Consider the following 60,948-nt stretch of genomic DNA (forward strand, 5'->3'; position numbering starts at 1 on the left):
TCTGAGATGGAGCACATTCAAGGGAGCATATCAGCTAGGATGGGGTGGCTTCTTCTGAAGACAGAGAGAGTTGACGAGGCCGTTCCATATCTGGTGACCGCAATTGAAAAATTGAAGAACTGCTTTGGTCCGCTGCACTTTGGATTAGGGTTTGCTTATAAGCATTTGGGAGATGCTTATCTTGCCATGGACCAACCACAGCCAGCTGTAAAGTATTTTACTATTGCAAAGGACATAATTAATGCTACATATGGGCCAAAACATGAGGATTCTATTGAAGCCATCCAGTGCCTTGCAAATGCATATGGGGTGATGGGGAAGTAAGTTTTTCCGCCCTACTCATATCTTTTATTGTACCATTGGGGCCTGAGATAATATACTGATAAAGCTGTTATTCTAGGTTGATTGGGTCATAATGCAATTACTAGTGAACTAGTTATTAATTACTTATTATAACAGTAGGCCAATATGGCTTGTTGCTCAATATTGCATAGAAGAATATCGTCAAAGGGGCATGCTTATTGTCTACAACCTTTCCCTACTAACCTCACATTTGCCTTCTATGCCGGCTTTGGCTGAGGTTTCTTCTTAGCGCAAAGCCATGGGGGCAGTCTTCCTATAGCCAGTGGAGTTTTTTTTAAGCTCACATTTGGACTTCCAGACCAATCTAATATGGCTTGTTGCTCAATATTGCATAGAATATAATCAAAGGGGCATGCTTATTGTCTACAACCTTTCCCTTTTAAGCTCACATTTGCTTTCTAGGCCGGCTTTGGCTGAGGTTTCTTATTGCAAAGCCATGGGGGCGGTCTTCCTATAGCCAGTCGAGGTTTTTTTTAAGCTCACATTTGGATTTCCAGACCAATCTGCTGTCAACATAGATGGAATATAGGAACAAGCCTTTTTTAGGGATATTTGGTGCAGAGGTGATGAACTGATGACTGCTAGAAATACAGGACAACAAAAGCATTATGTTACAAATTAGAAGGCAAGAGCTGCTTGCATTGATATGACCACAAGGACTGAGTTCATCTTTAACCTTCAGACTATCTGTCCCAATTTTAACTCAACTGCAAATGAGTGATATATTTATTGATTCTAACGATACATCCTTCTGTCTCACAAAGATTACTAGTGTAAATAGTTCTTTAAAAATGAGAACTTCATCTATCTTGCATAAGGAAACTGCCACAACTTCTAGTCAATATCCTAGCTTTTTTTAGTTCTTCACTGATGCTGTTGTAGACTGCCAAGAGATGCTTCTACACATGTTTACAGAAAAAGTACAGGTACAATGCTATGTGATTGTTTTTCAAGAAAAATCAGGAGGAAATGCTTGGGAAATTGTCTATGTTGCTTGCTGAACCATCCACAGGCCTTTCTTGGATAGCTCTGATACTATTGTCATGCTGTGGAGTTGAGTGACCCCTTAGTTTAGCATATATAAATATAAGCTAGATGGCGCAGTAATTAATATAACATTTTATAGTGTTCATAAATACACATCAGCATATGCACTTACTGAGCAGTGGCTACTGGTTGATATCTCAAATTTATGTTCAGTGGGTCAGGAGATCTGGTATTGAACAATTAAATGCAACTTGACCATTTTATAACATCCTTGTTAAGTGAATTTGAGTGGCATTGTGGCTTTACTCATTTAATTCTTTGAATTGCAGCTACAAGGCGGCAATGGATTGCCAAGAACAAGTAGTAGATGCTTACGAAAGCTGTGGCCCTGGTGCTTTAGAGGATCTCAAAGAAGCTCGTAGGCTTCGGTATCAGCTAAAATTGAAAGCACGAGGTTTACCTCATGCAGTCTTCCCTGCCAACTCATTGCCAACTAAATTCCAAAACCGAGAATAGTGCTTCTCTCATCAATGCCCACAATTTAGATTATTCAATGGTAAATTACTTTTTTATTTTTAAGTTTCCCTGAGGTTTTAGTACTAATGTTATGTACTCTGCTATGGGACTAGATGCATTGACTACATCAAATGATCAAAATCCTTTTTTGTGAGTTAGTCAATGATTATTTCTGCAGTAAACATGGCCACATGGGCATGATGGTCTTTCTGGTATTATAAATCAAGTAATTAGCTGAGAATTGAAGGTGCTACTATCATAACTACAGCTGATGTATGTATACTACAGAAGCAAGCACCTGAACTTGCTAAAGTTATATCTAGTATGCATATGCCTTCACAATAATGTTTTCATGGTATGGTTTACTTCATTCAGCTACTATTTAACAAATTATGGTTAAATTGGCTACCAACTACCGTTAGTTACTTTGCCAAGCAAGTAACTTATAAATCTTTTGTGTGTGTGATTTTTTCTCACGCATTTTTCATGTGAACTTTATTTTATTTTATGCATTCCAGCTAAATTCAAAATGCCAGTGCATCTGTTGCCTATAGAAGTATTCATTTTATAATGCAGTTAGTTCGAAACAATCAGTTTTCTACTATCTAGATGTCGAGGTGTTTAGCATTTGGTTGGACATTGGAGTTACCATGTGTTGATGTTTTGATATGCCTGCATATTATGTTCTGTTTGCTCTATCCTGGAAAAGTGATCACTGCAGCACTGGCACAAGCTTGATGGTGCTCGTGATGGATTCACTCTTTGTATGGGTTTGTATGGTTGCAACCTGGAAAAGTTACACCTGTGCCTTCTGTATTCCAAGTTACATGCGCAATAGCTCTCCCTGTCAGGAGTTCCCCCTCCTCTTCTGGCTAGTTGTTTTTAACTGGACCTAGAACTTGACAAACCAATGTGTGTGTGTGTGTGTGTGTGTTTGTGGGGGGGGGGGGGGGGGGGTAGGGGACTGTTCTGACGCTGTTCCTATAGCCAAACAGTTTGGACAGTAAATGCACATTGTCCTTGTTTTGAAACTCACCGTTTTCTTGTTTGACATCACGAGACTGTCCTTGCACTTGCATCTTCATATCTGCCGGATGAATTTTAGCATACATGGCCAAGCATAAATTCGAACGCTGTTACCTTGCTAAAGTTCTGACCAAAGTTTGTTAGTGGCTTCTTATCACATAATGCACTCGACTAGCATGTCACTTCTATTTTACAGATGTATTTTGAATGTCAACATTTTGACTCTTTTTTCGAGAATCTTGTTTAGTTGATTCTTTTAGATTTAGTTATTTCCTACTTTAATTTTTCTTCACCCGCTGATAATATAATAAGATTGTCCACCTTTTTGTATCTTCCAATTGTCATGCTGACCTTGAAGCTTTTTAAATATTACACTTGGAAAATAGTGTAAATAGGTGATATGTTTATTTATGTGGTTCATGTGGTAGCAAAACCCATACCATCCATTAGAATATTCTGTGAACTAATCAAATACGCTAAAATTCAGAAGAAAAAAACCACATACTGATCAAATGGCTAATTTATAGCTAGGTTTTTTTTTTGAGGTTGCAATTTATAGCTAGGTGTGGATATAGGACATTAGAAGCCTTGGTATATGTTTATGAGTGGCAGGTAATGCACATCAGATTTGTGTATCGAATGCTGGGAATCATGATTACTTCATGTCAATTACTTCACTTCCAGAATATTCACCTGAAGAGAACTGGATTTATGTATTTGCCAAGTTGGAAGCATCGGTTATATTGCCTTCACTGAGGTTGGACCGTAGTCATTTCTGTATAAATCCTGCACTGCATTGGCTCATTCCTTGATTATGATTATCAGTAATTCAGTCACCTTGATGGCAATGCTTTCTTAGTGGACATGCAAGATGAGCGCATAAACCTTGCAAGGTGGGACTGTTATTTATGTATTTGCCAGGTTGGGAGCATCATTTAGATTAGCTTCACTGTGGTGTGGGACCATGGACAGTTTTGCATGCATCATGCACTACACTGGGCCTCTAGCTCATTCTTTGGATATGATTACCACTAATTCAGTTACCTTTGTGGTAATGCTCTCTTTTAAATGGAAATGCAAAATGAATGCATAAACCTTACAATGGTGCTACTGGCATATGTATATGCCAAAGCTGGAATCAGTTATATTACATTCACAGAGATGGGGCATGGAAAATTCTGTATGCGTCCTGCAGTACAGTGGCTCATTCCTTGATTATTATTATTATCGGTAATTCAGTTACCTTGGTGGCAATGCTCTCCTAATGTGGGCTCGGCAAAAATGCTCTCCTAATGAAAATGCAAAATGAGTCCATAAAATGGTGGGGCTGACCATAGGACCGACTGGTATCCTGTGCCTGATTGATTATCAGCATGCGTGTTAATTATTTTGCAGATTGATAGCAATGTCGGCAGCGTTCTAATTAAACGATATAAGACTATTTAGTTGCTGGCAGACAGAAGGTCTTCAGAAGTGTGTGTTATCAGCTGAGAGCCTGTGAGGCCATGCACGGTGCGCCGACGTGGCGAGTGGCCACAGCCTACCACGTCGGCGCACACTTCACAGCTGGCCATGGACCGTCCCCTAGTCGAGCCGCACGTAGCTTGCAGAGGGAACAATAGCCTTGTCAGACTTCGATCAGAGAAGTGGGAGGGAGGGAGGAGAGAGAGGTGCTGGGCCATGTCCGTCGCCCGGTCCGTGGCTGTCGTCGTCGCCCATCGCCGCCTGGTCCGCGGCCGTCGCCGTCGCCCGCTAGATCCGTGGCAGCTGAGGACGCCTGGAGCTCGGCGGCCTAGATCCACCGCCGTCGAGGTTGCCCGCCGCGGCCGTCGCTCGTCGTTGCTCGGTTCGCTGCCGCCGCCGTCACCCGTCGCCGCTCGGTCCACGGCCGCCGTCGTTGCCCATCGCTGCCCGGTCCGCGGCCATTGCCGTCGAGGTCACCGTCGCCCGTCCAGATCCGCCACCGCCGTCGTGGTCACCGTCGCTCGCCTAGATCCATGGCTGTCGAGGGCGCCCGGAGCTCGGTGGCCTAGATCTGTCACCATTGAGGTTGCCGGTCGCCCTTACCCGCCACGGCCGTCGCCGTCGCCTGCCGAGCCGCCGCCACCCAACGCGCTGCTGCTCCCTAGATCCACGGCGTCGCCGCGGGGACGCGGCTGTCGCCGGGGTCCGCCGCCTGCCACGCCGTCGAGCTAGTCCATCGGCCACTGCCGCCAGGAAAGAGCCGGGAGAGTGGGGAGGGAGGGAGAGAGCCGGTAGAGGGAGAGAGGAGTAAGAAAAAGAATTAAAAATTAAAAAGTGGGACCCACTTAAAGCTCTATATAGCCCTATTCTACGTGGCATCTATGTTTTTTTCTGGAGGAGTGACCTGTATAGTGTATGCCTGAACCTCCATGGCAAGTTCTGTTCATGAGCTCAGCAGTTTGCAGGCTTAGTCATGCATGGGCATCCTGAGCCGCCTCCATATGCATCAGAGATGGTTGCGGTGATAGTTAATGGGGACTGCGGCTGCAACTCTGGTTGACCACTCAGTAACATCAGACATCCCCAGAGATCACTGCATCAGTGGTGGTCTCTAACTTCTAGTACTCCTACAATGGTGCAAGCATCTCAATCCATTCACTGCATCTATCATGTTGTTGCCTCAACAGTTGCATTTGCTCGGGACCAGCGGAATTACGCTCTTTTTCTTCTCTCATACTCCCTCTATATTTTTTTTATATGACATCGTTGATTTTTAGGTTCACGTTTGACCATCGTCTTATTAAAAAAATTATATAATTATTAATTATTTTGTTATAATATGATTTATTATTATAGAAACTTTAAGTATGCTTTATAATTTTGCATATTTGGATATACATTTTAAATAAGACGAATGGCCAAACACGATTCTAAAAGTCAACGGTGTCGTACATAAAAATATAAAAATATGAAGAGAGTACATCAATCGACATTTATTACAAGATTGGGCATGATTGCGATGTACTTCTATCAGTTGGTGATGGATAGCGAGGGCTCAATGTGAGCCTCGCTTTACATGCTTGCTGTCCTGTTTGTGCCGTTAGGGAGCATGTGGATATCACCGTCTCAAGTTGGAAGAAACTAATGCGGGAGAGCAAGCAATCTTGGAAGCAGAACACTACAGTGCCTGTGACTGTGAGGTTCCCTATCTATTTGGTGCCTCTGTTTTGGAATGGCTCAACTGACTAATGCCTGGGCATCTCTATCTGTGGTGTAGCAATGTCCCTGCTGCATTGGATCAAGTCTCGTGAGTTTTGGCTCAGCTGCCCTTTTATGGCCTTGGCCTTGGGGTAAGAGATTTGTTTCTGACGCACCTACTGACTAGTTGTTCTCTTTCCATGGTCACATACAGTTCCCGTTGTCAGATACTTTAAGTCCTTGTGTATTAGTGTCGTGTCCATATGCTGCTGCCTCTCATGGCTATTTGCTGCTGTTTAGATTTAAAAGTAGCGCATTGGTCCCCTTTGCCTTGTTTCTCTGCCCCTCCCACCCCACCACCAGTCCACCACCACCACCAAACACACACACACACAAATGTTTGACATTGCTGTCATATTATATATTTTCAACCAAAACCATTAGGTCAATTTGGTTTATTTTTGCACAAAATCCTGAATAGTAGTTAACAGTATCTCTTGCCAGTCAAGCATGGTGACTGAATTTTTTTCAACCTCAATTCTGTAGTGAGAATATACCACTAATGGTACAAGTGCAAAGAGCAACTTTTATCCAACCAAAAGAAACAATTCGACACTTTAGTTAACCCTGGGATAGCGATCCAAATTTCATGGTTCCTTGCTTTCCTGAAATATCACAGTATCCATCTAAAAGAATAACAATCATACCAGTATCTGGGACGAACTGTTACAACGATTGCCATTTGTCTATGTCCTTTATTTTTGTACAGTTCAGGTTTTTGTCTGCTAGTAAATGTCACGGTAAAACTATGTGGTACACACACCGGCGACTCATAGTGAATGAGTCGTTGGCTCTCCGAGCTAATCAGGAGTGGCCAACATTGAAGTCATCCTCATCGCTAGTGGTCAATATGGTCTTTGGCAGGTAGATTGTACACGACAACTGTGTCCAGAACTCCAGATTAACAGTTTTCTTTGCAAGAAAAATCCTGATTAATAGTTCGGCCCCCATATGCATGCATGCACCTCCATTGGTCCATCCTGTCATCTGAGACTTTACTAAAACATGTAAAGCTTTCATCATGACTAAAATGCGAATCTGTCCTTCAGAGGAGAGGCATGGGATAAGCTGCTACATAAGCTACAGGAAAGCCAGCTAGAAAGCAGTGTCCCCATTGGCAAACCTCTAGATCCTCTTCTTTGCCAAACTGTCAGAAAATCCAGTGCCCTTATGAATGCCACTGCGGACAAATTTGCGTCCGGTTATTGCCTTGTTCTGCATGTGAAGGTTTCTCTCTTCGGCCAACTAGGAGTTAGCAATGGTTCACCGGGCGGTGAGTTTTATCTAGTCTTTTTGTTTCTGGTTATGTTTATAAGTCAAATTTTAAATTTTTAGCATTATATTTAGAGTTGATTTTGAGAGATTTTTTTTATCGTAATCTATTTTTCAACACTGGTTTTTAAGTCACTAAGAACATGTATATAAAAATTTTATTTATAAATTATTTTTCATTTACAAATGTCATTTGATTTTTTTACTTAAAAAAGCCAAACCCATATACAGTAAAGTAGCAGGTTTACTTTACGACCTTCATCTATTTTGAAGGTCAAAATGATGGACCTGGGGGGAGGGAAATGACGACCTGGTGTGGCCGTGTGGGGATATGACTGATGAAGCGAGATGAGTGGGAATGAAGGAAGGAGAGGACAAAGATAAGAAATATGGCTGGTGGACCTGCTACGATTCTTATGACGCTAACTACACTGCCTCATCCTCTAAATTACGTGTTACCAGTAAATTTTTTTTGCCACGTATGTGTGCTGCACATAGGATAGAAACATCCTTTGGTGGGATATGCATGTGTAATTCACTTCGATATATCAATTCTGATGAGTGGTAAAATACGTTGACGGTCCTTAGGCCTGCTTGCATGTGTTATTTAGATCTATTAACTTGTAAAACGTGGATTTAGAGAGTCAAAACTGGTTATGTCATTTAGTTCTATGATTGCCATGTGTTCCTTTAGGACTACGTGGCGTTGTGGGTAACACGTTTGGATCAAAGGAATTTTAAAGAAACTTGGAGGTTTACTTTCCTATCCTATGGTCCTGTTTGAAACAAAGCAAATAGCATCTCAGGTTTCAAAATAAAGTGGAGAATTCTTGTACTTTAAACCGGAAGGGGATTTTCCTTCACTTGTTAATTGTGTTTGTGTATTACTATGATCCAAACAGAAAAAAACGTATGATTCCTATGTTTCGTATTCTATAGTTTTTTCACTTTACACTTAATCATATTATTGTACCTTTTCATATTCATGTGTTTTTTTCTTTTTTTAAATAGTGCCTAATACACTTTGCACGTCTTGCCCTATTTTCTCTCTCCTCCACAGTCCACATATCATGGAGGCAAACCAAAAATAATTTATAAATAAAACCTTTTATATATGTATTCTTATCGATTTAAAATTCAGTACCAAAAAATAAACATATTTTAATAAGTTTCAAGGACTTAAGCATGTACTTTACGAGTTTGTTCATCTACTTGATATCTGTTTACAAATTTAAGAACGAAGGGTATATTTCATTTTAATTGAAGGTAGACACAAGATATACCTTTGGGCGCGTTCGTGAGTTACTGTTGAGAACTATTTTTTTTCTTACCGAACTGTTAAATAATATTTTTTTAAAAAAATAATTTATATCAAGTTAATGATTTTTCTCCTTTTTCATAAACTAATTAGTCCACCTCCAACAGAGGCTTGCGAGCACGCCCTTTGTCAAAGCCCCAATACTTGACTCTTGGCAGAAGTATCAAGCAGTTGCTGGCCTTCGTTTTACCTAATCAATCTACTACTAGATCGAATTTGTTAGTTTGGGTCACGTTCACGTAAGCACTGATGAGCTCATTATCCTTTACCCATCAGCTCCGCGCAAGCCAGCCTGCGCATGATAGCATGCTGCGCAAAGCTTTCACCAAATCAAGCGAGACCGGAAACACCGTCCCAAAGTTCCCATCCTTTGCCGATTCCTCGTGTCCCTCCGAAAACACCGTGGTTCCCCCAAAAAACCTAAAAATCAACGCAACTGACAAACAAACGCCGCACTGGAAAGGGGCTACCTAGAACTCTAGAGCTCGTAGCGTTGGGCCTCCACACCGATCGATCACCAACCGTGCAAAACGCACTGCAGTGCAGTGCAGTGCAACATCCAGACGTGCAAGGGCCAATTACCACTACCTTTTTGTGCGTGGTCATGTTCCATCGATCTGCTCCGCCATTTGCACCACGACGACGACGACGAAGTTATGATGCCATTTCGCAATTATTTTCCCGGGGGCCGGCGTTCGATCCCCGCTTGGTCCCCCCATGGCGAAACGCCACATCGCTGGCCTGGCCGGTGATGCCTCACCCGAAAGCACGCCATCAACGTTGACATCCCACCCTCCGTTTTCTGCTGCCTGTACTGCGTGCCGGACCAACTAACCAAATCTACCCTCACAGATCGGCATCAAAACGCCCAGGACATGACGCATGACCACTTGTAAAAAAAAGGCACTAGTTTCCATGTAGCCCGAAAATATAACTTCGTTGAATGGGATAAAGCATATTATAGATGGGTGATTGTTTGGATTATTTAGAAAAAAATTGAAACAACATGAAATAAGTAAAAAATAATTCATAAATAGAAAATTTATACACATGTTATTATTGATCTAAAAGCCAAGCCTAAAAAAATAAAGTACGATAAAGAAAAATCATAAAATCTACTTTAAATTTAAGATTGAAAATTTAAATTTTAGCTTATAACCATTAATGTTGCTATACGTATGCATTTTAGGTACGATCTTCCTACAATCAAACGGATGGCTAGCGTGGACTCATGGAGCATGCTAGTCTTGTTGCCTCGTTCTGATGTATGTCGTCGTCAATCGTATAAACATCGTAAACATAAGTTCATATGTATAGCAGCTAACCATAGACGAAAGCAAAACGATAGGTACGTATAGTGGTGTATAGTGGTGGATTCAACACGTGGGCCGTTAATTCTATTGGAGCCCCCACGTACCCCCTAAAAAAGTGTTTTTGGTGAATAATGAATGAAAAGGAGAGCTAAAGCTCTATACAGAGCAATTTTTTCATCCTTGAGTAGATAACATGAGGTACCACTGTTTTCTATGTAAAATCTTTTGCATAGAAAACAGTGGTACCTCAGTACCTCCTCAAGGATAGAAAAAATGATCTTATTCAGAACCCTCTGTTTCGTTTGTAGATCCGTCACTGGGTACGTAGGACTACCAATCTAAACAATCGTACAACTATGAATAAGAAGCGTTCAGTTGAGATAGAACACACCGTAAGCACCGAGAGAGTACGAGCCATCCTAATTAACCACTACGGTTTGAAACACCGTGCCTGCCCGCGGCTGCCCCGGCTTCGGTCACTGGCGAGACGCAACACCAACGGCCGGTTTTTGTCGCGCAAAAGGTGCAATTTTACAGGCTCCATCCAGCGCGGGGGCTGGTTGATGATGGAACCGTTCGAGCGGCCGCGCTCTCGCCTCTCGCCGCCGGCCGGGGCCCCTTCCACGACGACTTGACAGCAGCAAAAGTGGCCCGTGCCCCGTGCACCACGACGCGACGCCCGCTGCCGCCGCTGGCTAGCTAGCTTGCATCCATCCATCTGCACGCTGATGCTGGTGCGTGATAGAGCGATCGCTAGCGGCATTAGGCCCCAGCGTCTTTCATTCTCTCCAGCATAACTCCATGTAGATGCAGTAGAAGTAGGCTAGTGTAGTAGTAGCTACGGCCGGCGACGTACAGTTCTCCCTTTGGAAATGTCCGGTCCACCTTAACTGCTTTTGCCCGTGCGTTTTAGTTACCAGACCTGGCCTGCCCTGGCATTTTCAGGAACCAAGGTTTTCCATACTCAGATTAATTATTACTACTACTACTAAAACGTATGAAATCCTATAGTAGAATGCAGGTGCAGCAGCTTGTTTCTTACTGCTGGCTGGACGGGCACTAAAAGTTATGCACAGAATTGATATTGTTGTTTTTTTTCTCTTCATGTCATGGACTCATGGCTACGATCGAGAGCCGCCTACAAAAGAATTGATTTCGCCACCATCTAGCGAGCAGATGTACAGGCAGGTACGTGCATACGCACGTACGACTGACTGTTGCACTACGTAGGATGGTTGACGAATTAATCGGTGTGGATCAAAGAAGAGGAAGAAATGTACATGCTGTTACTACTTGCTACACTTGCCTCTGGGTTAGGAACTCCTGCACGGACACGTAGAGCTGCTTGTGGCAGGAGGAGTCCATGGACAGCGACCGCCTCATCGGCTGCACCGCGAACTCCTCGCACTTCTTCCTCGTGTCGATGGCCTCGTCGCCCACGCTCTCCTGCTTGTTGGTGCGGGTCGCCGGCGCGCCGCCGTGGCTGACGGCCCAGCTCTCGTGCTCCCCTCTCACCTCGATCACGATGCTGTTGATGAGCTCGTCCGAACGGCGGCGGTGACGAGCGCTGTCGGCGGCGGCGTCGCCGTCGCTGCACGAGACGGGGTGGGTGCATGGCGCGGTCCGGGCCGAGGTGGACACCGGCGGCGGGAACGGCAGCGTGACGTCGCTCCGGCAGAAGGGGCACCGGGCGTTGCCCTGCAGCCACGTGTCGATGCAGTCGATGTGGAAGGCGTGGGAGCAGTTGGGCAGCAGCCGGACGCGCTCCCGCTCCACGAACTCGCTGAGGCAGACGGCGCACTCCGACACCGATATCCTCGCGCCGCCGCCGCAGGCCGCCGCCGTGAACTTCACCACCGGGAGCATGCGTATGAACGGCATCCCGAGGCCCCGCTCCTCGGTCGCCACGGTGCGGATCACCGACGCCGCCTCCCGCGCGGCCGAACGCCGCCGCGCGCCGCCGTGCCCACGCCACGGCGTGCCGCTGGACCACAGGCCCCGGCACGCCTGGCACTTCGTCACGAACGCGTAGTAGCTCGCGAGCAGCGCGAACGCCGCGAGGATGCCGACGACGGTGATGACAACCATCGGGACGCTCGCGTTCGACGACGACGGCGACGGCGACGAGGAGGCGAATGCCGGTGGCGCGTCCATTTTGTGCCAAGAGATACAGCTGAAAGCCGAGAGAGCTAGCTATCCTCTTACGCGAGAGAGACGTCGAGCGACTCCGGAGCAATAGCCGATGGCAACTCTCACTCACGTTTTAATGTGTTCATCACCTGTTGCAGCTCTCGGCCTGTCGCCCAGGCAACATGTCTTACTTATTGTCTTACAAAAAGTGTTTAATGGGGACACCTATTGATGAATCACTTGAAAAAACTGAATCTATCTGTTAGATATTGAATCGAAATCAAACAACAACCAAAAAACTAAAACAAAGTAGCACGTGGACAATCATAAATCTCTAAGCAAATCTAATGACCAGAAAAATTGATCGATAGATTAAAAATTTACAAACAGACCTAAGGTTTAATTGGTGAATATCACATGACTTCTGAAATGAAATGTGAGGTGAGGGTGTTTGTCTCAGCCGTCAGTTCTTGATCATGTTCGCAAATGGACGGACCAGATCGTGGCAGCCTCCCCTCGGTAGAGTGCAGTGCACACAAGTACCAAAAATATCCAGGTGGTACACATGAGAGCTGCGGCGTTGCATCCACAGGAGCGGTTGGAAAAGGCGAAAGGCTCTGCCTCCCCGTTGGCGTGCACAATTTTTATAGCACGCCGTCGTACACGCCGTGCATGAGTTAAAACTCTCACATCCTGCACACTTTTGTACAAAACACCTTTGAAAACTTTGACCCCCTCTCGATCTCCTCTTCCCTCCCAACTCCCCTGCCATGTAAACGACGTAACTCGTGTCCCCTAATAACTTGATCAACAACAGCACACTGAAAAATTTTCCATGTAGGCTACAGCACGTCCTCCATGTGGCACCGTGTCAGATGCTGGTGCAGTAGGCTACGACGTACAGGTACAGTGGAGAAAAGGCGCCCTGTGTACAAGCAGTGAAACACCAAGAAGAAGAAACGATACAGGGGAAGGTTCTTGCAATGTAGTAGTAGTAGAGCGCGTGTCGTTTGGGGGGCTCGAACGCACTGTGCGCCGCGGCACGCCATGTGTGGTTAAGGCGCTGGGCCATTGATCATCCAGGTGATTTTGTCCACACCGGGTGGATGGCTGTCTCATGCACCGGCACGCCGGCAGCCGAGGAAGAGCAGGTCAGGCCTTGGGGGTTCTCTTTTCGCCGGATGGCTCCGGCCGCCCGCCGCCGGTGGGATCAGAACACCTTTAAAGTTACATGCCTTTAGGGTCTGTCATAGTTTCCAAATTTTTTTTCTAAAAACATCGCATCGAATCTTTAGACATAAAAATGAAATGGATGAAAAAAAAACTAATTGCATAATTAGGAGTAAAATCGTGAGACGGATCTTTTGAGCCTAATTAGCCCATGATTAGCTATATGTGCTACAGTAACCATATGTGCTAATGACTGATTAATTAGGCTCAAAAGATTCGTCTCATGATTTCCAGGCGAACTATAAAATTTATTTTTTTATTCGTATTCGAAACCCCTTCCGACATCTGGTCAAGCGTCCGACATGATACATAAAAATTTTCTTTTAGTGAATTAAACGAAACCTTATTACTGATATATGAACACGACTAATTTCTAAACACATGTATCATTGACCGTAACATACGGTGTTAATGCTGACCCAGTGAAATGTGACAGAGCTAGGTGTGTAAGTGGATCGGCCAATAAATCTAGTTATAGATCAATTAAATGGATAACCCGGTAAGCAATTAATTGATCTATAAACAGGTTAGCGGGCCGGCCCAAAACACTTAGACAGAGCAGAGCAGAGCAGGGAAGCGACTTGACAATGCGGCGGAGTTTGCCTGCGGCTGGCCGGCCTGCAGCTTCTTCACTGTAATGCTGGGCCGGATATGGCCAGCAGTGAGAAAGGCCTAATTCAGTATCTTCTTAATCTTTTAGCCGGAGGTCCATTCTGGGCTCAAAACTAGACAAGCCTACTAGGCCGGCCCAATCGACAAGCTGCCGTTTTCCTACGGTTGCCAACTTGCGTTACCTTGCCATCGGTAGCCGACTTGAGCTCGCTATCGTTCATTCGTTCATACGTAGACCGTAGTGTATGCTAGACTTCGTTTGTTTCTGGCCACTTGTTTTCTCTTGGCGTTGTCAATTTTGTCAACAGGGCAGGTCGGCGGCGTCAGCGTTGAGAATTTGAGGTTGCCCGCGGCGGCGCGCGCGCGCAAGTTGATCGACCGCAAAAATATGCATCGCACCTGCACAAAACCAAGGTTTTGAAAAGGATTTGATCATCTTGTCATGGGGGGCCGACTAAATAAATATCAACCCGCCACGGTTGAAATTTTGGAGAAAATATGAGCCTTTTCACTTTCCTAGAGGGGGCAGAAGCACGTCGGGAAGGTTCTTTTATCCTGTGTTCTGTTCAATTCAATCAATGCCGTGAATAGCCAGCGATAGCTATGGTTTGGACTTCACACACTAATAAAAAAAGAGTTTTTTTAATGTTTAAAAAAATAACTTGAGATACGAGATACATTATATCTTTAAGGGACCATAATTTTACAATAAATATTTTTATCTCAACATATTTCTCAACGATGATAAAAACCCTTAAAATATATCTTGAGATACCATATTTTTCATTAAAAATTTAGTACCTTAAGCTACCATGTATCTTAAGGTACTAAAATTTTGCACTAAAATCTTTGCTATCTCAAGATATTTCTCAATGATGATTAAAAAAATGCATAAGGAAGTGACATTGCCAAAATAGTAGGGGTGATTTTTTTGGTTTTTTATGAAAAAAGTCAAACGGCATATTTGCAAATGAAAAATAATTTATAAATTAAAAAATTATATACATATTCTTATGATCTAAAAGCTAAGTTTAGAAAATAAACTTTGGTAAAAAAAAACCTAAAATCAACTCTAGATTTATGGTTGAAATTTTAATTTTGGTTTATAAACATAAACATAAGCCATAAACATAAGCCAAAAGATGGTAGTGGTTGGTAAATACCTATCTCTGGAAGATTCTTGAGACCCGTAATTTTTTGTGTGCCAAAAACACCAGTAACAGTGAAATAGACTAGCATGTAATTAAGCACTAGAGCTAATATAACATCAAAACTACAATTCATTGCCCTTCTACGAAAAATCAGAAGTATAGTAAGATTTGCACACCAAATTCCCTCCATAGTCACCGCAACGTGCCTGGGAAGATTACGCTAACGATGGAACCCCTTACACTATAAGTCGGACACGACGTGATCAGGACAAGGTTGACACGATATAGAACGAAGTACGTTACGCATGAGTACAATGAAAATTATACGACCCCGACATGGACGGTTTGAAATTAACTTCATAGACGAATGCCGTGACAAAACTTGAGGAACTAAATTAATCTACTGACAAAATCATGGCTGTCAATTTGTGATGCATTGAATTCCCAATCGGCTGTTGTTTTCGTAAAAATGCAGCCGTTTTTTTCCCGTTTTAGTCATATATATAATTTATTTTTAAAAATTATTAAATAGTTAAATTAGTAAATATAGTTGATTTCTGACTGACCATCGTTCCTATATCATGATACTGATTCCAACCGTTTTCACACATACTTAATTTATTAGAAGTCTAACCTTGCATGCCTGGCACTAAAACACCGAGGCGGATATTATCGTCTACTTACAATTCAAGCCGTTGCCTTGCCTGCATGCTACAGCAAGTCAAATTAAGATCCGGAATGCAAGCTTCCATCCAGTTTGTCTGACGCAGAATTAGAACACACCGTTCATCATGTGAGCACCATAGAAAGTCAACCCCTACACCAGCACTGTCACTTAATCATGAGAAGATCCACATGGGCAGAGACGCAACTAGGCAGAATAAACTCGAGTCATTTGCGCCCCTTAACCGCGCGTACGTATAATTAGCACCCGTGCAGCGGTGAGGCGTAGACATCACCGTTGCCAGCCCGGCCACCACTTGCCACCACCATGCATAATCCATGGTCAACTCTGCAACTTGTCGGCTTCATAATGCAACTATCAGTGTGTGTATATACTACTCCTACTGGGTGTAATGTTTTGGTTAGGCCAAGAAGCTAATGTGGTTTTGTTTGACAAAATGTTTCAGTAGCTTGTAGTTGTCTGTCTGCTGGCTAGCTGGTATAATTGCTTACTTTATTAATCTTTGCTAATGATCTGATAATTGATCACTCAACAAAAGTGGTGATGATGTGTGGATTACATAAGATTGATAGCTCTCTACCTTTGTGATATTGACATGGAGATTGCAGTGTTTGGGGAGAGATTGGTAATATCTTCGCACGTCCCTTCGCTTGATCTTGTCATGGCCACCATCCAGACTTGTTTTTGAAGCCAAGCAAAAATGTTTGTGTCAAGTACAAACCACGCACAGACTTGGCAGGATTACGGGTTTGCATCCCTCGTCCTCTTTTGAACACTTGCATGCTTTTTTTGGGTGTAGTTCACAGAAAAAAGTAATGCTGCGATTTCACGCGTGGTTAATGAATGGCAATGTTATACACTTGACATCTGATCCGAAAAATGAAAAAGAAAAACTATCTGATGTACCAACTACTAATTAACATCGATCAATCACGTACGGAAGATTGACATGTCATGCCGGGAACACTTGGGATGCAAGAGGCCAAGAAGTAATCAATGGAGACGGCAAAATTCTAAACGCAAATCTGCTATCATTGCTGTACACATTGCACGCACACAAGTGGCACAAAGGCTTACTCAGATTAATTAAGCGGTAAGAGCGAGTTAATTAAGTGGCACGAACCCGAGGTGGTTCACGGGTCGAGGTGGATGGGCAGCACCGTGCTCCGCGAGCTCCGGCCGAGCCCGAACGACGACAGCAGCCGCCGGAACCGCCCGCTGGTCTCGCCGGCGGCGACGGCGGTGCCCCCCGTGGGCACGACGATGCTGCTGCTCGGCCCGGCCTCCGGGTCTGTAGGCTCCTTCCGCGGCGGCGGCGGCGGCGGTTTCCGGCCGAGATCGCCTAGGAAGCAATCCATGGAGAAGGATCGCCGGATTGGCTCCTGCGAGGCGCCGCTCTTAGGGAACCTGCACGAGCTCCCGTGGCCCATCCTCCCGGCGGCGTCGATGCGCCTCTCGCCGGCCAGCTCCCGGCTGGACGCGTCGTACTGGTCGTCGCGGACGACGAGGCCGGCCGCGCCGGTGACCACCGTGCGGCAGAGCGGGCAGCTGACGTTGTGGTGGAGCCAGGTGTCGATGCAGTCGATGTGGAACGCGTGGGAGCAGCTGGGCAGCAGCTTGAGGCGCTCGTCGCGGACGAACTCCGACAGGCACACGGCGCACTCCTGCGCCGACGGCGACTTCCCGGCGCGGCGCGCGCGGTACTTGACGATGGGGAGCGCCGCCACGACGTCCGGGTCGAGCCCGCCGCCGAGCTCGGACTCGTAGTCGGCGAAGAACACCGCGGAGACCCGCTCCACCGCGCTCTCGCGGCGCGAGCGGTGCAGCAGGCCGCCGGCCCCGCCCCCGGCCGCGCCGCCGCCCGTGCCGCGTAGCCAGCAGCGGACGACGAGGAAGTAGTAGCTGGCGAGGATGAGCGAGGTGACCATGAACCCGATGGCGATGACGATCGCGATGGGGAACCCCGCGGACGGGTTGTCGTACGGCGGCGGCGACGCCATGGGCGCACCCGCCACGCCCGCCGCATCCATAGCTAGCTGCAAGCCCCGCCGGCGCCGGCCAACACAATGCTCGTGCGATCCCCGATCGAGCAATCGATCAAAGAAACAAATAGGAGAGAGACGGAGGGCAGAATTAAGCGGAGGCTGCGTGAGGTTGGAGCTGGAGTCGCGAGTGATCCAAGGAAGCGAGCTGCAGGTGGAGGCGGTATCGATGTAGTGGGCGTCAGCGCGCGTGGCGTACTGGCGTGGCGTCGGCTAAATAGAAAAAAAAAACCGCGCCACGCCAAGTCGCGGAAGGCGAGGCCGATGGCTACCTCCTTTCCATTTTTTTTTAAAAAAAATAAATCGGTGGGAGGCACAGGTCGGGGCGCCATCTGCGAAGGCGACGGCTGAGCTGCGGGGCGGGGCGGCGCGGCGCGAGGGCGATGCATCGTGCTGCGCCGTGGAGGTGGGGTGCATGCGTTGGCCTTTTGGCTTTGGTCAGGTCAACTCGAATCTCACGGCCGCACGCGGCCGGCCGATGCGCCTGCCGATCCGCTGCTGTATTGGCGTCCGCGTGACATCGAGGCTTCCTCTCCTCGGCTCTCCTTCCATCGAGGCAAACCAAAGAAACCGGGCGGCGCTCACGGCGTATGCCCGGTTACTCCTCCAATGATAGTACGCACGCTGCACAGCCGGGATCAGCTTGTTGCTTGGTACTAGGGAATAAAAAACACGTTATGTGTCTGGTCGAAGGTTTATGTTTTTGATAAACCATATGGTTCTTTTTCTTTTTTCTTTTTTTTTTTGGTTTCAAGCTTTCTTTGGTCATATATATTTGGCTTCGGAGTCAACAAAACACCAAATATGACTGAATAGTGAATATACATAAGTAATTAGAGTTTAATTTATTCCTCATACATGCATATTCATCAAGTGATATATCATATAGTAATCTATCTTTTTATATTTTTTTCAAAAAATACACAACTATTTACGTGACATGCAAAAGCAAATACACCCCTAGCATATAAGTTTATTATGCTAGGGTGGTACTATTCAAAGCAAATACACCCCTATCATTTTCTTACATTTTAAGCATTTGAAAAATTATCAATGGTTCAGTGTCAATAATTTAACTAATTTTTATCCAAAGTATTAAATATTTATGATGAAGGAGAGTAAAAGCAATAAGTTCTGAACCAAAATAATACGTACATGGGCTCGGCTGGCAGAAGCTACCCCAAAGATCCCAAGTTTGTAAAGTATGCACGAGTAGTCTAAATCGGATGGTTGTCGAGTGCAAGACGCCTGATTTTTGGAGCGTGGTGGTATAAGAACTAATTCCAGAATGACTATAGGAGCAATACAGTAGGTATCACTTTTTTCTATGTAAAACTAACACGGTGGCCCGCGAATATTACATGGCTAGCCGTCGTAGATTGAATCTATGTAGGGTCTCTTATTTAGATAATAATTACTTTTTAATTTTTAATTTGAATTTAAATTTTCTTAAAGTATAATTATTTTAAAATTTTTCGTCTAAAGATTTGATTTTTCTAAACTGTATTTACACATAGGCTCTTTTTATTATTTTTCTTTATTTTTAGTTCTGAAATTATATTTCTAATCTGATTCTTTTTAACCGAAATTTTAGATGACTCTAAATTGTATCTATAGATGGATCCTTCCCTAAATATCAATTATTTTAAACTTTTGAATCCGAGATTTATTTACATGTGGACTTTTTTATTATCTATATTTATTTAATTTTTCTATTTTAACCAAAATTTTAGATCTTTCTAAATTGCATCTATAGATGGGCTCTTCCCTCAGTATCAACTATTTCAAAACTTTTAATCCAAGATTTAGATTTTTCTAAAATGTATTTACACATGGACTCTTTTCTTCATACCTGATATTTGGATTTTTCTATTACGCATCCCTCAATAATTAGCGCACTTTCATAAAGTTAGATACTAAGTAGATATAGTTTGGTATTCACGAAGTCCGATTCAAAAGAAATATCTTTCTTTCCCTTTTTTTTGCCGTTCTTTCCTTTTTTTCCTAAAAAAATATTTTCTCCTCCTCCGATTAAATTTTGCCGTTCTATTTTTTTCTTGTTGTCCGATTCAATTTTTTTGCCATTCTTTTCTCCTAAAAAATATCTTTTCTTTTTTTCTCCTATTTTCCTCCGATTAATCTCAGAATTTCTGACCCGTAAGAGACAACATGAAGCCTCCTTTTCTTATTACTTTATATATAATAGATTTGGTAATTGGTAATATTTAATACTTTTGATAAAAATTAGATACTATAAATTATTAAATTTTACATAGAAAACAGCGGTACATAACGATGAAAAATGCCGATCAATTGGGCTAAGATCATCCATGTCGTCAAGAAAAGATAATGACTTCGTACACTATTATTGTGCCTCTAGCTGTAGCTGTTGGGCAATATTATTTTTTACATATTGAAGCTATGATAATATTGCATCCCTAGCACTGATTATTTATTATTGTTACGTACCTAATACTCCTAAATGGGAGTGTTTGCTTAAGCACACTGCACCAGTGGATGTTCTTAATTTTTAGCATAAAGAGTACGTTGCAGTGGGCATGGTCAATGCATGAGTCTGAATGTTTTGGCACAGCTAACGCGTTACATACGGCTTTGCTGATAAGACGCGCTGTTGCTACCGTTTTCTGAACTTTAATTACTCAAAAGTCAACTTCGATGAGAGTTCGTATGATTGAACACGTAATCTATCATGAGTTGCTTTTGCTTCACAATATTTTATTCTTCGATTTCAAAATAATATTCTATTCTGCAGCTCTGCATTTTGGCAATTTGATCAGAAACGGCTGGTCGATTACATATTTCTGGTGATAATCTATTGTATATCACTGAGTTTGTCACAACTAAATGATCTACTATTCATACTACCACTTTCTATAATATATCGGTGAGTTTATTGATTGTTTAATAATACATCACTGGCCAAGATAATTTTTCAAACATAATCAAAATACCCTTATATACATGCAATGTTAACAATTGATTTATACACTTAGAAATTTTTAAAAAATAGAAAATTTTGCATGTAGCCTCTTTATATGATGTGAAAGTTTATATATAAATTTCAAGATTGTATATTTTTTGTTTCTAAAATATAATGTATCCATTATTCAACATAGTATATACTTTTTTGAAAAAAAAATTGAAGTATATACACAAATTTCTATATCGTGCAATAAGACTATAATGGCATTTTGCGTATTTTTGAATAAAAACTGTCAGCCCAATGATATATTATAGAACAATCAGTAGACTCATTGATATATTATGAAAAGTGACGATGTCAATGATAAATCATTGAATCGTGATGAACTCAGCGACATGGAATATATTATCTCTATTTCTTAGAGAGATCGCAACAAAAGGAATACTTATTATTTTTTTTTTAAAAAAACTATCCTAACGTTTTGAAGGCCCATTTTTGGACATGTGAAAACCTTTTTGTTTATTTCTCCAATTAATAAAGTATAAATTATATGTCGTTTCATCTATTTTAAAATATAACTACGTATGCCCCTATTTTTACAGGGGTTAAGTTTACAGTGAGAAACAGTTGTGAAGGATGAGTTGAAAAAATATATGCAATGATCAGATTGAAATGATGAGGTATATAATTATATTTTAAGATAAATTTAAATAATAAAAGTAGCTACATTTTAAGAGGAAGAGGGTACATGAACCGTTGAAATTAATAATAGAAAGAATCCTGGTATAGATGGGCCCTTCCAGGCTTGGATTGGGCTGTCACTTGTTCCTCGTTCCTTCAGTACGTTTCTTTAATGGGTCGTTTTGTTTATTCTTGTTGATTTTGTACTGTACCTAAACCGACTAGGACAATGAGTTCCATGTGGGCAATATATTTCGCAGCCCAAAAGAAAGACGCAAACAGTATCGTTTTTTTTCCCCTTTCTTTCCTTCATGGTTTGAACACAAAATCGACATATTGTGACAGGTGGATTATAATATACTGATGACGAAGCTGTAGTTGTTGAGATCATTTTTAATGTGTGAACAAAATGGAAACAATTGAACAGTTGTATCTGCTCTGCTACAGAGTAAACCATACAAGTACAACGGCTCCGAACCGACTGATGAGTAGTTTTTTTTTAAGCATGAATCCAAGTACACAACCAATAGTTTCAAGATAAGGAGAATGCAGAAGCACATAGTATGGATTAGTTCGTTATTTAATTACATGACTATACTTATAGTAATGAGCCTAACTTTACAAATAAAATATTAGGATTGGGTTCAAAGTGGATTTGAGTTAAAAATTTTATTCAGTTTTGAGCTTAAATTTTTTAAAGAATCAAACAGTTGTAAAAGAACCCAACTGTCCTGTCCCACCCTCTATATTTTTGCTTATACTTATGCTTATAAATCAAATTTTTTATTTTTAAATTCATAGTTGATTTTGGAGTTTTTTCGCTGAATTTTATTTTCTAGTATTGACTTTTAGATCATTAAAAATACGTATATAATTTTTTTATTTATAATTTTTTTTCTTAGTAAATATTCCGTTTGTTCTTTTCGTGAAACACACGAACAATCGACCCTCGCTCCTAACTATACTGCGCTTTCTTAGATTGCCAAATGCCAACATGTACACCTTCAAAAGTCATACAGTGATACAGATGGAGTCGATCTTATCCTTCTCACGATGCGATCGCGGACACTCCCTCATTGAATTTGGGCAGAATTTCGGTCCCCCAGGATCTTCTTTATCTTGCTTTCGATGTGCGAAGATCTTCGGTGTCAGCACCATCCTGGGGCCTAGCTCTCTCGTGATCGAATTTATCGCTCGATCAACTGGATCCTTGGCTGAGCCAATCGGAGCTCCGGCGCGCCGTGTCCGCATCGCGAGCCACGAGGCACAAGCTGACGGACGGCGTCCGTCCCGGCGAGATATCCTCCCGCGCGCCGTGGCTGCGCGCGCGATCAACTTGACCGGACGGCCGGCGACGCGATCGCCGGGCAGCGACTGCAGATAGATGCCTTCACATGGACCACGGCGACATGCCAGATGCATACGCGATCGATTTGACCCGCAGCCGTGGACGGGGACGGCCAGCGGCGACGGCGACGGCGCGCGTGAAAAGCGTAGCGACAGTGACGGGCCTTCGATGATCACTGCGCAACCACCTGTGTCTCTCCTTGACGCAACCATCCGTGTCTTTTCACTTATACGCATAGCTGTATGATAAAAATTAAATTTAAAATTTAAAATTAAAGTTAATTTTGATGTTTTGCACAGAAGTTTATTTTTTATATTTATATTTTAGGTCGTTAAGAATGTAGATATAAGAGTTTTATTTTTTGTTTGTAAATATACTTTTTAGTTTTTCATAAAATATCCAAACAATCACCCATCACGATTCACATCCGTGGCCGTGTTTGGTACCGAGGTTAATCAGGAGATGGGCAGTGCGTGAGAGTGTTAATTTAATCCGATCAGAGCACTGTAGTCTGTAGATCTTCATTTTATTTTAGTGACAGCACCTGTTAATCATGCAAACTGCTTAAACCGAAGTCATCAAGTCATGGCATCCACCCCCTGTACGTGTACGTGTATATTATATATATATATATATATATATATATATATATATATATATATATATATATATATATATATATATATATATATATAATATAATATTTAAAAAGGTTTATTTTCGTTTTCAAAATTTATAAAACTACACCCTTAACACCCTCTAGTAGTGATTTTTAAAAATCACCTTCCCACATGGTGACTTTCGTGACGTGGTAGGTTTAAATACAAATTTTCCGTATAATATCTTTAAACCTTGTAAATATGACATATAAACTCAAAACATTATATCAAAATTATATTGCTCGATGAAATTAAAAATTTATAATTGATAACATTTTCATTTAATGTGGTATATGTAATATATGTCCAAATTACTTTTGAAGATTTTGACGAGCACGGTTACATGCACCTTAGGGATGATTGATGTGGGGAAGGGGGCGATTGTGTGCGGTCATCGCACAAGTGCAAAGGAACGTAGCACATTCATATTCGTGCTTTAAGAAATTAGAGTTTCAAAGGTGGATGGCTAGATGATGAAGTAATTTAGGTTATACATTGAAGTGTTTTTTGTGTTTCACTAAGTAATTTTTATTTTGTACTCCCTCCATGTTTTTTATATGACGCCGTTCACTTTTTGGTCGTTCGTTCTATTCAAATATGTTAAATTATAGGTCATATTTAATTTTTTTATAATAGTAAATCGAATTATAACAAAATGATTAATAATTATATTTTTTAAATAAGACAAACCTTCAAACGTAAACATAAAAGTACCATGTAAAAAAGTGAAGAGAGTACTTCGTAGGCGGTTTGGTGGTAAGTATGCGACGAGTTTGATCCCAAGGCAACATCCACCCGTGTGAGTTGTGACTAGGCCTATGTGTTGGAACATTCTAAACTCTCGAGTGTACGTTCACTCATCTATTGCATGTCATCTAAATAGGTATTAAAAATTTTAAAAGGTGTGAAGATAGATTAATATAATATATATCACCCAAACATTCAAGTTTAAATATGACTTCTACAATTTATAACAAAAAACAATAAATTTAAACTTTAGACAGTATACGCATATTCATAGTCATATTTGTTATTTTTGTTATAATCTGTAAAAGACATATTTAAACTTACATGTTTATGGAGTTGTATATTTAGTATTAATCTCTCTTCGTATAATTTTTTTAATTTTTTGTTAACTATTTAGATGTAACATGCAATAGTTAAGAAATGTTCCCTTAAGAGTTTAAAACAGTTTTCCCTGCGTGTGGGTGGTGTGACTAGTAAAAATTTGCTACTATTTCGTTTTTTTATCTAATGCTAACGCCGTTATCACTTAGATCTACATTTACCATTCATCTTATTTAAAAATTTTATATAATCATTAATTATTTTATTATAATTTGATTTATTATCGTATGAACTTTAAGTATGTCGTATAGTTTTATATGTTTAGATAAAGTTTTTAAATAAGACAATCAGTCGTCAACAACAGCAAATAAAAAAAAAGAGAGTATTGGTGAGCGAGACAACTCATACCAAGATGTATTGAATGTGCGATAACTTTAATATCATGCTAGCTACTTGAAAAAACTTTCAACGGTACCATGCGTTTGTCATTTACTTTTATAAAATTTAATACAATAATTATTTAAAAATCATTGTTTGTGAATAAAAAAGTGGATAAAAATAATATCTATGTGAGATAAAGGAAGTAATTATTTGGACCATCTCTGACAACAAACAACGGGCACTGTGCTACATGCATATAAAAAATAATGGTAATTTTAAGTACCAAATTTACATAAAAATTTGGTAACCTCAAGCTGAAAATAATTTTTTATGCTGAATATACAGTACTATCGGTAATTTTTAAGAAAGGTAAAATTTCTCAAAATAAAAGGAGCGTTACCTAGCCAGTGCACCCGTATCCCACGAAGTCCTTCACTTTCTTATGTGTACAGTATTCGTCTAGATAATTATTGTTGTAGCTGAATAGTGATAGATTGTGCATGTATCTGTTGCTGTTGTGGACCTGTGGTTCAGGAATCTGTAGTACAACTCCACCCTTAGCAATTGCTATCGGTGACAGATTAATTGATTGGTTATTCTTTAGAAGATAAATTATACCGTTCACAGATATTAAGAGGCATCACATTTTTTTTCGACGGCCGTATAATCACGCTTTCCAAGACCGTTTTGTTTCGATCCAGAAAAGTACCATTTCAATTGAGGTGTTCCTCTTCATCGTACTGAACGAAAGATGGCTGTCACTAATAGCTAGTTCAAAAGCCTGTAGGAGTATACTGTCTTTCGGTACCCTAATATTCATATTATTTTGGAAAACTTTGGTCAATCTTTTGAAACTTCAGCTATCAAAACTTCATTAGGACAACATGTATAGGTTAGCTTTAAAAATACTTTGATAAAATCATACATTTATTTATTGGTTTAATATATTATAAGAGAAATTATAGTCAACAAAAGATATTTTTAGAATTATCCAGAACGATATGAATTGAGTGGAGAGAGTACTTGACAAATACATTTCAAAGATAGCACATGCAATGCATGCATGGCAAATTTCGATAACTACTTATGCGGCAATGACGTGATGCGGTGATGCCAGGTTGGCCGGGAATCGGATTTTAAACTCTGGAGATAATAGAAAAGTCTCTTTATTTTTTAATGTTATCTAAATAGTTATTAAAAATATAAAATTTCTGGTAAGATATATGAACATGTAATATATTGTTTCATAAATATATACGTTATAGCACAACTTTGTAAAATAAAAAAAATGAAAGATGATAGTTATTTTCAGAATTTATTTTATTTTTGTATATTGTGTTAGTCATATTATTATTAGCATGTCTGTAGAGTAACATATGATAGTTAATTTATCTTGTTAATTTTAAATTTTTTAATAGCTATTTGGATAAAAAGTATGTACAAGGTATATTTTTCCTAGAGTTTAAAATGCTTTCCCCATGTGGCAATCACACTGTACCTGTAGTAGATAAGTATAAAGCTATACATGGGCGTCAAGCCTCGGTCATTCTTGAAGGAACCTTGTATATGGTGTGCTTTTGGTTTAAAAAAGACATGTGTAGTTTCAAAAACATCACATCGAATCTTTAGACATCTAAATAAATTATTAAATATGTATGAACATTAAAACTAATTACTCAGTTATGGGAGAAATCGTGAGACGGATCTTTTGAGCCTAATTAGTATATGATTAGCCAAAGTGCTACATTAATCAACATGTGCTAATGACAGATTAATTAGACTCAAAAAATTCGTCTCGCGGATTCCAGGCAGAATCTGAAATTTATTTTGTAATTAGACTATGTTTAATACTTTTAATGTGTGACCATACGCATCGATGTGATCTCTCTTGCAAAAAAATTTTCCCAACTAAACCCAACCAAAGCACTCGTATACGTGGGCAAGAAAGAGAGAGGTTGGAATCTCTAAGGTGTATTCTCCACCAGCCATACATTAACCTGCGAGACGTATTGCCATTCCCGTCCAGTCAAATCTTATGGCGACATTTTCCGCGTGCAGGGTGGCGGATGTTCTCATTAGCATTTAGCAAAGTTACATGCCTTTCCTACATTCCTCTGCAGGGTACACGTGAACACCCTCATATGATTGAATTTACAGAGCTTTAAAGTGTAGGATCCCGTTGCAAATGGGCAAAGGAATTTTGTAGCCGCCGCCGCAGCAGCAGCAGCAGAAACGACGTTGTGCCGACGGCTGAGAGCCCTGTAGCAGTTGTGAAAGTCATCTCTAATTTTATTCATATAAGCAATTTATTAATTAAAAGATAACACATATAACGCATCACATCTATATTATTTTTAATATGCTATTTTCAACCATTAATTAGTTAATTTAATTTTTTCTCTTAGAGATTGTATAGTGGTTGCTCCATACCTAACGGGTGGTTGATTCGCTCTTTTGTTAAATTTCTCCTCCACCTCACCATTTAATCTGTATATTAGGATTTGTGTTAAGAGGTTTATACTCCTTGCTCCTACATGGCGCAACCGAGCCCTCAATCTTCATAATCAATGCCCATCCATGCCGGTCGGGTTGGTTGCTCATCGTCTCATCGCCGATCGATCCACAGACCGCAGACCCCCATCCATCCATCCATCCATCCAGGTCCGTAGGTAGAATCTTCTTCCAGAGTCGATCGGCTTTGCGCGAGGCACGCAGCAGCGCTAGCGGGAAGGATTCCGCTGCGCGCCCGTGCGCGACAAGTACCGAGGCGGAGGCCGGCCGGATGCGTACGTCGACGACACGGGGAGGAACGGATCGAGCCAGGTTTTTAGGCTTTAGCCGGTGGCGCGGTGGCGCCGAGCAACCGAACCGGGCGCTCGATCTTCTAGCGCGCGCCGCGCGGGGCGTGCGCGGCTGGTCCACAGGCACAGGCAGGCGACTGGGGCAAATGGACGGTGCAACTTGGCTCGGCGAGAGAGCGATCGAGCCCCGGGCGACCCAACTCTCACTTATCCATCCACCCAACCGTCGCTCGCTGGATCGATCGATATGTACATATATAGACTATATGAAGGGTCAAGCTAGTGCGGATGATGGTGGTGGCGGCGGCTTATAAAGTAGCTACTGTGCCAAATACATCCAACGAGATCTTATACGTTATTTTTTTTTTCTAATACGGCTCATTGACGTATTGGTCTAATAATATATGTGACCCATGTATCAGTAAGCAGTACTAATAGGATGTGTGTTGCTCTGAAAACACCCACCCGTGGCCGGCCGTGAGAACGTGAGATTGGCACGCATGCAGCACCACCGGTACGTGAATATTCCCGATGACGCCATTTTCTCGCCTTAGTCCGTGTCAGGTCGCGCGACCCACGTGACCCAGATTCCACATACCAGTGACTTTGCTAGCTCCATCGCCTCTGTTAGCTGCTTATGTTGCACCAGCCGATTTATAAGTCACTATACAAGTATAGAGTGAAAGCTCGTGCTGTGGAGAGGGAGATGCACTCTGAAACGTACACTGGACAATGTACTCCCTCTGTTTTCCTACGTGGGTGTTGTTTAGTTTAGGAGATAGAGAAAAAGGCAGATTAACCTTACCATATCATGGTCAGATCGACACGCATGCCTGCGCTCTCTACTCTCTAGGGAGCATTTCGCTCTTAACTGGTACAACTATCGCAGCTTCCTGCGGCTTCTAACTGTCGGCCATTTCGTGGGAAAAGCAAAAAACTAGCAGTGAACATCAGCACCGTGCTCGCGGTTGGCCGGTTGAATTGTCAGAAAAGTGTGATAACATCAACTTGCATGCGCGTGCCATCACAACTCGCCAGGCATTGTTTTCGTGTAGACTTGTATGCGGCAACGCCGGGTAAGACGATGAAGATCAACGCAAGGCACGGTGAGATCGATAGATGAAGATGATGAGGCAACAACTTGATCCAAAAGCGAGAGCGTACACAGTACATATACGTACCGCGCGCCCTGCATGCGACGGTACACCGTAATGCCGCGCCCACTGTATAAATAGGGTCGCATATGCCCAGCCGCCGCATGCACAGTTGCACACCTGAAACCAGTCTATCCATCAAGCCATTTGCTCGATGCTTCTGCTGCTGCTGCTGCTGGCTAACTAGGTAGCTCTGCAGATCACTATAACACCAGAAAACAGTGAGCTCAGTATACATATGGTATAAGCCTACCGACCTCAGGTGCTCTCTCTCCCTCTCTCTCTCCCGCAAGCGCGAGCGCGCATGGAGGACGACAAGAAGGAGGGCGGCAAGTACCGCGGCGTGCGGAAGCGGCCGTGGGGCAAGTTCGCGGCGGAGATCCGTGACCCGGAGCGCGGCGGCTCCCGCCTGTGGCTCGGCACGTTCGACACCGCCGAGGAGGCCGCGCGGGCGTACGACCGTGCCGCATTCGCCAGGAAGGGCGCCGCGGCCGTGCTCAACTTCCCGGAAGAGGCCAGCAGGATGAGCACGGGTACCGGCTCTTCGTCGTCCCACACGCCGGCTCCACCGTCCAACTCCGCCGCCGCCGCCGCCTCCGCGGCGGCCCCGAGGGGCCGCGGCGCCGGCACGTCGGCCGACAAGGTTGAGCTGGAGTGCCTCGACGACAAGGTCCTGGAGGAGCTCCTCGCGGAGGACAACTACCGAGACAAGGGGTACTAGCTAGCCGCTATATATAGATCCAGCAGCTTGCTACGAATAACAGAGGAGGTGCAGGACAGTACTCTGTACTCTCCATAGCTAGCTTTTAGCTTCTTCTGATAGCTAGCTAGAGCATATATGGCCATGCATGCGTGCATGCATGACATGACATGACTACATGATTGTGCACTGGCACACGTGCAGGCATGCACATCGATCGTTGTTCCGGCACACGCAGTCAAGCACATGAAGCTCCCGGAAGCAGAAAGCGCCTGGTTCCGGTTCATCGCCCATGCATCAGCGATCAGCCTCGTAGTACGTTTAGCATGGGCGAAGCCGCCGTCTAACAGTATATTATACTCTTCCATCCAAGGCCTGCAGCGGCAGTTGATACTAGTCCCATACAACATACACTGTACTGTAGTACTGTATACTCATTAAACGTACACTGTACTTCTCTATATCTCTATTATCTGCCATCTATGAAGAAAGTAGAAAATTCGAAACAGCAAAACCCTCCTCCAACTACCCATGCAATTGATTAATTAGCCAAAGTTGGTCAGTGAGCTCGGCTGATCGATAGAAGTAAAAATCGATTCCCCGGCAAAGGAAAAGAAGTGGTCCTCGGAAGTTGGCAAACCGAACCCGCGGAATCTGTTGCTGTCAATGATTCTCAAAGCGTGTGCCGTGTGCGCGCGCGCGACCATGCCGGCGCGACGCCGCGGTTGGCTGCTGCACAGCCGCTGGACCGTACGAGGTGAGTGGCCGGGGAGCGGGATTGCCGGCTAGTCGGCTACTATCGGTGAAGAGTTTTACTTCCATCATTTTTTTTATCTTACCAAATCGTTTCTCACTATTGAATCACCATTAGATCTAATTAAGTAGAATATGCACTGTTAAATTAAACGATCAGAAACGATTTGGTACTGCGAGATACCGGTACCCTAAGGTACAAAAGTAAGGATGGAAGTAAAACTCATCGGTGAAATGGTAACAGACAATATTGTAAATGTAAATGGTAAAAAATGTAGAAATAAAAAAAACGATTTAGTGGTTTTACCGAGCATTTTTTTTATTCCGACGGATACTAGCCTTTTTATATAGCAATTATTGTATTTTTAAATACCTCAATATCTATAGTACATGTCTCTATTTGGCTGGTCGTTGTAGAATCAACTTTTCAATCCAATCCCTGTTTTAAGTATATGGCTGGAGTAGAAAGAGTTCACAAGTTACTTAATATAAGAATGAATTTAAGTGATCATATATTAACCAATAATTTTAAGTTAGATATGTGATTTTGTTCAAATTCTTTTAGCATTGATTATCAACTATCGACACCCGCATGTTCTATCCCTATAATTACGTTTTGCTACTTTCAATATAATTTTAGTCTATGATCTACTCGGCTCACTCGTTTACCTCTTTTTCATATCGTAAGATTTTCTAAATTTGTCTAGATTTATTAATATATCAATGTATATATTTTATATGTGTATCTAGATTCACTAACAAATAAATAAATCTAAAAAACATCAGAAAGTCTTATAATATGAAACGAGTTGAATACTCCGTACGTCTTCGATTCCGTTTTGACGAAAAAAATAGAGCACGGCATCCCGTTGGACGGAATAATTAAAAAACAGGTATACAGCAGTCCGGTGTCGGTGCATGAGACAATATTATTAGCAAAGTCATTTAGCAATCCCGTCCCAACGAAATGCCGTTCTTTAATCTTTCAAAAAAAAATATCGCAGAAGTCGTTTCGTGGCCCAACCATAACTCCGGAAGCGCCAACCCGCACACGTCGCTGGGCCGGAGATGGGCCGCATGGACGTGTGGCCGCTGTTGCTGGGCCGCGGCAGGAGGGGGCGGCAGGACGTGTTACCGGCTTACCGCCGCCGCCCGGATCGGCCGGGATAGTTCTGTTTCGATGTTCCGTTATCGTATCACGATCCGAGCCGGTGTTTGACAGCCAACCGCGCGTCGCGTACGTACCTCGTTCCCGTAACAAACTCGATCGGGCTCCACGGCGCGGTTTACCTCGGACTCGAATCCCGATCTGTTATAAGCATAGTACGTGTTGGATCTTAAGTACGTAGCAGCCGTCCCCCGACTCGACGCGACGCGACGCAGTTGGCCATGGCAAGGGATGATCAGCAGCTGCAGGTGCTGAGCGCGCTCGACGCGGCGAGGACGCAATGGTACCACTTCACGGCGATCGTCGTCGCCGGCATGGGGTTCTTCACCGACGCCTACGACCTCTTCTGCATTTCGCTCGTCACCAAGCTGCTCGGCCGCATCTACTACACCGACGTCACCAGGCCCACCCCCGGCACGCTGCCGCCCAACGTCGCGGCCGCGGTGAACGGCGTCGCGCTCTGCGGCACGCTCGCCGGCCAGCTCTTCTTCGGGTGGCTCGGCGATAAGCTCGGCCGGAAGAGCGTGTACGGGATGACGCTGCTGCTCATGGTCATCTGCTCCATCGCCTCCGGGCTCTCCTTCTCGCACACGCCGGCCAGCGTCATGGCCACGCTCTGCTTCTTCCGCTTCTGGCTTGGGTTCGGCATCGGCGGCGACTACCCCCTGTCCGCGACCATCATGTCCGAGTACGCTAACAAGAAGACCCGCGGTGCCTTCATCGCCGCCGTCTTCGCCATGCAGGGATTCGGCATCCTCGCCGGCGGCGTTGTCACGCTCGCCATGTCCTCGGTGTTCCGGTCCGCGTTCCCGGCGCCGGCGTACGAGGTCAATGCCGCGGCGTCCACCGTGCCGCAGGCCGACTACGTGTGGCGCATCATCCTGATGCTCGGCGCGATGCCGGCTATACTGACTTACTACTGGCGGATGAAGATGCCGGAGACGGCGCGGTACACCGCGCTCGTCGCCAAGAACGCGAAGCAGGCCTCGTCGGACATGGCCAAAGTGTTGCAGGTGGAGATCGAGGTGGAAACGGAGAAGCTGGAGGACATCACGAGGGGCAAGGACTACGGCCTCTTCTCGGCACGCTTCGCCAAGCGCCACGGCGCGCACCTCCTAGGCACGGCGGCGACGTGGTTCCTCGTCGACGTCGCGTACTACAGCCAGAACCTGTTCCAGAAGGACATCTTCACCAGCATCCACTGGATCCCCAAGGCGCGCACCATGAGCGCGCTCGAGGAGGTGTTCCGCATCTCCCGCGCGCAGACGCTCATCGCGCTCTGCGGCACCGTGCCGGGCTACTGGTTCACCGTCTTCCTCATCGACGTCATCGGCCGCTTCGTCATCCAGCTCTTGGGCTTCGCCGGGATGACGGCGTTCATGCTCGGCCTCGCCATCCCGTACCACCACTGGACAATGCCCGGCAACCAGGTCGCCTTCGTCGTCCTGTACGGCTTCACCTTCTTCTTCGCTAACTTCGGGCCGAACGCGACGACGTTCATCGTGCCCGCCGAGATCTTCCCGGCGCGCCTCCGGTCGACCTGCCACGGCATCTCCGCCGCGTCCGGCAAGGCCGGCGCGATCATAGGAGCGTTCGGTTTCCTCTACGCGGCGCAGCCACGGGACAAGGCGCACGTGGACGCCGGGTACAAGCCAGGGATCGGCGTGCGGAATGCGCTGTTCGTGCTCGCCGGGTGCAACCTTCTTGGCTTCCTCTTGACATGGATGCTCGTGCCGGAGTCGAAAGGGAAGTCCCTCGAGGAGATGTCCGGCGAAGCCGACGACGCGGAACGCCCTGCCAACGCCGCCAGCCAGTCCGGAGTTGAGATGGTGTAATCCTTCCATGACGCAACGACGACGAACCCATGCATGCGAAGCTCGTACATTTTGCGTGATAGGAAATGCAATACTCCATTTATTAGCACGTTCGCACTCCTACTTGAGCACCTTTTTTTTTTGTACTTGAAGTTGTCCCATTTTAGCTTGGGTACTTAATTCAATGAAGAACTTTTGCTTCAGAGAGAAAGCATCATATTTGCATATGGCTTATGTGTCCCATTCTTTATAAGCAGGAATTCTTCTGCACATACTTGTGTCTTCTTCACATGCTGGCCTGTGCAAAGCTGGATCAGATTAGAGTTGTAATTGGATGGGTTAGAATTGTAATTGGCTGGATTATAGTTGTAATTGGATCTTTCGAATTCTGCTGCTCTCTCCAATTTCAAATATCTGTTACCATAAACTAGCGTCTATTTAACTTGGCTATCACCATTGACAAGTATAGTTTTAACTTTGGACACGTACAAAAGTGTTTATTAGCTGACTCTCTTGATATGTAAATTTAGTGACGTAGAGTAAAGGGCTTAGAGCATCCCCAACAGCTCATCTATCTCATCCTCTATCCTGAAAATAGAGGATAAAGATATCCTATCACTCTCCATCCCCTAAAGAGATATAGAGGATGTCATATATCGATGATCTAGTGGGGTACAAAGAGAAAGAGATATGGAGGATGAAACTAGTTTAGATGATCATCCAAATGGAGATATGGATGACCAAATTTAGATGAGCTGTTGAGGATGCTCTTAGAGTCTTGACTCTTAGCATTTGTTAAATAAATTTTGTTATATAAGGATGGATAAAAAAAAGTAGTACAGAGTATAATAAAATATATTTTGTTGTATTAATAAAGAAATATACATGACTATACATTTGCACGTACTATTATAAAAAAAATTGTTCTTGGTGTGAATCAGACAAAAGTTCATGGTCGACTAATTTTAAAACTCAACCCAACAAACCGAGCGGTTTATGTTATCAATCTGCTCCGAGAAAAGGCTGAATTTCACGAAATTCGAATCTGTCTCCGTTGGTGTTGTAAACCCTACGTTTGAGCCTCTATTCTATCTCAAATTCTCGATAGATGCAAACGCAGGCATCGTTCTTTTAGATCTAACATGCTGGGCTAATCTAAACACAGTTAATTAAATAACTTCTTACTTCTTTATAGGAATAAGTTCACATTATGTCCCTCGACATGATGCCGAGTATGTATTTCATCCCTTAAGTCGAATACCAGATATCTATGTCCTTTATCTTAAAAGAACCGTTCGTCATAGGTCCCAAGGCTGTATGGACCAATGTTGACCCTGTTTTGCTTACGTGGCGCATGGTGGGACCTACTTGCCAGTGTCGTTGGGTAGTAACCGCATGCATGATCATGTGTATATGCACTCCTGTTCAGTGTTCATTGCTGCTATCTTGGTTTGTGCCGGAGAACACAGTCGTTTGTAGGTTTGCAGCAAGCCAGCCAGCAACTGAGCGATCCTCCCCACGTTTTCGGTTGCTGCCGCTTTGCCCTACAAGCCCACAAACTGGCCCATCCTCGTGTGTCTGATGTGAAGCGGCTGTTTGTGATGCAGGAACCAAGCAAAGCTCCAGCACAACCTCATGTACCTCGCCATCATCACCGACAGCCAGCCGCCGCAGACGGCCACCATGTCGCAGGTACGTGATGATCGGTCGGTGGGTGAGCGCGACATTGGGGCGTTGCGTTTCTTGATGCTTGGAGTTGGAGATTAAATTTGGTCGTGGATGCAGTATCCGTCGAGCCTGATGATGCAGTCCGGACCGCGGTACATGCCGCAACAGTCGGTGCAGATGATGGCGCCGCAGTCGCTAATGACGGTGCGGTCGTCGATGATGTACGCGTAGCCGATGTTGTCACCGCTCCAGCAACAGCAGCAGCAGGCGGCGGCGGCGGCGCACGGGCAGCTGGGCATGGGATCCGGGGGCACCACCAGCAGGTTCAGCATCCTCCACGGCGAGGCCAGCATGGGCGGCGGCGGGCCGGGCAGCGGCGACGCCGAGAACAGCATGATGAACGTCGGCGTCTTCTCCGACTTCGGACGCGGCGGTGGCGGTGGCGACGACGGCAACGGCAAGGAGGGGTCCACCTCGCTGTCCGTCGACGTCCGGGACGCCAACTCCGGCGCCCAGAGCGGCGACGGGGAGTACCTCAAGGGCACCGAGGAGGAAGGCAAGGACAGCACTGAGCAGCAGCTTCACCTCCCCAACGGCGTCTGACAAGTGGGTCCCATCATGCGCCACGTAAGCAAAACAGGAGTCAACATCGGTCCATACAACCTTAGGACCTATAATGGACGGTTTTTTAACATAAGGGGTATAGATATTTGGTATTCGATTTGAGGGATGAAATACATACTCGGCATCATATTTGAGGGATGTAATATGGACTTATTCCCTTCTCTATATCAATCATGCCTGTCCAAAGTCCAAACTAGAGCAGCTGGGCCAGGCCCAATGATACGGGCCAATCTAAACAACATACAGTAGGCAATATCACGATAATTGCCACGATTATGACAGCAATCCGGCATATCGGCAGTGCATGAACATTAAAAATATGATTTAATTCGCTAAACATCATGAGAATTAAAAAAATTCAAAATAATAAAAGAAAATTTTCAAAAAAAAAATTCACAATGATGCATCCCGAGTTTTCACAAAACAACAATGTCATGATTATCCTCCTAGATGTCGCGGTTGCCGTTTCCACCAAAACGATGATCGCTACCTAGCACATGATAACCGCTTTCTACCACATAGTTTGACCCCAACCCACGATGATTTTATTAAAAAATTAAATTCATATTTTTGAGGCTTTTACACTATTATTACCGATAGTCCTGATATTTTTTTTGCACGTGATTTATACTTATAAAACTATAAGGGAAACCCTAGTCATGGTACAGACCGCACATATTCAACACACCTGACACTTCTGCACAGACGATATAGTACACATTGTTGCCCTACTCCTACGTATGCAAGTATGCAACCATCGACCATGGTGCTTGCTACATTTTGATCGAAAAATATGTGTCTACGTACAGATTCCTCTCACCCTCTCTCTATAGCCTTTTAAGTCAACCTCTTACCAGTTCGACTGTGACTGATTATCAATAAATAAACCAGAATGATTAATCACTTGATAATCCGTGAGGGTAGTTTCTCAGCTACCTAGCCTCATGCGTCCCCACTCGCCAATAATCCACGCAGCTGACGCCTGACAGCGGTACAAAGAGCCTAAAAACCTGTGTGCTGAAGCTGAACTGCTGATTCTTATGGTCCCAAAGTTCCGATTTTGATGACATTTTCTTCGGTGCCAACTTGCAACTCGCAGCCTATGATGTTTCTGCAGTACTACTGTAGATGCCAAGCGAGCCAAGAGTCGACAAGTCAGCGAACAGGACGGACAGAGTACTGGACAAATGGAGAGGTCACAGGTCGTCGCTGCAAACAAATTCCTGAACAACCGGTATATATATCCATTGCATTTTGCGAACCACTGAGGCTATAAAAGACACTGCTTGCTAATTTCAAAATGCAGGGAAAAGCTCACAAGTTCATCAAGAACATGTACACGTCTCACATGCAAGCTGTATCTAGAAAGCTTAGCCAGGTAAAACGGACAGCGCGATGCAAGCAACCACTCTGTGCATCACGCGCGGGGTCAAACGGTCAAACTAATTCTGATAGGCTAGGCGGCCTCCTCGTCGTCGGCGACCTCCTGAGAAATCACCTCGAGCGACTTGCCCTTGGACTCCGGGACGAGCAGCGTCATGATCGTCCCGAGGAAGTTGGTGCCGGCGAGCACGAAGAGCGCGTTCTTGATGCCGATGCCCTTGGGGTACCCGGGCTCGGGCTTTTGCTGGTCCTGCGCCGCGTAGAGGAACCCGAAAGCGCCGATGATGGCGCCGGCCTTCCCGGCGGCGGCGGAGATGCCGTGGCACGTCGACCGCAGCCGCGCGGGGTATATCTCCGCCGGCACGATGAAGGTGGTGCTGTTGGGCCCGAAGTTGGCGAAGAAGAAGGTGAAGCCGTACATGACGATGAAGCCGGTGTGGTGGCCGGGCGTCGTCCAGTGGTGGTACGGGATGGCGAGGCCGAGCATGAACGCCGTCATCATGGCGAAGCCCATGATCTGGATCCAGAACCTCCCCATGATCTCGATGAAGGCGACGGTGAACCAGTACCCCGGGATGGTGCCGCACAGCGCGATGAGCGCCTGCGCGCGGGAGATGCGGTAGAGCTCCTCGAGCGCGTTCATGGTCTTCGCCGGCGGGATCCACCCGACCTTGCTGAAGATGTCCTTCTGGAACAGGTTCTGGCTGTAGAAGGCGATGTCGAGCAGGAACCACGTGCTGGTGGTCGCCAGGAGGTGCAGCCCGTGGCGCCGCAGGAACTGCCGCGAGAAGAGCCCCCACTCCTCGCCGCCGACGGCTACCTCGTCGACGCGGCCCACGCTCTCCTCGATCTCGGTGTGGAGCACCTTGGACATGTCGGCCGCCGCCTGCTTCGCGTTGCGGGCGATGAGCGCCGTGTACCGCGCCGTCTCGGGCATCTTCATCCGCCAGTAGTAGGTGAGCGCAGCCGGGATGGTGCCGAACATGAGGATGAGCCGCCATACGTAGTCGGCCTGCGGGACGAGCGACGCGGCGTGGTTCTCGGAGTAGGACGGCGCGGGGTACGCGCGCCGGAAGCCAGCCGAGACGGCGAGCGCGACGATGGCGCCGAAGAGGATCCCGAACCCCTGCATGGCGAACACCGCGGCGATGAATGCCCCGCGCGTCCTCTTGTTCGCGTACTCCGACATGATGGTGGCGCTGAGCGGGTAGTCGCCGCCGATGCCGAAGCCGAGCCAGAAGCGGAAGAAGCAGAGCGTCGACACCACGCCCTTGGCCGTGTGCCCGAACGACAGCCCCGACGCGACCGAGCACACGACCATCAGGATCAGCGTGAAGCCATAGACGCTCTTCCGGCCCAGCTTGTCGCCGAGCCACCCAAAGAACAGCTGCCCGGCGAGCGTGCCGCAGAGCGCCACGCCGGTCACGGCGGCCGACACGTTTGGCGGGAGCGCGCCGGGGGTGTCCCGTGAGACGTCGGTGTAGTAGATACGGCCGAGCAGCTTGGTGACAAGAGAAATGCAGAAGAGGTCGTAGGCGTCGGTGAAGAACCCCATGCCGGCGATGACGATCGCCATGAAGTGGTACCATTGCGTCTTGGCCTGGTCGAGTGTGTTCAGCACGTTGAGCTGCCCTCCCGCCATGGCGTATCAACTCTTGAGCTCTCCTCTCCTCTCCTCTGCTCTTTTCCTTTGCTTTGCCGCTGAACTGACTCTACTGGACACAGATATATACAGAGCTACACTTGCAGGTCCAGAGTTCAAGGCTCAAACTAGTCAACGTAGAGAACTACAGTAGCTCCTCTGGCTGTCGTTCTTAGAGCAGATACAGGCTATATAAACAAGTTATAAGCATATTTTAAAGAGATAAGAAAAAAGAGAGAATTGAGGTAGGCTACTAATTTGTAGCTAGCTACACACGGGCTTCAAGATTAAATGTGTGTATGACATATGGAACTAATGTTTTGTAGCTAACTATTATATAAATTGATTATTAGATTAGCTATAAATAAATTAGAGCTAGTAGTTGGCTATATACTATTGAACTTGCTCTCTGTTATCACAAGGAGAGGGGTCGGACTGCAAAACTGAAAGTCTTTTGGTCTTTGTTCTTCCCGCGTTAGGACCAATAATTAATCGGCAAATCTTCATCAACCGGACAGCGAACTTGTGAGCATACTGACGAAGCATGTTTCAGAATGATACTCTGCACTGTGCATGACACGATCAGTTTTCATTGGCAGGTTGAAGCAAAGAAACGGCAGGCCGAACAAGAACCGAGTAATTATGGTGAACGGTACGTGCATATGGATTGATGGATGGGCTTGGAGATTAGCAACCGTATACTGCCGTGTTCGTTCAACTGGTAGCCGGGAGTTCTGACTGCAACATTCTTTCTTCTGCTATGGGAAATCTTCATTTGCTGAACTCTGGAAAGATGGCGTTCTGCATAGCATGGCTGGCTGCACTACTGGCTCAATAAATTCCAGTTCATAGGTAGAGTGGGGACACACAGCTCGCAACAGTAGTTGCAGTACACTAGAGGGCCTCCCCCTCTTCAATTCTCTCGTTTCTTGGTTTCCTTGGTTGCTAATAAGATCTGGCGTGTCTCCATCATGTTCTGGTGATGGAGCTGATAAGGGGTTGAACCTTCGGCTAGAGACCAAACCAAATGTCCCTTTCGTTACAACAATTGGGCTATCGGACGAAATTTCCAGCGAAGCTTCTTTACCATGAACTCTAGCAAGCAACTTGACAAGCATGAGAACTCGCTGCATGGCTCGTGACGAAGAACAGGATATGCATGGATGGTGGATCCAGAAAGCTAGCTGAGCTGCCCGTGAGGCCGTGAATGGCCATATGCATCACGTATTCCCCTTCACTATTACACCTCATGGACAGCTCTTCACCTCCCTGCTGGTTGCTATTTGCTCCAGGCGAACATGCAGGTCCATTTAACTATTTGCCACAATACTGTATCTATAGGTTAATTATCATATTTAAGAGTGAAATTCTTAAAATTCCCGGCAAGCACGGTGACGACCGGAGCAAACCGTGAGATGACTGATTTTTTTTTTTAAAAAATAAGTTACTTTTAAATGTTGTTTAAATTATGGGTTTATTTTACCGTTACCAATACCACACCTGATGACGAGCATAATTACCACACTGACCGGTAGGGTGAACATTATAAATAGTGTAGAGTCATCATTTTTTTTTTCTTATGGACATAAGTTAAAATTTGAATTTTGTAACTTTAAATCATAGTTATTTTTTGGGTTTTTTCATTGCAATTCATTTTTCAACCTAGCTTTTAGCTTGTTAAGAATATATATATATATATATATATATATAATTTACTCACAATTTAATTCTTGTTTGTAAATATGTCATATTTCCTTAAAAAACCAAACGAGACCACCACGTCACGTTTACTTGGCCTTAATTAATTGACAGCAAGCTCCTCTTTCACTGTCTTGTGTGGATGGTTACATCAAAATAGCCGCTCCTTTGAGCTAAAAAATGTTCTACACTCTCCAATTTCATAACTCATGAAGTTTGGGACAAAAGTATGGTCTGCACTCTCCAAAACATAACATTAACTATATTTTTTTATTATAATATGTACAAAGGAAAGAGTAAATATTTATTTATATAAAAATACTTTGTAAGCGTAGTCTATGCATCATGGCGTAGGTCTTTAAACTAAATATTTTAAAAATTATTGATAGTTAAAATTATTATTGTTTGACTTTAACTTTATCTAAAACATCAATAATTATGAAATTGGTCTAAAACATCAATAATAATGGAACAGGAGCGAGTATCCTATTTCTGTCATCCTCTACTTCGGGTGAAATAAGGAAAAATAATCGGTCTGTACAAAGGGATGTCACAAAATAACCTACTCCCTTCATATTTTTTTATATGACGACATTAACTTTTAGGTCCACGTTTGACCATTCATCTTATTTGGATATAAATTTTGAATAAGACGAATGGTCAAACGTGATTTTAAAAATTAACGGTGTCATACATATTAAAATATTAATATGGAGGGAGTATTAGCAAAGGTTAGGCCTGGTTACAAAGGAGCTCTGGATTGCAGTGTCGCTGAGCATTGGCTACACAAGTGCTACAGACGACCGAGCAGCTAGTGGAGGACTGCTACCATGGTAGGGGAAGGGTGGTTCCCAACAGACGAAGCAACTGTCCAAGACCGTGAGATCACTGCAGCTACTGATGGCTTGGGAACTATGGGGCGAGAGAAACAGAAGAAACTTCAAAGGGGAATTCCAAAACAAACAACAAATGGTGGCGATGATTCAAGATGAGATTCAAATGTGGGCGCAGTGTGGTGCAAAACACCTAGTGAGAATAGACAGTTAAACCTCTTCCTGAAACTGCTCCAGTCCTGAGCAGAGTGCCGAGTTAACCTCGACTTGTTTTTGGTTTCTTCCTTCTTTTTTTCTTTTCTCTCAAGGCTTCTGGCCTTGTACATACTGCTGCCTCCTGCTTTAATATATCACCAACCAAGGCTGGCCTTGCTTAAAAAAAAGTTTAGTGTAAAAATGGCAAAAATCCAACCTTTTGTTGTGCTACCTTCGTTTCATAACGTAAAATGTTTGATTTTTTTGATTGTAACGTTTGACCATTCGTTTTATTTAAAAATTTAGTATAAATATAAAAAATAATAAGCCGTGCTTAAAGTTCTTTTGATAATAAGTTAAGTCACAAGCAAAATAAATGATATTTCTGTAATTTTTAAATAAGACAAATGATTAAACATTGCAAGTAAAAAAGTCATCTTATATTATGAAATGGAGGGAGCAGAAAAGACGCATGTCGATGGTAGTTCTTAGGATTACATATGCCCTATATGCCATATGAGCTTTTTTAGTTGAGGTCAGCTGAGATTTGAAAGGGATGTGCGATATATGTCGAACAAAAGGTACCCAGGTGTATATGGTCTGATCTTTTAGCTTTTTACTTATGTTTATAAGATAAAATTTAAATTTTTAATATTAAATTTATAGTTGATTTTGGTTTTTTATTATAGTTTATTTTTTAGCTTTTGTTTTAGAATGCTAGTAACATGTATATAAAAGTTTATTTACCTATATTTTTTTTATTTTTTTACATAAAAAAGCCAAAACAACGAGGGTGATAACCTCCAAGGTTCCCTCACAAAAAAAATACACTAATAAATACTCTCTTTTTTATTTGATGTTATTAACTTTTGGGTCTACGTTTAACCATTCATTTTATTTAAAATTTATATAATCATTAATTATTTTGTTATGATTCAATTTATTACAAAGAAACTTTAAAAACAACTTATAATTTTGTATATTTATAAAAAAATTAAACAAGACAAATATCAAATATGAAAATGAAAGTTAATGGTGTTAAATAAAAAACAAATGAGGTGCTGATTTTGGTACCCAGAAGTATGAAACAAGCTCAACTATGTGAACGTGGTAGGAGTACTTCTTAATTACACACTCTCTTATGTCGCAACACAGTTGCCTCACGAAGAGGATGACTGGATGAGTGATCCAAATTGCCGGATTTTCGATGCTACTAGCGTACTATTAAATCATCTCAAAATATAAATATCTTTAGATTGTTTGGTAGAGATTAATATTAAAAGAAAAGATTAGTGCTTTTTAATAATAAGGTTTAATAATAAGGAATAAATAATGGTGAGACAGTAGGGGATAAAACAAGAAAAATCGTGAATTAAGTAGTTAATGGAATAAGTAGTATCATCGAGATAGTATCCAAAATACTAATATTTTATATAAGATTTAAATGCTAAAAAAAATACTCACATCTGGTTACTGAGTGATTACGTACTGTCAGCTGCTGAGTCAGAGAAAACGATCGTCGACAGACACGAAATTAATCACGGCGCTAGCTCACCGCTGACCGCCTCGTCCGCCGACAGGACGTACACGGTACACGTGTACACTACAGCGAAGCGCCTCACGGTCACGGACTCGCGGTGACCAAGCAAGCAGCGACCAGCCGCCACCGCCAACGAGGCGAGCATTCCTCGTGCGCGCACGGCCGCGGGATTCGGTGATATTTTTCCCCTCCTCGCGGACGTTCAGTTCAGCCCGACAGGCCGCGTTGGCCCGCGCCACCCTGTCGCTGGTGGGTCGGCTCGTTTACTGCGGATAAGCACAGCTCGTTCCGCGACGATGCGCAGGGGGCCCGGGCCAGGAGGAATCGGAAGGCCGAGTATTACTAGCCCAGTAAATACTTGGGCCTCTTCCTCGTTTAGACTCCGCAATTCTTCCCGGTTGATTATGAACTTTTGTTGGGAAAAAAGGCCTTATCGTTATGATAAACTTTTCGTGCACAAAAATATCAATTACACATTTTCACTACAGAACCAAAACGGTTAAAAGATACTATGCAAAGCGACAAGAGAAATGTAGATAAAATATCCACAGCAGCAAAGCTGCAGAGACGAGACACTACCTTTCGGATGGACATAAGTCGACCCACGAGTAATTTAACGTTAGCTTTAATTTAACGAAATAAACTATGACTCATCATAAAATAAATCTATTTTATTTAGTTGATCCTAAAATACCTATAGATCGATCCATGACCATCTCTACACTAGCTAGACATCACACCCGTGGCTTTGTCGCCGACGGTCTCCTAGGATATTTTCTCTAGCGACTTGCCCTTGGGTTTCGGCACGAACAACATCATGAGTATGCCGAGGATGCTGGTGCCAGTGAGCACGAAGAGCGCGTTGCGGGGGCATTGTGCAAGTAATCAACGTCGGTCTTGTGCTGGTCCAAAACCAAGAGATATTGGCCTAACCGGCATGAACCTTGTTACACTCTAAAAACTAGTCTAGAGGTGAGAGATTCTCCCACTTTTAAGTTGATTAACTCTCGCTTAGCTGGACTATTTCAATAGTCATGCGCTACGTGCCAATGATGGCATGCACTATGCTCTGACGTGGAGAGTGGCCACAACCCACCATGCCGGAGCAGTCGTGCCAGCTAGCCATAGACCGTGCCCTCACATAGATGCTCGCGTCTTGCAGAGGGCACGAAGGCCTCGTCAAATCTATCAATGTGAAGGCTGAGGCGAGGGGGAGAGGGATGCATCAGTAGAGATGAAGGGAAAGAGAAGAAGTACCGGTACCTGGATCTACCGCCGTCATCGCTCGCTCCGTGTGCCGTCGTCGCCGCCGTGAGCTGGATCTGTTCGTCCCCGCCCCGCTCAGTGCGTCGCCGCCCTGCTCCATGTGCCGTCGCTATGACGCGTGCGTCGCCGCCATCCCACAGATCTGTCGGAGAAAGGGGAGATGGGTGTCGGAGGGGAGAGGGCCGCAGACACCGGAGGGGGTGGGGAGATGTGCGTCGGAGAGGATAGGGGCGCGAGCCGTGGGCAGGGACGCCGGTGGCCGCAGATGCATCGGTGACTCGGTGTCGGTGGAGGTGGGCATCGGGGGGAGGCGGGTGGGAGAAGGGGAACTGGAAGGATATGAATGTAATGTATTTTTATTTTGTAGGTGCTAAAGTGCAAAAATCAGCGCATTTAACTTTTTGTCACTTTTAAAATTAGCACATAACATATTTGCCACCCGTTGTCTATGACTCGTGAGGCCTCATGTGTCTATGACATGTGGGTCCAGTGATAAATATGTTAGGTCCATTTCTAAGAGTGACAAAAAGTTAATTATTCCATAGCGAAAACGTTCAGCTGACCTCCCGCCATGGATGATCTGAAAACTCTCGCACCTCACCAGCCTCTCTTTCTCGTCGAGCTGAAGAGTTATACCTTAAGGTTCTTACTGAACTAGGAGTACTCATTACGAACTACAGAGCCTACATTTAGAGATTAGGTCAGATGATTAATTAGTTAATTAGTACCTTCCCTCCTGCAGGTCGAGGAGGCAGAAGTGCAGAACAGAGACAGGGAAACCACGCGCTTTCTATATATCCGCACACGAAGGCGTGGTGCAGATATATTGAATTGTATGCTAACCTCACATTGATTGGCTTGTTCTCGTATAAAGGTATCCGTCTTTATGCTTATGACTATAACCAAATTTAAAATTTAAAATTTAGATTTAATTTTGAATGGTTTTTATAGTGGTTTATTTTTTAACATTTGCTTTTAGTGATCACTAAGTAAAAAGTGTACCTATAATTTTTTTAATTATTAATAATTCATTTTGTTTTAAATCCAGTCAATTGTACGACTCCATATAGCCGTACATACCATCATAAAAATGTATGGTTATTGACATGTGAAATCTACTCCCTCTATTTTTTTATATGACGTTGTTGTTTTTATGTTCACGTTTAACCATTTATATTATTCAAATATATATATAATTATTAATTATAATTTAATTTATTATTATAGAAACCTTTAGTATGACTTATAATTTTGCTATTTGGATAATTTTTTGAATGAGATGAATGGTCAAATATAAATCCAAAAATTAACGGTGTCATAAAAAATGGAGGGAGTATTAAAAAAAAATTTTGTATGAAAGTCAAATACTCATGTAGTGTTCTCTGGTACTGGAATAGAGAAATGGCAAATTGGGTTTAAGCGGATTTTATTATCTAGCTATAATTTTGATTTTTGAATTTGTATCTCGTACGCACCTGCTCTCTAAGGATTTTCTTTTCCAAGTGGAATTTGAACATATGTGAATACCAATCAAATGCCATCATGAAGAATATAAACCGAACCAATTACCTGCATAACTTACCTGAGTTTATGCATACATATAGTTGATCCAAATAACTTTCACCTAATATAATTTAAAGATTTCCCAACAGTTATGGTGTTTACAACAACTAATACTATGAAGTCAAAATGCAAGCTTCAAGCTATGACAAAATTAGCCAAAAAAACAACATGAAAAATTAATATCCATGTCATCACTAGAGAAAAAAAATGAAAATCATCAACATTAGTCCCTAAATCTCGGCCGTCTACTTTAGGGGCTGGAGTAAGGGACTTGCTGCCTCGGCTCCTCTCCACATGTGCCTTATAACAAAGGAATGGAAGAGAATTTTGAGGCTCAAAAGATCCGTCAACTAGTTTTCAGGCGAGCTATGAAATTAATTATTTTATTCGTGTTCAAAAACATCTATCGATATTCGATCAAACATTCAATATGACACCTAATTTTTTTCACAAACTAAACATGTTCTAAGATAATTGTGGCACTTGAACTTGTCAATTCAGATAGGAGTAATACGTGACGAGGATCATAGTACTAGTTGATGTGAGAGCTCTAGCTAGTTTATTTCAAACTATGTCAATGGGATAAAAGAATATGTGAAGATACGAATATGCTCCCGAACCTTGTATACAGTATATATACGTATGAGATCATGGCATTACCTTCCTCTAGCTAATACCGTTTCAATTAGAAGAGACTTCTTATAGTCTTTGATTGGAGGAGGCACCGTATATATGCTGGCCCTCGATTTCACCTGATCCTACGGCCGCAAACGCTCGGTATATAAAATTCATTTGCAAGATTAAGAAAATAGGAGCCTTAATTAATCAAGACAGCTATAGTTATAATTGAGTAAATCCAAGTTGGCTCACTTATAGTCACCGTTTTATTTAGGAGAATATCTAGAACACTGACATGGGTGACGTGCCATAGAAGAGATGAGGGACAGGGAATGGGTTTCTTTTTTTTTCTCCATAGGATTGACATAGGGGTCCCACAAATTCTTTTATCACGCTACATGGTCCTACTGTATATATTTATTGTTTGCTATCTGTAATCATACATAATTACATATTGGACAAATAAGTTTACGTGAGATCCACCTATACATTAGTGCACGGAGCAAGTTGAGGTTCTTTTGAACCTATACGGCAGATCCACCTATACATTAGTGCACGGAGCAAGTTGAGGTTCTTTTGAACCTATACGGCACCCCAAAACAAGTTCGTAGGCCTAAAAATATATTTAGAGTTCAATGATTTGAATGATGTACTCGGACAAACTTAAAAACTATACTTTTCTCTTTCTGTATATATATCCATGGAAATGCATAATAAAACATACGTTCACCTACACCAGCCAATCCCTACCATCCATCCATCGTACATATGCATACACACACTTGGATATATGCATACATATACATGTGAGTATACATGAATATATCCATATTGATATGCGTGCGCATATATATATATACACACACGTATACATACGTACGTACACACGAAAAATATATAATATAAAAAGTAATTTCATCTAATACGGTGAAGACATCTTAAGGATATATAAAGGGATAAGATTGTATGTGTATATGTATATGTATTTATAAAAATACAACATATATATATATATAACTTAAATTTTGCTAAAGAGTCAACAGTAATTAACTTTTTTCTTGTTTTCACAAAAAAAATTCATTTGCAATGCAACCGATTTGATCATGACGAAACATGAGAGGACAGTGATGATAGACTGGGTTAGTATTTAAACGTCCCTGATTGTTTTTACTTGTTTGCACAATCAAATCATCAACATAAAGTGAACAAAGTCATGTAGTCAACATATTATTAGCAGTCGGCCCAGCCGCTCATGCCATTTACAAAATATTTTGAAATGAATAGGTGCCATTTATATTTGTTGCAAGGAAAGTTCACAAAATCTCACAAGTTTTGTTTCAGAAAGAAGGGGAGAAATATTTCACAAGTAATCACAACTGTAAAAGGAGCAACACTACAAAAGTGCAAATCTAAACAAAGTAATAATCACACCAACAATGTATTAATTTTTTTAAAAAAAGCACACATTTCTTCACGTCGAAACGGCATATTCATGTGTATGGATCTCTACACATGAACAGCATCAGGCTTCCTCACCGGTGTTATCCTTGGAAATCTCCTCCAGCGACATGCCCTTGGATTCCGGCACGAACAGGGTCATGAGCATGCCGAGGAAGTTGGTGACGGCGAGCACGAAGAGCGAGTTGCGGATGCCGATGCCCCGGGAGTAGCCGGCGTCGGGCTTGTGCTGGTCCTGCGACGCGTACAGGAACCCGAACGCGCCGATGATCGCGCCGGCCTTGCCTGCCGCGGCGGAGATGCCGTGGCACGTCGACCGTAGCCTGGCCGGGAAGATCTCCGCCGGGACGATGAAGGTGGTGCTGTTGGGCCCGAAGTTGGCGAAGAAGAAGGTGAAGCCGTAGAGCACGACGAAGCCGGTGTGGTGGCCGGCCGTCGTCCAGTGGTGGTACGGGAAGGCGAGCGCGAGCATGAACACGGTCATCATGGCGAAGCCCATGATCTGGATCCAGAACCTTCCGACGATGTCGATGAAGGCGACGGTGAACCAGTACCCCGGGATGGTCCCGCAGAGCGCGATGAGCGCCTGCGCGCGGGAGATGCGGTAGAGCTCCTCGAGCGCGTTCATGGTCTTCGCCGGCGGGATCCACCCGACCTTGCTGAAGATGTCCTTCTGGAACAGGTTCTGGCTGTAGAAGGCGATGTCTAGCAGGAACCACGTGCTGGTGGTCGCCAGGAGGTGCATCCCGTGGCGCCGCAGGAACTGCCGCGAGAAGAGGCCCCATGTGTCGGCGGCGACCACCTGGCTCTCGATCACCTCCGGCCGCTCCTCGATCTCGGTTTTGAGCACCTTGGACATGTCGGCCGCCGCCTGCTTCGCGTTGCGGATGACGAGCGCCGTGTACCGCGCCGTCTCGGGCATCTTCATCCGCCAGTAGTAGGTGAGCGCCGCCGGGATGGTGCCGAACATGAGGATGATCCGCCACGCGTAGTCGGACTGCGGAACCAGCGACGCAGCGGGGTTCTGAGCGTACGACGGCGAGGGGTACGCGTTACGGAAGCCGGCCGAGACGACGAGCGCGACGATGGCGCCGAAGAGGATGCCGAACCCCTGCATGGCGAACACCGCGGCGATGAAGGCGCCGCGGGTCTTCTTGCTCGCGTACTCCGACATGATGGTGGCGCTCAGCGGGTAGTCGCCGCCGATGCCGAAGCCGAGCCAGAAGCGGAAGAAGCAGAGCGTCGCTATCACGCCCTTGGGCGTGTGGCTGAACGAGAGACCCGACGCGATGGAGCAGACGACCATGAGGATGAGCGTGAAGCCGTAGACGCTCTTGCGTCCGATCTTGTCGCCGAGCCACCCGAAGAAGAGCTGGCCGGCGAGCGTGCCGCAGAGCGCCACGCCGGTCACGGCGGCCGACACGTTAGGCGGGAGCGTGCCGGGGTTGGGCTTGGTGAGGTCGGTGTAGTAGAGGCGCCCGAGGAGCTTGGTGACGAGCGCGATGCAGAACAGGTCGTAGGCGTCCGTGAAGAAACCCATCCCGGCGATCACGATCGCCATGAAATGGTACCATTGCGTCTTAGCCTGATCGAGCCTGGCCAACACGTTGAGCTGCTCTGCCGGCATGATGATCTTTCTCCTCAAACTGCAAAGTTCTACGGAGTCAATACATATGGATTATATGCGCCCTAATCGTTTAATTTGGTCTACGAACTACAGCTGTGAGCAACAAAAAAAAAACGATTTTTCAGTGGAAGTTTTATACATGGGTTATTAACGATTTAAAGCAAATATTTTTAAAAACTATTACATCTGTTTCATACTTATATTATAAGATGTTTTGTTTAGGATGCTAATGAGTTTAGACACATATAAAACATATACATATTGATTTATAGATAAGTCTAGATATAACTATGATAAGAAACACTCAAAATAAATTCAAATTTTTGTGAAGGCTTATAAATTGTAGGGAGACCAATGAATTGCTGCCCATTAACTGGAACGTCTAAGAAAGCTGTCCCCTTCATCGTTAATGAATGGTAAACTGTACTTGGAGTATGTACTAATACAACGCATATGCTTCATCTATTAAGCTGATCGTTCGAATATGTATGTGCCAAAGAGTAAACGAAACTACAAACACTTGCTAATCATAAGAGCTACTATCATCTAGCACCTCTACTAACATGAAACTCAAACCCATATGCAGTTATGCAAGAGGAGAGAGGAGGCCGGGTTGCGTACCTTTGGGAGATTGAGGAAGGGGTTGACCCAAGGGAGAGCAGATCAGGATGAGAGGAGATCGCTGTATGTTGTGCTCTGCTTAGGTTTCCTGATCTGTGCTGCAATGGTCCATATATATAGCCACACGCAGACCGGACAGGATACAGACAGGACAGTAGAAGGTTGCAGTAAAAAAAAAGTGTCAGATGTACTGCATTGCATGTACCCGTACGTACACTGCAAACAGATGGTGACATTTTCCATAAAATATAGGTCCGTATATATGAAAGTCAAATGTTATTCTAATTTGAATGTGAATTTTTTTTTGGGGGTAGGGATCGACTATCTATGCATATGGTCTCCCACTGTTTATAAATCTACCGTGTCAGGATTGGCTGGGGAGTGATAACCCGTGCATGCATATAGAAATAGGGTCTTGGGCAGTGGTCATTTGGTTTAAGTCATGTCAGAAAGTTTCAGAATAAAATCTTGAGGAAGTTGGCAATTGGCTGCAACCGCCTACATGTTCAGCCCAGGACCAGATGGGATGCAATTTGGTGTCTGCAACAACTAATCGAAATGACGGTGAAACTATGTTGCTAAATTGATCTTATTACCAGTGGCCAATCTGCCATGGGGGCTAGGGATCTTTAGTCCCCACTCACGGTTTTAAGACCATGAGATGAGACTCTCCTAAGTCCCCACTAAATCTTATGCTATAGGTTTACAGAAAGAGAGAGCTAAAATTTTTTATAAAAGTTAAATAAGAAAAATTCAGTTTCACTAATATTTTCTTCTGGATCCGCCCTGCTTATTACAAAGATTGTGCTTGTGTTAATACGTTTCTCAGTCTATACTCAACCTTCAATCCTTCAGATACCATGCGTTAGGGACACATTCGTGAGTTGTGAACATGTATGCGATGGCATAAGATAACTTGTAATCTGAAAAGTCTTAAGTCAAACCCGCTGTTTCCATCTGGTTTTCCATCTTGTAATCACAGCTAATTAGTATGACAGCGGATTACGACGTATAACATCTGATAACTACGGACGCGGACACTGCTGCTTATTATATCTCCTTGGTTTAGTTTAATCAGTGTCAACGCGAGAAAAATATGCGAAGATCCGAATATGCCTGGGAACCTTTTTCAGTTGGCATAATATTTAATCTGTGTTGAAGCCAACACCGCCGTAATTAGAAAGGTCAAGAGACCTAATTTACAATGATCCTATTGCTTTGCTACCGTTGCCAGATTGGATGCAATATGACCATGGTTATGGTTAGCTCACATAACCCAGTTCTCTCTTTAAAAAAAAGGCCCAGATTCTGTTTCTTTATCTCTTGAGAGACTTCTATTTTACTGTCTTGTTTTCTCGTAGTACTCCAGTGTCTGAACAGAAAACATGGCTTCCTCTTTTCTGACTGGCTTCCTGGTATTATACTTTAATTGGTTGGATAAGCCCAAGTCAGCAACAGCGAAAGAAAGAGAATCCTTTTTATCTAGCTAGGAAAAAAACAGAAAGATAATATGAAGTCAGCTCCGAACCCAAAAATATCATGAGAAGTATATGTGAAGAAATGGTTTATGTAGTAGAAATCGTCGCAAGATTGAAGGGGCTGAAAATTATCACCAAAATAAATTAGAGAAAAATTAAACTGTGGCTATAATCAGCTTACTACAATAAGCATCCGAAAAACGGAGACAGGCTGGGTACAAGAACATTCCATGTATATGCGACGCATAGTCTTGATGAATTCATGTCCTAATGGTGCGGCTCCATGATTTGTTTCTATTGCTGGACACCAATCTAGTCATTCGTATCTCCATGATTAAAAGGAGTGTGTAGATTACCTTCAATATAAGCAGACTTCTGGCCTATCAGCTGTTGCCAGCTCATGTTTCTGTAAGAAAAATGTGTTGTTTTTCAACTGGGAAATAAAAAGATACACAACTCTTAGCATCTTCTTGCCAAAAGAAAAAACAAATTCACATTGTCATGCCAGAGATACACAATATATGCAACTCCTATAAACAAAGAGCTGCAACTGTATTTTGCAAGGCAACTGTGGCCGCGTTCGGTAGTATGGGGAATGGGGTTAGTTATCCGGCGTAAAATACGTAGTAATAATTAGTATATGATTAATTAATTATTAAAAAATAAAATAGATTAATATGATTTTTAAACCAACTTTTCTATAGAAAATTTTCAGTAATTCGAAAAGCGTACGTGCGGAAAACGAAAGAATTTAGTTATATTATGAGGGTGGCCGAACGCGGCCTAGTCAAAGTATGCAAGTCCCCCTGGCTGTCTGCCCAGCTGTTCACCAGAGATGCGATTCTTAAAACGAACCCATGTATTGATACTGCTTTCATATTTTTTATATGACACCGTTTACTTTTAGGTTCACGTTTGACCATTCGTCTTATTCAAAAAATATATATATTATTAATTATTTTATTATAATATAATTTATTATCATAGGAACTTTAAGTATGTCTTATAATTTTATATATTTGAATATAAATTTTAAATAAGACGAATGGTAACCTAAAAGTTAATGGCGTTATATATAAAAAATATAGAGAGAGTATTTATTAAGAGTAACACATGCTAATAAGGAAAAATCCATAGCGTTCCTCTTCCAGAGGGTGCCACCTCTCTCGTTTAAAAAAGGCTCCATTTTACGTCCAGAACCCTCAAGATTAATTTTCACCTAGTGTAGGCAAAACCAAGATAGTTTTTGCTTATATGGGTGCCAAGTTGAGTCGAGATGGCACCAACTCGCCCCTTTTATGTGTGGCATCATCCCATAGGCAGCCACCGTTAAGCTCATAAGGTGCATTGCCTTCACCCTTGCCAGTGGCACTTCTTCCTCTACCGCCGCCTCTAGCACCACCGGCACAGATCCAACGTTGATATTGTCGTCTCCTCCTCTCCAGCCACCAAAGAAGCCTTCGTCCTTCCCCTCTCTTGCCCATCTTAGCTTCCCCAATCTCTAGACCTACCGGCATTGTGCCACCCTCGTTGTCAAGCTGCCACCTTAATAGTCCTTGCTCCTTAGAGCACTCCGCTCAAATTCATTTACATCAGGAAACACTCTTCGCCTTCATGGCCCATTTCTTCCAGCCTCCTTAATTTTCTCACTGACAAAGACCATCTGTCTTATAAGTAGGCTAGACATGTTCTCCTCTGCCACCATCAGCAGTCACTGCCACCCAAGGAACCCGATATTCTCCTCGTTTTCACTTCCTTTTGTTTTCAACAGTTTCAGAGGTTGATAGATATGCTTTAAACGGTATACAAGTTTGAGGTGAAGATATAACTTAATAGGGCATGCGAAAATGAACCCTTTTCCTTTTCATCAGTGTAACCCTTTGGCACCTCCAACAATGGAGAATGTATTGTCCATAATGGTCCTTACAATTCACTAGTACATCTACCTTCGCCATGTTCATGGTTCCTTTAGGAAAACTGCTACACAGAGCCAAATCAACCATCATTGTGCGTCAATTTGACGCGCATCTGTTATTTTCATGGGACTTGGAGGTTGGAACCCAATGAAATCAGCTAGATCTAAGCCAAATTTATAGAATGATATGGCAATTTTGCTCAATTTGTACTAGATAGCCTGTTATAACATTAATGTGAGGATTCTGATACTAGTGTTTTACTGTTGTATCTTCAGATAGCAAGAAATCTACCAATCTCATGCTAGACACAAGTTGTGAACAGGTCAACCTATAGTACATGCACAGTGATAGCAATGCTAACAGAAGTAGAATCGCCATGACATACTTCTCGAAAGCAGCAGTCTGACCTTAAGCACCTATCTATGTCAAACAGTAAAAAAGATCATGCACCAAAGAATTGTAAATCAAGCACTACAAATTGTTGACCATCTTTTTTTTTGCGGGGAAAAAATGTCAACCATATTGATTATAAATTAGTTGACATTTTCATTTTATGGCATATGACTGCAACATTGTTTCAGCAAATTCTTGTCTTACCAATTCACACAACGAGCCAAAAACATATTTTTAAAAGAAACATGCCAGACTTGACTAGCAAATTTTCCCATTCTACGCATAAAATATAAGTTGACCACTTGGACTTCTCTATCGTTTGTGAGAAAGGGAAGATAAGAAGATGTTATTTCCTGGACACTTGGACAATGACCACTTTATTTCTCTATCAACATGTTCATTGAAGGACCAGCCAAAATTTTTACAGCGCCCTAGACAAGGCCTAGCTGTAGAATTTGCGACACAGCCACAATCTTTACTAAAGTTATTATATAGAACAAGATACGTATACACAATTACCCTTCCCTTACAGAACAGAAGAATAGACTAGAAGGCTACAAAACAGTGCCAACTCAACTAGATACAAAATACACAGATCGAGACGGAAAATCTTCTATAGAGGGCAAAGAGATTGTACAGTGTGGTTTAGGAGGATCTCTGGATAGCAGGCTATATTTCTCAACCAGATGGTCTTTGGTAAACATGCTTTGTTCTAGGGTCAACGATTATGCCCTTTCCGCCATTCACTTCCAGATCATGCCTACAAAGTTTAATTGTCAGTATTGACCCTTGTTTATAGTAGACCTCTTAAAAATCAAGAAACGTTACATAGATTGCTTACTGGAAGACAAAATCTGGAATTGTCAGTTGTTCACGTGGTACATATCTGAACAGCTGCACAAGCCTGTCAACATAGACAACTTTCTTCCAGACCTAATTGACAAAGAAAGGAAGATGCTGAAATTTATGTCAAGGAATTGGGGAGGAAACAATCGAGATGGCTACCATAGCAAGTACCTCCCTATCAACAAAAAGCTGCAATGCCAATATAGCTGTTCTCAATCCCAAAGTTGGGTGAAGTACATATATAGCCTGGATTGCAAGAATAACAATATTCATTTTTTTCAAATAAATAATCAGAACCAAACAATATGCTGTAAATGAGATACTGACATGAAGATTGTGCTGATGCTTCCGACCTAATATTTGTTGCAACCGCTTCATGAATCCTAAATCTGGTTGTCTGCAAATTCAAATAAGTAGATCATGTTACATGCACCAAATTTTAGGAAGGCGTGCAATTTCCTTCTCAACCTACTGATTCAATGCTTACACTTGTAAAGATGCTGCTGAGTGGAAATAGACAATTGAGTAAGGCTTTTGAATCAACGGTTCAAACTCCTGCGAAGAAGAAAAAATTAGGTGTGTCAGAATAAGCTGTCCAAATTAAAGGAATACACAACAGTGATATAGATGGGCAAAATTTCGGGTAAGGAACTTGGAAGATCTATGATGTAGTTCATTTGGGGATTCCTAACATACGAAACAAGGCCTCCATCAAAAAAGTTAATGGGGAAAACAAAAGCATTCCTTTCTAGTGGAACTAAAGATATTAGATGCTCTGTGGTTTGAATGTTCGGCTTATAGACTCATCCCTACATTCTTAAAGAAGTTGAAACTTTGTGTATCTGATCCTTCATGCATACTTTAGGTGGAAAGACCATTCAAACCAACTTGAGCATTTGACAGCTTAAAAAATTTTGAGGCAACAAATGCAATGCCATGAACCTTACTTCATGATATGTTATCTAGAATTATGAAGATGACTACATAGGGGATAATAGGGAAAGTAGACCATAGATGGGGGTGAAGACTCCAGAAGAGGGAAAAGGTATCAGTACATTTTTCTTGCTTAACTGCATAAGTTACAATTATAGTTTTTTATAGAGCTGTTTTCACTAGCCCCCTAAGACTTCCACTCTACTCTAATAATCAATCTGAACAAATGAGCTACTTGTGACAAGATCTAGATCAACTCAAACTCTTAAGGCTCATTTGCTAACCAAACTAATAGAATAAAAATGAAACAAAAAATATATTTCAATAGGTGATAGGCAATCCAGTGGGGTAATGCTCACTGAGCTACAGCAATTGCTACCCAACTGGCACTACTGCGGAACACATATCATAAATTCCATAACATGCATTATTGATCCCTGGAAGCTCATGGTATCCAAGCAAGATGGATATGGAGTACTAAGAACTTGGTGTTCCGTTCAGTATAGCCTGAACATTGAGACAATCCAGGTTGATTGAGAAACGCCTGTGGGTCTGGTGGCTAGCACCACAGATGGTGGGCTAGCCAGCGCAGGTTCGAAGCCTCACCACCTCTTAATAACATTTGACATTGGGTCCTTCCCCATTGTCCAACTTTTTTTATTCATGGACAGAGTAAAAACCATCTACTCAACACAAGGCAGTAGAAAACTTGCAATGTCCACCTCATTTTAAATCAACCCAGGAATATTGTGTCAGTGGAAAAAAGTAATGCAACTAATGATAGTCTCATAAAAAGATGAAGCATCAATACTTGGTGTCTGCGGTGGAGTGAAAATGCTAGTGCTCTTGTTAAGGAGTAAAATTCTAGAGATGAATGAAAAATAGAATCACAAGGTATATCAAATAAAGATCGCTGCACTGGAAATCTCTTGTTGAGAAAAACACACACTAAAAGATAGAAATCCTCAGCTTATGGCCAGGCTAGAACAAAGGCTGAGAAACTCCATCACTCTCATGTAAGAACATTGGAAACATGTAGCCGACAGCTATCAGCTAATCTTTGAGACTTTGCAAGAGATCAGTCATGTTTGGAAAGGCAATTAGACCTTCTTTATATTGTGCAATTTGTGTATCTCAACTACATTGATAATTACCTTTACTACATATAGAATAAATCTCTCAAGATCCAAACAGCGAAGTAGAAAGTGAGCACCAACAACAACCATTACAGGACGTCCTTCACTACCAACTCCGCCTCGGTAACTGCAATTAAGAAAAAAAGGACAACTGATAGGAGCGCAAAAGGGAAACTGAAATAAACAAGTAAACTAAAGAGAATCTTATGAAAGAATCCAATTGAGAATGATAACTTTTCACATACATTATTTTCATTTCAGCAATCTCTGAAGGATTGAGAGAATTTGCTTTCACAAGGTATCGTGAATGAAGTGAATATTCTTCAGCAGCAGATAATGGAGGACCACCAAGGTCACCGTATCCAAGCAATTTAGCCCAATTAAATCCCTTGTTTGCCTGAACAGACTTTTCCCACTGCTCCTTACGTTGGAGATCTGGATCTTTAATTATTGACATAAAGGTAGGATCCAAATATGAATCTAACTTGAAAGAATTTCTGTTTAAAGATTAGCTAAAATCAGGTAAAGTTCAATTGAGGGCCATCAGACAACTGGATGTACAATGGGTATGTAATGAAAAATATGTCTTGAAGGAGCTCAAATGGTAATCAAATCAAGAGGATGCATATGGTTTAGCCTCACCCTCTACGTGCCAATCCAGAATCAGAAAGAGGAATATCCACAGGCGCAGGAGCTGCACATTTGCTAATAGCAGCCCCAGCAGGTAAAGGTTTTATTCGTATTTTCCGTTCATCTATTATTGTCTCGCCATTCTCATCCCCGACATCAGCTGGAAGTTTCACTGAAGCAATCTCCTCCTCTTTCTTGTCCCGAGGGAAATATAGGGGAAGCAATCTGCAAAATGCAATGATGTTAACCCACATTATCATATATAGCTAGCATCAGTGGATGTCAGTGTAATTACCGCTTATATATCTCTGTATCAGATGATGTAGTAGTACAAAATACAACAGCAGATATTTTGCCTTTTTGTTTCTCCAGAAAACGTCTAACAGTTCCTGTTCAACATAATAAAAAAGGACATGAATTAAAACCAGGAAAAGCTAAGTGTATAATAAATAATCATTCATACAGACAAAATCTACTACCTCCACCACACCATAGTAGAAACAATCAAGCAGCGAAATATAACACAAGGCCAAAGAAACCATTGATTAGATAACTCACTTATTGCCACATGAGCAGCTGGTTCACGAGGGTAATTTTTGGCCTCTGTATATATGCAACCTATTGCGATGCTAATAAAAGCAAAAAAAATTAGTTAGCATTTCAGAGAATTAGAAAACACGCAATGTGAGATTAATATTCAAGAGCATCAAAATAACCCAAACCAAATATGCACTCAAGTGGTAGAGCTTTCAATATACCTTTCCAGACCATTCTCAATGAGTAGTTCCAAACAAGATCTGTAGCAGTGACTAAGTGCATTCTCTGCAGCTGTGTGGTACTTGACAGCATATTTAGGGCCCACGGTATGAATTACCTTCCTGCCAAGCCATTCATAAGCATTAGAGGTTACCACCAGAGCATATATACCAGTCATGAAATAAACTAACATCCTCAGATAGAAAACATGCAGGTTTTCATATGGTAAACATTGTCACTTATTGCACGCATGTCTTCAATTTAATAAGTAGAGCTAAACTGCATTGCTCCAACAAATTACAGGCAACCTGCAATAGGGTCTTGAAATAATGAAGCGGAATATATAGCACTTAAGAAGAAAGCTAGTCTGAGGCTCTGAGCACATGATGGACAATCTATGCAAGGTGGGAACTTTGATTGTAAATATGTAATAGCTAGCCAGCCATTTTGCAGCCAAATAGGAGGTTGTACATTAGAATATAACTGTCGTTGCAGGGCATCTGTGCCCAGAATTGGCTGCTGAACTTGGGTCTGATATTTGTGGTTCAAGAAAAATTGGGAAGAAATTGTGCAAGAATCGGCTGCTGATATTCCTCCCCCTGGCTACAAAAAGTAGGTTGTGTGTGTCTAGCTAAAAGCATGGTATGGCTGCGTTCGCAAATGTCACCGGAGTAAAACTTTTCCATCGTTTTCCATGCACACGCTTCTAAAACTGCTAAAGAAGGTTTTTTGCAAAAAAAAATATATACGAAAGTTGTTAAAAAATCAAATTAATCCATTTTTTAAGTTTGCAAAAGTTAATACTCAATTAATCATATACTAATAGCTTTTCTCAATTTATGTGCTTTGATTTGACTAGCGGCCACTGCCAACTTCAAACACGGCCTATCTGAGATGAAATTCTGCAAAGCACAATGGATCAACCAATTGAACATGCCATAGCCCATAGTATCTATTGTTCCTTTTGATTTATGTAAGAAAACATGGGATATGATCAAAGCACAGTTCAACAAATTAGTAACAAAAAGAACCTGTTTTTGTTAAATTCAAATCACAGTGGTAAAATGATGAATGATCATGTGCACTGCTTTTATTGAGAAGGGAATGTACAGACAAAATATTGTGTGATATTATTATGACTCAAAAGTCCCGAGCCATCTATCCTCACTCATTTCAAAATCAATAATACATTACATATGCACCACATATTAGAAAGCGACCGTGCAAACAAAACCAAATCACCAACCGAGCAGGAAGATCATATGCATTGGTCATCTTAGCCATCCCAGTCCGGCAGCCACCCTGTAATCATCAACAGAAATAAAATCCTCATATGATTCGCAATCCAAATAATCCAAATGCCCCCTAAAACAGCATCCCAAAATCAAACCGCACCAAGGTAGCGCACTCCTCGGCAAGCCCTGGCCCCGCCGCTGCATGCAATCCCTGACTACTATGGGCCTCGTCCAAGTTCTACACCAACCACAACTTATCAATATCAGCTTTAGCATTCGCACATGCCATGCGCGAATAGAATCCCGACCTCATTGGTGGAGTTGACGACGGCATCGACCTCGACGTTCCACGGGTGGCCGCGCCAGAGACAGATCTTCGAGTTGATCTCGTGGTCGACGGGGAACCGGGAGGCGCCACGACCCCCGGCCCCGGCCGCGCCGTCGCCTATGAGCGGGTCGGCGAACGAGAGGAAGGACGAGGCGGGGGTCTCGGATCCGGCGGCGGCGGTGGGGGAAGAGGAGGAGGAGAGACGCTGGTCGGGGTCGCTCCACCGCGGCACCTGGTCCAGCGTCACGGTCAACTCCACCCCGCCCACACCAGGCGCCAAGGCCGCCACCGAGGATGCCGAGGCCGCCGTCGGCGAGCGGTGCTGCATGGCGGCCGGATCAGAGCCGCGAGCGCGAGGGCATGGGGGCGAACGGTAGAGGGCGGGTTCGCGCGCGCGCGAAGTGGGAGCCGGCCAAGCGAGGGGAGGAGGGTGAACGGGGCGAGACAAGTTTGAGTGGAGAGGGGAGGAGGCGGAGGTGGTGGCGGAGGAGGAGGAGAGAGAAACATATTATTTTTCAAGCTTAATAATTATTTTTAAATTTCCCCGATAATTGCTTCTGTTATGCATTTAAATTTTTCTAGACGGAGGACGTGAATGTTCGTACGGAATTTGTCCTCTGACATATGGGGTCCAAAAGTACGGGTGGTCCATCCTGTCAGTGTCGTTGTGAGCTGGGTGCATTTGAGGGCACCTCCTCCTCCAATGTAGTGCTAAAGAAACGTGCTTACATAAAAAAACCGGGTTTTCTTGGCCACCTATGATTGGCGAGCTGCTTAGCTGAGGAAGCCGATGCTTCATGCGGCGTCGATGCCTGTGAGGCGCTCCAGAAAAAATTTGAAACAACAATGGTGTCAATGTGTAGAAAATGCGTCAACGAAGCAGAAATTTTGGAGGGGGCAAACAACCATGCAGCTGACGGCAAGCAGAAAATTTGGAGAGAGCAAACAACCATGCCCGTCCTGCAAGTGCAAAGCACATCTAGCAACACGCGGTGCCGCAGCCATCCTCCAAGCATGATCAAAAAAAAACAACAACAACATTTTTTTTCTGAACTGGAAGAAATCAAGGGCGAGCGGCTACCTCCACCAATTGATGTTGGCCTCCGCGAGCGCGAGCCCAGCCGTAGACGCCTCCGACGTCTCCGTCGCCGCCCCCGCAGCCATCACTGCACCAGGAAGACGACCTTCGCCCGCCACCAGGCCATCACCGCGCGCACCGGCGC

The 60,948-nt window shown here is 43.5% G+C and overlaps 8 protein-coding genes and 1 pseudogene across 8 annotated transcripts in view; 4 read left to right on the forward strand and 5 right to left on the reverse strand.

Moving 5' to 3' along the window:
* Window positions 1-2,274, forward strand: part of LOC102706363 (nephrocystin-3-like) — a 3,670-nt gene extending 1,396 nt beyond the window's left edge. The window contains exons 1-2 of the mRNA XM_006649345.3: window positions 1-320; window positions 1,680-2,274. The exon at window positions 1-320 is cut by the window's left edge and continues 1,396 nt beyond it. Of these exons, the coding sequence (XP_006649408.2) occupies window positions 1-320; window positions 1,680-1,866 (507 nt within the window). The 3' untranslated portion in view covers window positions 1,867-2,274. The remainder of the gene's footprint in view (window positions 321-1,679) is intronic.
* Window positions 2,275-11,072: 8,798 nt separating this feature from the next.
* LOC102710771 (RING-H2 finger protein ATL16-like) lies at window positions 11,073-12,307 on the reverse strand. The gene has a single exon (XM_040522312.1). The coding sequence runs from the start codon at window positions 12,169-12,171 to the stop codon at window positions 11,314-11,316; it is 858 nt and encodes a 285-aa protein (XP_040378246.1). The 5' UTR covers window positions 12,172-12,307; the 3' UTR covers window positions 11,073-11,313.
* Window positions 12,308-16,148: 3,841 nt separating this feature from the next.
* On the reverse strand, window positions 16,149-18,041 carry LOC121053889 (RING-H2 finger protein ATL1-like). The gene has a single exon (XM_040522351.1). It carries the CDS (start codon window positions 17,853-17,855, stop codon window positions 16,959-16,961), a length of 897 nt encoding a protein of 298 aa, XP_040378285.1. The 5' UTR covers window positions 17,856-18,041; the 3' UTR covers window positions 16,149-16,958.
* Window positions 18,042-29,207: 11,166 nt separating this feature from the next.
* On the forward strand, window positions 29,208-29,624 carry LOC102711053 (ethylene-responsive transcription factor ERF096-like). The gene has a single exon (XM_006650982.1). The coding sequence runs from the start codon at window positions 29,208-29,210 to the stop codon at window positions 29,622-29,624; it is 417 nt and encodes a 138-aa protein (XP_006651045.1).
* A 2,045-nt stretch (window positions 29,625-31,669) lies between these two features.
* LOC102706638 (probable inorganic phosphate transporter 1-12) lies at window positions 31,670-33,463 on the forward strand. The gene has a single exon (XM_006649346.1). It carries the CDS (start codon window positions 31,746-31,748, stop codon window positions 33,357-33,359), a length of 1,614 nt encoding a protein of 537 aa, XP_006649409.1. The 5' UTR covers window positions 31,670-31,745; the 3' UTR covers window positions 33,360-33,463.
* Window positions 33,464-34,563: 1,100 nt separating this feature from the next.
* On the forward strand, window positions 34,564-35,609 carry LOC102711333 (annotated as a pseudogene).
* A 1,241-nt stretch (window positions 35,610-36,850) lies between these two features.
* LOC102706921 (inorganic phosphate transporter 1-1) lies at window positions 36,851-38,757 on the reverse strand. The gene has a single exon (XM_006649347.3). It carries the CDS (start codon window positions 38,653-38,655, stop codon window positions 37,087-37,089), a length of 1,569 nt encoding a protein of 522 aa, XP_006649410.1. The 5' UTR covers window positions 38,656-38,757; the 3' UTR covers window positions 36,851-37,086.
* An 8,773-nt stretch (window positions 38,758-47,530) lies between these two features.
* On the reverse strand, window positions 47,531-50,142 carry LOC102711604 (inorganic phosphate transporter 1-2). Its single transcript, XM_040522004.1, has 2 exons — window positions 50,075-50,142; window positions 47,531-49,472 (listed from the first exon to the last, which is right to left on the reverse strand). Exon 2 carries the CDS (start codon window positions 49,451-49,453, stop codon window positions 47,891-47,893), a length of 1,563 nt encoding a protein of 520 aa, XP_040377938.1. The 5' UTR covers window positions 49,454-49,472; window positions 50,075-50,142; the 3' UTR covers window positions 47,531-47,890.
* A 4,074-nt stretch (window positions 50,143-54,216) lies between these two features.
* On the reverse strand, window positions 54,217-60,217 carry LOC102707195 (protein GDAP2 homolog). Its single transcript, XM_006649348.3, has 14 exons — window positions 59,706-60,217; window positions 59,558-59,635; window positions 59,409-59,464; window positions 58,165-58,284; window positions 57,965-58,035; window positions 57,702-57,795; window positions 57,419-57,631; window positions 57,022-57,273; window positions 56,795-56,903; window positions 55,195-55,262; window positions 55,035-55,104; window positions 54,879-54,953; window positions 54,703-54,794; window positions 54,217-54,621 (listed from the first exon to the last, which is right to left on the reverse strand). Exons 1-14 carry the CDS (start codon window positions 60,051-60,053, stop codon window positions 54,540-54,542), a joined length of 1,728 nt encoding a protein of 575 aa, XP_006649411.1. The 5' UTR covers window positions 60,054-60,217; the 3' UTR covers window positions 54,217-54,539.
* Between the last annotated feature and the right edge of the window lie 731 nt (window positions 60,218-60,948).

Source organism: Oryza brachyantha, chromosome 3, assembly GCF_000231095.2.
Source record: "Oryza brachyantha chromosome 3, ObraRS2, whole genome shotgun sequence".
Classification (NCBI taxonomy): Eukaryota; Viridiplantae; Streptophyta; class Magnoliopsida; order Poales; family Poaceae; genus Oryza; species Oryza brachyantha.

What these genes read in the sequence shown, in the direction of transcription:
- LOC102710771 (XM_040522312.1), bottom strand. Translation starts at nt 12,171, where the DNA reads ATGGACGCGCCACCGGCATTCGCCTCCTCGTCGCCGTCGCCGTCGTCG.
- LOC121053889 (XM_040522351.1), bottom strand. Translation starts at nt 17,855, where the DNA reads ATGGATGCGGCGGGCGTGGCGGGTGCGCCCATGGCGTCGCCGCCGCCG.
- LOC102711053 (XM_006650982.1), top strand. Translation starts at nt 29,208, where the DNA reads ATGGAGGACGACAAGAAGGAGGGCGGCAAGTACCGCGGCGTGCGGAAG.
- LOC102706638 (XM_006649346.1), top strand. Translation starts at nt 31,746, where the DNA reads ATGGCAAGGGATGATCAGCAGCTGCAGGTGCTGAGCGCGCTCGACGCG.
- LOC102706921 (XM_006649347.3), bottom strand. Translation starts at nt 38,655, where the DNA reads ATGGCGGGAGGGCAGCTCAACGTGCTGAACACACTCGACCAGGCCAAG.
- LOC102711604 (XM_040522004.1), bottom strand. Translation starts at nt 49,453, where the DNA reads ATGCCGGCAGAGCAGCTCAACGTGTTGGCCAGGCTCGATCAGGCTAAG.
- LOC102707195 (XM_006649348.3), bottom strand. Translation starts at nt 60,053, where the DNA reads ATGCAGCACCGCTCGCCGACGGCGGCCTCGGCATCCTCGGTGGCGGCC. An exon ending in ATTGCTGAAATGAAAATAAT is followed by an intron (nt 56,904 to 57,021) that starts GTATGTGAAAAG and finishes TCTTAATTGCAG; the next exon opens with TTACCGAGGCGGAGTTGGTA. An exon ending in ATTCCAGATTTTGTCTTCCA is followed by an intron (nt 54,622 to 54,702) that starts GTAAGCAATCTA and finishes TAAACTTTGTAG; the next exon opens with GCATGATCTGGAAGTGAATG.